Below are 72,089 nucleotides of genomic sequence, written 5' to 3'. Positions count from 1 at the left end.
ACTTTAGGACTTGCCCTTTGTGTTGCAGAACTCTTTAGGGTATTCATAAATCTTCCTAAAAAGAACGTCCATGGACTATGGACAATACTTGTATTATAACCTCATCTACTATGTGTACCAATAAGTGTATTTGGATAGGGAGAATAGATGTTGGAAAATTTTCTAAATTAAGCACATTCAAGTTGATTTTTACTTGCTCAATAGATTATAATTTGATCTTCTTTGAATAATTTTATCTTACTAATCCACTGATCTTATAAATGGAAACCGTAATGGCTTCAGCTACATAGTCTTTAATTGTAATAGGAAGCACAAAAAAATTCAAAGAAACACCTTCCACAAACATATATAAGCGAGTTAAGACACTTTCACCAGTGTTGATTAAGGATCTTGATAATAAAAATCTATATACATATAAGAACTTGTGCCAATCATGAGATTTCAAGCCACTCAACTTATTATTTTTTGTGACGGTTTCCTTGAGGCAATGCGCATGACTTGATGTGTGAAAGGATGCAATCACCTCCGTTACTCCTGTCTCCTCCCTTTTGGATAAAATCCAATGTGCATGTGGTAGAATTACTTTGCCATCCATAGATTGTGGCCATAGACCTTTCATCTTCTCAACTTCTTTCAAATCTTCTTGTGTACCCTTACTGTCTTGCTCCCACCAATCAAGTGATCCCAAAGAGGGCTTCCCACATTTTTGAATATATATGTGCATAGGATCTAAGAGATGATTAATTAGCAAATTTCTCCAAGTGATCCCAAAGAGGGCTTCCCACATTTTTGAATATATATGTGCATAGGATCTAAGAGATGATTAATTAGCAAATTTCTCCAAGTGATCCCAAAGAGGGCTTCCCACATTTTTGAATATATATGTGCATAGGATCTAAGAGATGATTAATTAGCAAATTTCTCCAATAAGGGAGTTGATCAAAGATAGCGAGTCCCTTTATCCTAGAAGTTAACTTGATTCCAAATAGACACTAGCCTTCATTCTTAGAGGTGTGGTTGATGGCCAAGACTTCCTTCTCGTTTGTGGATAATCATTTGGAAGGTATCTCATGTGGCCTTGATATATCATCTTCTTTAGAACTTGAGAATAATGCACATCTAAGAGAGGTCTAGAAATAGAACATGCATGATACCCACTTGTATAGTAAGGCTTGATTTCAAAACATTACATGCCCAATGTAGTTAATATAATAAGTAAATAAGGCATCACCTTTTCAAGATTTGTATATACATACATACATGCATACATACATACATATATATATATATATATATCTTTGTCTGGTAAAGTTTACATGAGCACTCTCACCACAGCCTAGAAAGTCGTGCATGGTCCACATCAATATTCCCTTTATATCGGGTAACCTACCTAGACATATCGTGTATAGGAATGCCTACCTATAACATTTGAAGCTCCTCTATCAATGGTAATAAATACACATCCATGTTTTTCACTTTGTACTTTTTAGGTACTAGAAGACCAAGCAACAGATGCCCCTTCTTTATAACCATAGTAGGATATTATAATTTACTAATACCACTGGCCCTGTACTCCATGATATGGAATGCAAACCTAATAGATTAACACACCATCCACCATTGCTAGGCTAAGATGTATGTATCAAGGCTTTTCCTTCAATTCAGGCCATGTCTCCTTGATGTCCTCCCCATATGTGTATGTATGTCTTGAAGTCTCTTGGTTCTTGTATGGGTATTGATTAAACTATGCATGTCATTGTGCCTTGCCTTCAATGCCTTCATTATATTGTTAGATTGACGGGATCGGGTTGTACTCGCATATGTAATATATACTATCCACACCCTAAGTAGACACATTGATTGAGAAAGTGAGCAAGATTGAGAGAGAGAGAGATTGTTTATGTGAGAGAAAGAGATTATGGGTGTGAGAGAGATTGTGTGTGTGTGTGTGTGTGTGTGTGTGAGAGAGAGAGAGAGAGAGAGAGAGAGAGAGAGAGAGAGCTTTATTAACATCTATTAGAGGGCGAAGTCGGCCTATGAGACAAAACAATATACAACTGTCAATGTCCTTTGGGTATCTATATAATAGAAAAAGGTACAAGGTACAAAGCTAAAAAGCTAAAAACTGAAAAGCTAAGGATCGATGGGAGAGTGGACCATCAAAACTGACAAGGGATGGATGGAGCTCTATCACTAGGGGCTCAATGTGCAGTACTGTATATGTATCGAGTATACAATCATGCTATGCAAATCTAGCTAGCTCCATCCATACTGGGGATGTAGGATGGTGTACATCAGTGGGGGAGGGGCAAAGACCTCCTATAGGATCCTCCCTAGATGTAGGATGGTGTACATCAGTGGGGGAGGGGCAAAGACCTCCTATAGGATCCTCCCTAGATGTGATCGAAAATGTGTGAGCCTCTTCTGGACATAAAGCTGGTGGCGAGACTAGATCTAAGTGATCTCTCTGATGAAGTCTGGGGGTCTGGTAGCATGGTGCTCTCTGTCTCCATCGAGCTTTGAGATCCTCTACACGTTGAAGTATGACCCCCTGTTGTGGTGGTGGTGTAGCTCTCTGAAAGAAATATATAATATGGGACTGCTGCCTACCTCCCTGTATCATCTGTGTCTGTAGTCATGTCTCTCTGTGTTGCTGTATCTCTATCAAGAACTGCCCAAATCGGTGCTGGTCTATCGACTCCATGATCTGGCATAATGAGAGAGAGAGAGAGAGAGTGTGTGTGTGTGTGTGTGTGTGTGTGAGTGTGTGTGTGTGTGTGTGTGTGTGTGTGTGTGTGTGTGTGTGTGTGTGTGCGTGTGTGTGTGTGTGTGTGTGTGTGTGTGTGTGTGTGTGAGAGAGAGAGAGAGAGAGAGAGAGCCATTCACTTACCAAATCATAGTTTTTATGTGTTTCAAAATGGATATGTCAAACTCTTTGTATCATTTAACATATTGGATGGCGATTGATATACCCTTATATTTAAGTAAAAGAACATTGTACTCAAGGATATGTCAAACTCTTTGTATCATTTAACATATTGGATGGTGATTGATATACCCTTCTAATTGAGTACTTGCAATGTGTACAAGGACATATTGTACTCTCTATGTTAACCACTTAGCCTTTGAAGATGAATAATTATCTACATGTTCCGTTGGAAAATATGAGAGAGAGAGAGAGAGAGAGAGAGAGAGAGAGAGAGTAGAAATAAAGAAAGTTATATTTACGTCTTATAAAAGGCTTGATGGGATTATGAGACAAAATACGATTACAAGTATCCATGGAATATCATCATCTTTGGAAAAATAGGATGCATGATATATATATATATATATAGCTACATTTTATTAGTTGTTCAATATTTACAATAAGAATTGTTGACATGTTCTATTGAAAAATAAGAGAGAGAGAGAGAGAGAGAGAGAGAGAGAGAGAGAGAGAGAGAGAGAGGAATAAGATAGGTCTTTGGAAAAATAGGATGCATGATATATTTATATAGCTACATTTAATTATTTGGTCATTATTAATAATAAACTTTTAGAGAAGTTATAGCATCAGTACAAGCGTTGATATATAAGTCAGAGTATACTGACGTGCGTGTGATCTTATTGACTTCAAATAAAATTTACATCAATGCTAATACCGACAAGGAGAAAGGTAAACCCAAGAATAGTTCCCTTTTTTTCCCTTTTCAATATTCAATTTTTGAAAAGCACATATTCTTTCTTCTTCTGTGCAGGCACTCTCATTATTCTCCCTTATCCTCACCCTTTCAAGCAGTCCTATGTGTTAGGGTTAGGGTTTCTTTTAGTTTTGCAAGATTTTTATTTTTATTTTGAGTTTTGGTTCTTTTATTTTATTTTTGCAGGCTCCTCTTCTCCCTTTTCTCTCATGCCGGCCTCCTCATCCTCTCCCTTACAAACAAGCACGTAAGAGTATCCTATGTGTTAGGGTTAGGGTTTTTTAATTTTGTAATTTTTTAAAAAAAGTTTTTGAGTTTTGTATTTTTTTAAGTTTTTCAAGTTTTCCCTCTTAGGTTTGGCACTGCATAGAAAGTTTTTCCTCTTAGGTTTGGCATTGCATTGCAAACTTTTATGTAGCCAAGTTATCCATGGGTAAGAGATCGTCTTTTGCATCATCTTTTCTTATCATGCTTTTGGGAGTTTGTTATTTTAGGCTTGGGAGCATGCATACTCTCATAGCTAGGTTCATAGCTAGGATCTTTTGCTTCCACCATGCATAAGCTGATATTTTCTTATTTATTTTGGTTCTTTGTTTCTAGGTGGTCTTTGTTGAAGCTTAAAAGTAAGCAAGCTCTCTATACAAATAAGTAAGCTTTGCACAAGAAGTAAGCCTTAAACACACCGTATTTTCATATGATGCTATGTGATCATTTACTTTATTTGTTTTATGTAAATGAAACATATGATGCACCCTCGAGTGCTACAGGAGCATTTTCTTTATTTGTTTTATGCACTATTTGTTTTAGACACTATGTATAGACTCTATGCATAGTCTAATGCATGGACTCTATTATGTAGTCTATGCATAAGACTCTATATATAAGGCTCTATGTATAGAGTTATGCATAATAATACTATCATATAGCATAAGATTCTATACATAATACTATCGTATAGTCTTATGTATAAGAGTCTATGCTTAGTCTTATGCATAGAGTATATAAGTCTATGCATAGTCTTATGCATCAAACTCTATGCACAATATTATCGTATAGTCTTATGCATAATACTAGCGCATAGTCTTATGCATAAGAGTCTATGTATGAGTCTATGAATAGTCTTACGCATAAGAGTCTATGCATATTCTGATGCATAAGATTATAAGAGTCTATGCATCTTCTTATGCATAAGAGAATAAGAGTCTATGCATAATCTTAAGTCTATGCACAGTCTTATGTATAAGAGTCTATGCATAATACTATCGCACAGTCTTATGCATAAGAATATTATATAAAAGAATCTATACATAGTCTTATGCATAAGAGTATAAGACTCTATGCACTCTCTATGCAGTCTTATGCATGGAGTATAAGAGTCTATACATGGTCTTATGTGGAAGGCTCTATGCATAACTTTTTTACATAGTCTTATGCTCCGACACAATGATCACAAACCGTTTTGATATCAATGATTTCTAAAACGTAGCCATGTATGTATGTATTAGTTATGTATCCTCTTATGTATAATATTTTTCTAGGTTATTATGATTTTCCTCTAGCTCTCTTTATTTCCACCACCATTCTCTTTGCTATTGCACCCTATGTTAAGATATCGAGCTTAACTAATGCTGTGGATATTGATGAGACATGTCTGGGTGATAGATTTTGCACTTATGCCACCAAGCTGTGTGATAGCCACATTTGGATTACTAGAGTATGGCATAGTTATAAGGCCAGCTCATATAGTCGGGTTCACACTATGGACCAATGTTGTATGTTTTAGTAAGAGAGTACTTTCCCTTATAGTATGTACGAGAATGAAGTATTTTTTAAGGACCATAAAAAGTAGTGTATATATCATTACCCCATGCCTAATCCTTACGTGAGTCCTCGTCCTCATCCTATTCCTTCCTTGGACCTTCTCCCTTTCTCACCTTTACTCCATCCTTCTCCTCCTCCTCTCTTTCCCCCTCCCAACATTTTGCCTATAGGTCCTCTTAGAGACACATAGAGAGCAATCTAATTCCAACAAAGAAAGGAGCCTTTTCTTCCTTGCATGTGGAATATTAAAACCGACACACAAAGGGAAACATGAGTTAGTGTCAAATGAGGTTTTACAAAGCAAAAATGAAAACCAAAAGAGAGGGTTTCAAACATACAAAGGGGTATCGAACCAAATTTTTTAAAATTAAAATTTTATTAAAGATCACACAATTTTCTCCCTGAAAGAGGCTGCGTCAATGTTGCCTCCCTTCATGAGAGGCCTTTCCATCATGGAGTCTACCTACTATTATGTGCCTTCTTTCAACCAGCCATGGCATCTCTACAAGCCAAGCTACCCATGCGGATATGCCTAGCAGCCATGTCGACAAAGAAGAAATCTAGGAAGGTGCCCCATTTGCTTGCAAGGAACTCAAGCTCTCTCTCTCTCTCCCCTACATTCTCTTTATGGTATCAAAGCTCCAATTTGTGTGAGAACTAAGGAGGGAGGTAAGAGGCAAGAACAAGGCAAGTAAGGAAGCATTACATGGGTAAGGGTATTTCCCTCTTTGATTTTATAGAGTAACACCTTTGGTAGCTTTGAGAGCTTTATGCAAATAGGCAAGGAAGTGGTACATGGGTAAGGGTATTTCCATCTCTTTCCCTCTTTGATTTTGGAGCAATACCTTTGGTAGCTGTGGGACCTATATGCAAATAGGGAAGTCCCTGTCTTAGATTGAGGCATCCTTCGATATAGATAACTTTGTTCATTGAAATTTTATACGTTTTCATGTAATTTAGGAATGTTTTAGGCTTGTTTTTAACTCTCTATGAGTTTTCCACATTCACTCTGTGTGAAAGTGCCAATTTTGACTGTGTACGCCAATTTTTGGTTTGGTGCAAAGTTGCAATAGAAATTTGGTTTGCAAAATAGTCTGTGTGCAAAGAATCTGTGATTTGCAAGTTGTTGTTGGATGTATGTTTGTGTACCACTATTCTATATATAGTTATAGTATAAGAGGTGTACGGTACTGCTGTGTTGTGAAGATTGCAAGTTTGCTATAAGTGAAGAAGCATTTACAAGCACTATTTGGTAAGTTACTATAGTAAAGGTGTTTGACAATCTATCCCAGATTGTGAGTAAGAATCTAGACAAAAATAACTTCCAAGTATGGAAGTTCAAGATGCCCAATTTCCTCATGGGAAAAGGATATTGGGAGTTTACCTCACAGGTGAAAGGAGCCAGATTACTGAAGAAATTTTGACTCCACAATAGGTGCATGCATATAAGGCATGGCATGAAAGAGCCATAAGGTGGTATTTTGGTTGTCTTTTAGTGTGATAGATTCTATGATTGTGCATATACACTATGCACAAATGCCTAAGGAGGCTTCAGATATCTCAATGAAGATGTACATCACAAACACTCAAGTTCGAAAAATGTAGCTAAAGGAGGAGTTGCATAATGTGACTAGAGGGAACCTAAGTATAAATAATAACTTGATGAAGGTTAAAGGGCTTGTAGATGCCCTTGCTTTTATTGGATCACTAGTAGATAATGATGATATGATGTCTGTAACCTTGAATGGTCTTGGGAAGAAATATAGCTAGTTTTAAACCTCCATTAGAGTTTGTGAGAGAACTTTCTTGATTTTTCAGGACCTATTTGCTCTCCTTATCTGTGAAGAGATGAATGCTCGGGGAGGTTCTAGAAATGCAAATGAGCAAGCCTTCTACTTAGACATAGGTAGAGGTATACAGGAGAAGAAGACAAGATAATTCAACCATCTCTCTCTCTCTCTCTCTCTCTCTCTCTCTCTCTCTCTCTCTCTCTTGTGTCTTGCTCTCTCTTGCGTGCATGTTTTCTTGCAACAAGGAAATCAAGCTCTCTCTCCCTCCTATGCATTCTCTTTACCCTAGGCTACTTAGGAAAACTTGTTTCAAATTTTTTTAAAGACCTATGGACTCACCTCCTAGACCGTATAGTCAAGTAATCCAACCCACGAGATTACATGCAGGATGAGATCCACAACTTCTTCCTGATTCTCTCCGCTGAGCAATAAGAGGTAGAGCTTGGCACACCCAACCCATCATCCCCCCACAGTGTAGATAGCCAAGTGTAGATAGCCAAGATGACATAGTAGTTTGCACCATGGGTCTTAGCAAAGTGGTAGTAGCAACCAAGCTAGCTCGAGTGTGCGAGGTACAGGGCTGAATGTTTCATCATAATCTAAACCGTGTGTCTATGCATGTCCCTTTGCAACTAGCCTTGCTTTACGCCTTTATATTGATCCATCCGACTTACATTTCACTTTATACACCTATTTGCAAACAAATGACATTCTTTCCACTTGGTAATACTACCAAATCCCATGTATCACTTCACTAGATGTTTCACCTGGCCCAGACAATGAAGTAGAACACTCTTTTGGTGGCAAGTTCACATGCACATCTACATCTATGTCATCCATAACATTCTCTTTATTTTTGTACCAACTTGCCTAACACCACATCTCTAGAAATGAGCACCTACCTAGTTTCCATATTATAACATTTGTAAGCCTTTCTGTCTTGTGCATAACCAATGAATATGCACTTCTTAGGATTTGGGTCCAACTTCCTTCTCTTCTCATTCAATATATGTACATAAGAAATACATCCAAAAACCTTGAGATGAGTTAAAATGCAAGCAAAGTGATGAGCTATGGTGGATCAAATGCAAGCAAAGTGATGAGCTATGGTGGATCAAATGCAAGAATCAACATCATTATCAAGTGATTAGATGATGATTAAGAAGATATTAGTGAGCAATTAACTAATAGCTTAATGTAGGCATGGATACTCAAAAACCAGTAAATTACTCATTAGACCAATGCCTCAATTTATATAAGTTTGTCCATGATCTGCTCCACTGATTTGTTCCTTGATTTGTTCCACCTCCCCTACATCTAGGGGGACACCTCATCCTTGATTCACTCGACCTCTTTTGCTCGATTCTCTCCACCTCTTCACTTTTCCGAGAATATCTCCACACATCCTAGATCTTCTCATGCTACCCTTTATTCACACATCCTAGATCTTCTCATGCTACCCTTTATTCTCTCCTCCCAGTAGATACCTCTCACCTTTTCCACTGCTACTCACTCATTTATAGACGCTCTTTTACAGCCTCTTGCTAAGGGCTTGTTCCCACACGCACACCCATTCACTTATATATTTCAACACCTCGCCTCAAGTGAATAACTCTAGCACACCTAGGCCCTGTACCAAGTTTCCCTCTTACTTGTTGTGGTAGCCCGCGACCAGTGCCTCAAGTCCCTAACTCATTGTCCTTGACACTCTCTCTCTATGTGTCCAAGGCTTACTATAAGTGCATGGGACCTTGACTAAAGTGCTCACACATACATCTACCACATGGCCTACATCATCGGCGGTGGCTCAGAGGTGGTTTTACTCTGTTGGGGTAGGTTACATTGGGTTGTGGGGTTTCTCTCTCTTTCTCTCTCAAAAAAGATGATCTGACTCCACTTCCTTTAGGAGTCTCCATGAAGTTTGTCGATGTCAATCCTTCTTCACTCGGTTTGCTGCTGTAGCAGTTTCTTGCCATGTGTCCTCGCTTCCCACAGTTGGCAAGTGAAGGTCCTTCCTCCTCCCCTGCATCTTCCTCATCCTCGTCCTCGTTCGTGAGAATCCTCCTTCGGTGTAGAATGCTTTTTCCTCTCCCAGTGTTTGGGTCCACCCCTTTCTTCTCTTTGACCTTGGTCTCTTGCTCTAGTAGAGCTCCTTCTATCTCATGTAGCTTCAATTATGGTACATTCTTTAAGGTTGCCACCACAATGTTTTCATATTCTCCTTTTTCCACACTCTTCAGAAGCACTGCTAGTGCCTCATCATCCTCTACCTTCTTACTAATGGCTGTCAGTTGTTGCTTAATGCTTTTATATTTATTCAAGTGTGTGGTTAGAGGTTCACTTTCCTTCATGTCAAGTTTGTAGAATTACATTAGCAGATTTATTTTTGAATTTTTTGCTTGAGTGCCAAATAATTTATTGAGTTTGTCCCATGCATCTTTAGCCCGTTGTATCCCTGTGATGTGGTGAATGATTTCATTATTTAAACTGAGTGCAATGAGTCCTAATGATTTCTCATTCCTACTCTTCCACTTATTCTCCCCAATCACCTCTGGGCATTCACCTCTTACCTCAACTAGTCCCCACAGATTTTTCCTCATGAGCAAATACATGGTCTTTGTTTGCCATGTATGAAATTGCTCCCCATTAAATTTAGCTATTTCTTGTGTCGTGCTCATGATGATGATGTGAAGCGGGTCTTACCTCTTGATCCAATTCAAGATTCAAGGGCAGTGTCTACCCTTTTACAACTCAAATTTGGTGTTAAATGATGATTACAACAGATTTATCAGCAATATAAATTTACCAAATATTTAAAAGCTGATCTTGTACTAAATGGGTGGAGTATCAAACCATCTCCGAATATGAAGGGATAGGGATCTTTATCAGATACCCAATGGTAAATTTGAACCCTCAACTGTACCAAAATATAGTGATTAATGCTAATTAATCATTGATTAGTGAAATAATCCCTTATTTTATGTGCAAAAAACAGAGTGTGTGGGGAGGCCAGATCTGGTGCCTTAGAGTTCAAATGAGCTCAAATCCTTTCAAAGGCATCAATAGCAGGTAGTCTAGTAAAGGATCAAGCCAAGAAGAAAAATATTTGACCAAACATTGAATGCTTAATCTATGTTTTACCAAAGTCACTTGCAGATTTGATGCAGAGCTTGATGCCACTTCTCCTTGAAGAATTTCACAAATCTGACATGACCAACATGTAGAGCACCCTTGAAAATCTCTAGGGCCAAGAGGAATTAGGCAAATTCCACTTGTAAGAGATAATATCTGCAAATTGCTTCAGAACTCTGGCACTTGCAAATCCGAAAATCAAGAACAGCCAACGACGATTTGATGATTTGACGCGATGGTCTAGAGCGTGGATGAGCTGGCTATGTGTGCCTAAGACCTCTATGCCTAATGTTGAGGCTAGAGGGAGATCAAGCCCCTCCATCAGCTGGGGGTGCAAGGGTTTAGTTAAAAAGAGCTTTAAAATTGATTATCTCTTAATCCTAATTAATAGGGTGATTAGCAAGATAAATAAGCTCATAAATTAGATGGATCCTAAGCTAGGCTCTGATACTAAGTTAAAATGCAAGCAAAGTGATGAGCTATAGTGGATCAAATGCAAGAATCAACATCATTAGTAAGTGATTAGATGATGATTAAGAAGAGATTAGTGAGCAATTAATTGATAGCTTAATGTAGGCATGGATACTCAAAAACTAGCAAATTACTCATTATTGTTCCCACACACACACCCATTCACTTGTATATTTCAACAAGATGCCCAATATCTGGCCTAACACTTGTCACCCTCATCATCTCAGGAGTACTCTCATGTATGGCAGCTGTAGTACCAAGCTTGCCACAATGATTACATCTGACAGCTTTTCCTTTTCCTGCATATACAAAGCATTTTGATTGATTCATTGAGTGATAGTTGATGTGTTTTTAAGTTTAGAATCATGCTTAAGTAGTGAAGACTCCACTTCATTTAGGGTTTTGTTGACATTTTTGAGTGTGGACACAAGAACATCATAGGGGGTTTTGTTATCATTGTTGAGGAGAACTGCAACCGCTTCATCTTCTTTAATCTTCTTCTTGATTTCTACTAGTTATTTCTTGATTTCCTTGAACTTGTTGATGTTAGCCACCACTGTATCAGATTCTTCTTTGTACAATCTATAAAACTACATCAAAAGGTTAATCTTGGAGCTCTTGGTTTCGCTTCCAAAGACTTTGTTGAGTTTCTCCCATGCCTTCTTGTAATCTTTTATCCCTGCAATGCGCGATGTATAACTTCATCTCCCAAACTTTGAGCTATTATGCTAAGTGCTTTGTGATTGTTGAATGTGTTGACATGTTATCATTATCTTCACTAGGCTCAATTAGATCTCAAAGCCCTTTTCTCATTAATGTGTACATGGTTTTCATTTCCCAGGTGTAGAAGTTATTGTGTATAGCGCCAATAGTCTTGAGACTTACATTGAAGAGATCTTGGGACATAGAAAAGGCTTGGCTAAAGGGGCTTTTCCCAATTTGTTGTATAGACGGAGAATAAGTTAAAAAAACCAGTAGTCGTGAATGCGCCGATTTCGGGCAGTAGAAGGCAAAATTGATCAAATCCTCTCAGCTATTAGTTCACCTAGGATTTAGCAACAACCTACTAAAATATCTTGGTTAATGGATGAGAGAATGAGAAATGGCAAGCATTTGAAATTTGGACCACAAGTGGAAAGATTGAGATTAATGGATAATTAGATAATTAGTGAGGTAATTAGACTAATGTGAGCTAAAGCTAAGCTAATGGAGAGGGATGGCTCTAATACCATGTCAAAAAATATGAACTCTCACCATGCATGGCTATGGTGTGCTTATCCTAATTACCGTGATTAAAGATTGAGATTTATGGATAATTAGATAATTAGTGAGGTAATTAGACTAATGTGAGCTAAAGCTAAGCTAATGGAGAGGGATGGCTCTAATACCATGTCAAAAAATATGAACCCTCACCATGCATGGCTATGGTGTGCTTATCCTAATTACCATGATTAAAGAACACTAATCTTATACTGGGTGCAACAACCTAATTAATAACATAATGATGAATGAAAAGATTATGCTAACTAAGCTTAAGACTCAAGCACAATCAGGCTACAAGATTGAGACTTGTACTCATAAAGAGGCTTGAGAGCTTGCTTCATATTTCATTTCTTGAAATGCCCTCCTTTTATATGAGGAGGTATACTCTTGTGCTTGTACATCAATGTGGGATAAAGTCTCCACTCTTCTCTCTAGCTCACATGTTACCTCAAATCTCAACAAGCTACCATATAATACCATGCTCTCTCAAGAACCCTACCACCATTTGTCCTCAAACATTTAGTCCAAGTACCCAATGCTTCACTCTTCTCTTTCAAAAAATAAATCCATGTCATCCAACTAAAATCATCAATAAATGTGATGTAGTACCTGCTCCCATTTATTGTTTGGGTTTGAGTGGGACCCAAAATGTCAATATGCGCACAACCTCAAGTGACTATCCCTGGGAAATGGCAATCATGCTTGTTTTCCAAAATTAACATGCATCACAAACATGTATACTTGCATCTAGCTTTAACAATCTCCCTTCTTTTTTTACCTTTGGAAATCAATTTGTAGCCATGCTTAAAGTCCTCAACAAAACATCCATGCTCATTAAATCTCACCTGTAATCTTGCTAAACTCTTTGTAATAGATAGCATATACAACACCTCAGACATAGTTTTCACTTTACCATCATGCGTCCTCAATGGTACACTACCAACATGTGTAATAAGATGCTGAGTATCATCACATGTGGCAACATATCCCTGAGTTTGTGTAGGCATCATGTTATCAAACCACTCTCCATGACATGTCATGTGATTTGATGCACTTGAATCCATATACCATGTTTCATCACTCTCTTTGTGTGCGTGACATCATAGTACCCATCACGTGCTTCATGGAAAACAAATGATCTCTGTGTCCGTCATTGCTAGATGATGTATAATTACCATGTTGCACTCTACCACCACGAATATCATTTTGCTTTTTGTAGCAATCTCTAGCCATATGTCCAAGTTTACCACAATAATGACACTCATTGCCATGCATATTTTGCTATTGTGGTTGCCAATGATCTCTACCACCATGAGATATAGATCTCCCTCTAGCATGAGGATAAAAATCTCTACACCATGTGCACCAAATGATGGTTATGAATCCTATTATTATTATGGTGACCTATCATGCCAACCACATCCACCTGTATATCCTCTCAAACTCGATATCCCCTTGACTCTAGCACCTCCATGAGTGTAGAATGCATGGTCCCTTACATGCCCACCACCACTGGTTCTAAATGAAGTACCTAAACCAAGTTTCATCTCCTCCGCAATAAGCAAAGAGACCAACTCCTGGGGAGTCTCCACATCTAACCCTAATAGAGGTTTCAAATGCCTTGTAGTCTTTTCCCAAACCATTTAATGTAATGGCAACCAAATCATCATCTTCCATAGGGGCACCAATGTATATTTTTGCTTTAACTAGATCTTCTTTAGTTAAGTAGTTGTATCATACAACTTCACCATTGTATCCCGTGCATCCTTGGGATTATCTATATCTTAAATATGGCATAACATTCAATCTATCACACAAATTGAGAAATACTAAAGCACTTTGAATGCCCTCTCTATCCAGTTCCTATTTGCTTCTATAAGCTTGGCAGGTGTTGCATTAATAACTGGTGGAACCCTTAACTCTGTCTCCTCACCTGTCACCAAATTCCAAAGTCCTTTCCCTTTCAAGAAGCTCATCATGCGATACTTCCAAATCCACAAGTTGTTTTTGTCAATAATTTTTCCAAAAATCTTTTCTGGACCATCACTCATGTTTGTATGCATAATGTTCATTGAGTATAGCAACCAATTAACTCAAACACTCATATATCACCACCAATGCTATCCACACATTCCACAATTTTTATGGCGATTGAATCCAAGACTCCAAATCACATTTGTACACTAGCGCCACTCTCACAAATTCTAAGAAACACATCCAAAATAGTCCTCCACTTTCCAGAACAGTCCAATATACTCACATGAGCTCAATATTTATGCTTTACATCCATTTGTTCACATACATCCAATGTCAGGTGCAACAACCAATCCAATATAGCTTGCAATGCTACATAATACTAAGCTCTTTAATGTACCAAATAACAAATAAATGATCCAATCAAGTGTACAGTATATGCCTTTACATCCATACATGCTCCATGTTGCATATAAGCATCATTCAAGGTCACCAAGTGCCAAATACATGCCAAAAACAACTCACATTTTTTACCAAAACCTGTTAAGAGTCATATATCGACACTAATCTGCTTCCAAATCTCTCAAATATCATTCAAATTTGGAGCCCATGCATTAATTGGCTTTGTATCATGTTGCTCTAGCTATGTGAAAGCTAATTTCACTAATTTTGACCAAATGTGTAAGTAATTACGTGATTAAGTGACTCTACCTTCCTCTCAGGTTTAAGTGGAGGTTGGTGGGCTGAGATGACCTTCTGAGACAAGATGCTTCTCTACTATGCTGAGGGAGTTGTTCTTAGTGATGGATTTGGCCTGCAAATCAAAGTGTTTGGCTACCTTTCACACCTTTCACAAGTAACCGCTCACATCCCACAAGCACACCATAGCTCCTTAATTGCTAGTCAAATGCTTATTGGCTTATGTTTATAACAACGATCATAGCAGGGCTTCTATATTAGAAAAATTTGCAAGACTTTGTATTGAATGCTTTAAGCTTTCCCTAGACACAATTCACTTGGAAGAGAAGGCTTCATCCATGATCAAAGAAAAGAATCCAAGTCCTCAATTCATCAACTTTCCCCATATAGGTCCCATTTTTCTCTAATATCAATTTGAACCAGACAATCAAATACGCATCATCAAAGCAAGTTAATTAGAAAGAGAAGCATGAGGTAGAATGATTGAACGTGTGTGTGTGTGTTGTGTATAAAATCAATGACTTAGAATCAAATATACATCATCAAAACAACTTAATTAGAAAGAAAATTATGAAGTATATTGATTGAGTGTGTGTGTTGTGTATAAAATCAATGAGTTAGCATGAACTAGAATGATTGAGTGTGTGTGTGTGTGTTATGAATTGCTAGAATGATTGAGTGTGTTGCGTGTTGTGAGGAGGAATGTCAAAGATCTACACAACTCTTCATATCCTCTATTCATTAGTGTAACCACCATCTATGAATCTTAATCCACAAACATTCAATGTCATTACATCTAAACAAATGAGTTTGTATCCTAAGTACAAAAAATAAGAAGTGAATATTATCCTTCAGTTTTTAGGGTTGTCCTCTTTTCTCTATCTTACAAGGAATTTACCTACCAAAAGCTTCACCTATCTTTCAAAAATGCTTTGTAAACATGTTTTCTTACCTTGAAGATTCTTCAATTATTTTTCAAGATATACTGTTGTCTTGGACAAAAAAAAATGTGATATTCTCTATTTAAGCATAAATATGCTTTTATCGATGCTTTGGTTTTTTTTCTCATCTTTTGTGCAAGTAAACATTTTAAACAAGTAATAAAAAGAATTTTTTTGTGCATGTGTGCATGTGTGCACATGCGTACATGTGTGTGTGTGCATGCATGTGTGTGTGTGTGTGTGTGTGTGTGTGTGTGTTAGGAGTTTAAAAAGCCCTAAAACACTACCCTAACCAAAGTCCATAATGAATCAAAAGGTCTCATAAATTTAAATGCAAGATTATATAAAAATGATAAGCAAGACCAGTGGTACAATTGGAATCATGAACAAACAAAGGTTACAACGTAAGCAAGTAGATCACTAGGCCACAGTAGAAATCTTGAAAGAAGAGTCAGAAACTGGAGCCAGCAAGAGTAGAAAGGAGGAATCTGTTACCTACCACCATCAACAAAAAGCCAATCGTTAGTACAATTCACCTTATTGTTGGAAGACAAGTGTCGTGAACACCCCCCACTTGTTATCGAGGAGGTCACCACCTATTTGGTCCTATTCTAAGTTACAAAACCATAAAACAATAGGTGGGAATGTCATGATACAGTATGAAAACATCATTATGTACAAGTCAAGAAGAAACAATTCATAGGATTAATCAATTCTGATTTGGCTTCCCTTACTTCAGGAATGGCATCAGAACACTGGGTCTTAACATTAAGACCTTTCAAATTTGATGATTTAGTAATATTCACCCTTCTACACAACAGCCTTTACAGAAATTAGGTCACAGCATAACCTTTTTGCAGCTTTAGCTATATTTGCCCAACTGGGGAAGGCATGATATTGTACTGTTAGCAGCCCAATCCATAGTGTTTATTAACTTAAAGACCATACTAGGCTTCCTAATTTATCATAAAGGAACTCTCAATAGAGTGCAGATAAACTCACTCAATCAGTCAATTTACCCATGTAGGGAATGTTTGATGGTAGAATCAGTTTACCCAACACACACCTTTCTTTAGGATATGGTTATAATTGTTAATGCCAAAATTGGTGGTCATGTCCCTCTCCAATGGAGTAGAAAACTTAGCTCCTTAATTCAGGAACCAGTGGTCCCATTCCAATTGTTGAAGGAATGTTTTAATATAGTATGAACTTCAAGGTATGAAAAAAGGTCAATAGTTAGTTAAGAAAGGCAAAACCCATCAGACCCTTTCCTAATATAATTCAAAAATCAAAAGAAGGCAGTTAGATAGTGTTACTATGCTGGCAAGGTTTACCAGTCACCAACCAGACTGTGGACCCTATCAGCTTTGTATGATACATATGTGTGCCAAGCACCCTAACTAAACCAACACATAAGTTGAATAAGCCAGATTGAGTGAGTAATCTGCTATTTCAGAAAGAAATTTAGAGCAAGATTTTATCTTGACAATTACCAGTCAGTTAGCAGCATTCCAAGTAGATCATCAAAGATCAGAAGAAAGCAATAAGATAGTGTTACTATGTCAAGCTATGACAAAAAGTCAGTACTTAGTTAGGAAGGGCAAGAACCCATCAGGAACCACATTGGATGTCTGTCTTCTTTTACCAAATCAAATATTTAATCTGGGTTTAACAGTATTCATGTCAGATAACACTGGTTAGCACATTTCCCACATTAAGGTCAAAGAAAAAACACTATTTGTACACAAGGTAAATAGTCTGATAGTGAGTCTCACAACTCCATTACCACATGGTATTCAATGTCAGAACATCAGTGGTAGTGGAAAAGGTACAATGCAAGAGTCAGAGTCAGAGTCAGAGAAACCCTTAATATCGATACTAAGTTGCCAGCATCTACATCCCCAACCCTAACACTATTCTTAGAAGACAGAGGAGCCTAAATTTCATGGCACTGAGAAATTTATCATTAATCAATAAGTTACAGAGATCCAGGCAACATGCTTTCCAACAAGCAGGAGAAAAGTACTAGTAGAGGTCACTCTGCCTGAGCCATGTTGATAGCCAAGAGTTCCAACTGGTACATACAATCACAGAGATTTACACCACCTAAGTAACCAAAGGTCAAGAACCAGTAGAAGCAAGGTCTCAAACAGAGATAGCATGCTTCTAAGATCAGGAGATGGGACTATTACAGTATACCTACTTTAAGCACAACACCCATGATAACTCTAGTGTTTATATTGTAAGCATCTGTGTTTAAATACCAACTTATCTGCAAAATCATTAACACCAAAAATAAGCAAATTGTACTAGTAGAGTGTGCACTCTACCTGGGACATATGTCTGTAGAAGATCTGCATGCACCAGATGGTATCAAACAACATGCAGTAGACAGCCCGAGAGTAGGGGTATCCCACTCCCATGCTTGAATACACCAAGGTGTCATGAATGCAGAATCAATGGGAGGAGTCCAAGCATGTGCTCGTACTGGCGGATTTCTCCATAAGTAGTAGGCTTCCAAAGATCGGTCGCCACCGGGAGATTACAGTTCAGCGAAATCGGCAGCAGCAGACATATTTAATCGGGATAACCCAGTTTTGGGTTAAATAATCAGGTATCAACCCTTTAGGGTATCAAAGAAACCTTTTTAAGGAGGTAACTTGCTCATAAGCATAATCAAATAAAATGTGTGTGTGTGTGTGTGTGTGTGTGTGTGAGAGAGACTTATTAATTTGGGGAGAGAAAAAAATGGTTTATGAGATCAAGACAGTACAAAGTGTAAAGTGTATATAGTTTGTCATAGAAGATGCCCAAAGCACATGTAAGAGATATACCAATTAAAATAAAAGAGAGGCATACAGTTTGTCATAGAAGATGCATAGAGCACATATGTAAGAGGTATACTATGTTCTAATTAAGCATATGATTGATAAATGCTAGGAGAAGCACTAGTGGAATCTAGTTGTGGGGGTGTTCCTCTATTAGGTCACAAGCTCATGCTCTATCAAGACAATGAGATTAAAAAGGTGAATGAGAACTTCAATGTGAGGGATGAAATAAGCACTAGTGGACTCTAGCTGTGGGTGTCCCTCTGTTAGGGTCACAAGCTCATGCTCTAAAAAGATAATGAGATTAAAAAGGTGAATGAGAACTTCAATTTGAGGGATGAAATACTGAGCCCTCCATGTGTCCATCACCAAACATGTACATATCCCCCCCTTTGCACTTTGTGCTCTCCTTTGGGTATTCCTGTGGGTAGGGGATGTGGTTCCATGAATCATGGGTTCATTGATGTCGTGTCTGTGAGATGTCTTGATAATACAAGTCCATTGTCCCTCTATAGGGTCACAAGCTCATGCTCTATCAAGGCAATGAGATTAAAAAGGTGAATGAGCATTCCAATTTGAGGGATGAAACAATGAGCCCTCCATGTTCCCATCACCAAAAATTATACACATCCCCCTTTGTGCTCTTCTTTGGATAGGGGATGTGGTTCCATGATCATGGGTTCATTGGATGTTGTGTATGTGAGATGTCTTGATATAGGCCCATTGATACAAGTACATATGCATCTATCTTAAGGTTGTGATGATGAGGACTACTCCTTCCTAGAGGCCAAGTTCTAGTTGAGATCCCTATGATTCCTCCTTATAATCGGACCCTTTAACTCAAGAATCCCAATGCTCTTTAAAACATTGTGTGTGGCCATTTTCCTAGCACCTTTGTTCCCTTCTCATGAGGTTGCTCATGAGCCTTTGTATCTCATGCAACAAGTAGGTTCATGTCGTTCCCAATCCTTGTTGGATAAATGTAATCCCAACTCCTTAGTCCAATTTAATGTGTGGTGGTTAGGCTAGTGGTCAATGGTTGGTGTAAGGCCTACAAATGGTTGGTGCATATGGTTCATGCAACTCATACAACTAAAAATAGGGTAGAGGAGTCTCTAAATAAGGTACAAGTCGTGATCAAGTGATTATGTAAGTTTGGTTCATGCCTACTCATAATTAGTGTCTTGTTGTATTAATCTCAAAGCAATTTTCTGCATATACCAGTTTTTGTCCCTCATATTCATGATGTTTTGTACAAGCTTTGATCCACCTTGAGTATGTTTTGATCAATCTTCATAGTTGAATTATCATATCCAACATTTGGTATCAGAGCATGACCCAATTAGGTTTAGTTTATTAGCAAAAATCTTAATCTTTCTCTTAATCACCATAGCCTGTTTTGGACAGCATGCTGTAGATTGCTTTCATGCTTGCATCTGAGGAGATGATACCTTAAAATTTTGATATAGGTCTCTTGCCTTGCTCCCACGCATGCCCTAAAATGAAGATCATAGGCGGATTTCATTGCTTCTTCACGAATTTCTCATCGCCATCAAAACAGGCCGTTTTCTGCTAATCGAGTTCATCCGGTGCCGTCTCTACGAATTCGTCTAATTTCTCTTAGGTGCTTCAAGTCTATCATGTGAGGATTCAGCATACCAAATCTTGAAGCAATTGGTCCACAGGAGCTGCTGTACGACACGTTTTTCCAGTCACCTGTTTTCTGCCTCTTTTGCTCCAACAACATGGTGATTATTATTTTGATCTATATTGATGATATTATTATTATTTGGGCTTAAATCATCTATATGAGCAAGTTATCAACATCAAGCATCATATTGCATCATCATGAGCTCCAAATTCCTCGTTGACAAATTCAACGGAACTGGGTTTCATACCTGGCAAATCAAGGTGAAGGGCTACCTCATGAAGAAAAATCTGTGGAGTACGGTCAAGCCACTTACTGAAGATGAAGTAGGTATTTCTACTGCAGTTACAAGAGCTACAACGGCTGCACTTCAAGCAAAAGATGAGCAAGCACTTGGTATTATCATTACTGCTTTAGAAGATGATTTTATTCATTATATTGATAATATTGAGTCAGCTATGAAAGCTTGGGAATTATTAGAGCGTACTTTTGGTGCAAAGGCAAAGCATTCCAAGATCAGTTTAAAGATGCAACTCTTTGATCTAACCATGGAGAGTAATGAAAATTTAACAGCAGCTGTGATTAACAGGTTGAAGAGCTTAATGACACAATTGGTTTATGTTAAGTCTCCTATTCCTGAAGAGGATGCTATTGATATCCTGCTTAAAAGCTTACCTTCAAGATTTAGGCAAATTGTGACGGTACTTAAAGAGAAGGAGCGAGTCCCTTCCTTGGAAAGTATCATAAATTCTTTGCAGGAAGAAGACAAGAAGATTACAAAGGATGTGGTAGATGCTTATGCATATGCTATTACTTCGACATTGACAAAGAAGAAGTGTACTATTTGTGGTCATACAAATCATCTTACTAAGGATTGCTTCTCCAAACATCCTTGTGAGTATTGTGGAAAGACAAATCATCCATCCTCAAAGTGCCACCAAAAAGATCAAAAGCTAGCAAAGGCACATGTGGTTGAAGAAGTCAACCAAGAGGAAGAAACAAATCTTTGTTCTAGTCTTAGTATAAAAGATGTAGATGATGATTATGCTTTTTAAATTATGTCATGTATGTGGTTGAGTCAAGACTTATGTTGTTCCAACTTGACGAGTTGTAGAGGAGAGTACACCCTATGTTGTTGTTAAGGGGGGACTCTTACTCATTGTGTCAAGGAGGTATGTTAGACTTGTTCATGTTCTTGTAAGAAGTTGGTCTTAAGGGGGATTGTTGGACAAATGTAATCCCAACTCCTTAGTCTAATTTAATGTGTAGTGGTCAGTGGTTGGTGTAAAGCCTACAAATGGTTGGTTCATATGGTTCATGCAACTCATGCAACTAAAAATATGGTAGAGGAGTCTCTGAATAAGGTACAAGTCGTGATCAAGTGATTATGTAAGTTTGGTTCATGCCTAATTATAATTAGTGTCTTCTTATGTTAATCTCAAAGTAATTTTTTGCATATACCAGTTTTGGTCCCTCATATTCATGATGTTTTGTACAAGCTTTGATCCACCTTGAGTATGTTTTGATCAATCTTCATAGTTGAATTATCATATCCAGCATTCCATAGTGTACCTTAGAAAGATACACTAGTCACTTTTGGCATTAGTCCTAGGAACATATATAAAACAAATCACACCCAAAGGTTTCTTAAATATGATACTAAAGGCTTCTTATGCCCGGAGTCATCCCCTTCATGGCCTTGGTGTAACTCCTCTTGAGTATATGCATCGCTATATTTGGCAATCCTTTTCTTTTAGCATACTCCTTGGTGCCATCTCCATAACCATGTGGTTTTTCCTTTTTGCATTTTGTTTCTAGAGCAGTGGCTCTTGATCCCATGCTCCTTGCAATAGGGTACAGTTAGTTTCATCCAACTTTCCATTTCCAATTAATGGTGATGTGGTCAAGCCCTTATGGTGGCAACTACTCCCAAATGCCTAAGCTTGTCAAATGCCAACTCTGACATCATGTAAGAAGCAATTACTTGATCACAAGATAAAGAGATGAAGTAAGAAATATGGAGAATAATGTTAAATTTATTATAATCAAAGCTACACATTGATGGAATCTACCCACTTATGCACTTTGATAAGGTGCTTTAATGGCAATCTAGGCAAAATAGGGGATGTTATGCACATACTTTTTGGCATGTAATCTTATGGGCCTCAGTATACACATCATTAATATCGTTGGAAATTTTTATCTCGGTATATTAATTGAAAAGTTTATCGATATAAGCATTAAAATGAATGCCAGTATATGCATCAAAATGTGCATTGAAATGAGCGTTGGTATTAGGAAAAAAAAAGTTTACTTAATGCATTTTATCAAAATATTAGTAAAATACTATTGATTTGAGAATATAAATGAAAATTTATGATTGTTCATCTTGTACGAGGTCTAGAGCTCCAAATAAGTCAATTTGTAATGCAAACTCCCTATCTCCTATATCTTCAAACATGGGACCATCCATAGAAGGATGTGAGGATGTAATATCTAATGCTCTAAATTTATGATAATATAATAGACATTAAAGTAAATCATATCAATAATATGAGAAATTAGGGTTATGCATGTGCTTCAACTGACTTACGTGTTAGTCGCATCCTCTTGTAAACTCCATCCCTCACGTATTGATCCTTTCATCGTTATCCCTTGCTTGCATAAGAGCATTCTCTAGCCATCTAAGTGACATATCTATGGGGAGAAGTGTAAGCTTGGATGGGTATGGAAGATATCTATGTCTTCTCTTGAAAATTCTTCTAGCATTTTTCTTTTCCACGTGTGCCTCTTTATACCTATTAATCCACTTTTTTATTTTTGAAGAATTCAAGAAAAAAAATATTGATTTTATTTCATAAAGATTTATCCATCTTACGGGTGAATCCCATCTCCTTGTGGTACCTCTCCAACTATACAGTCATCATCTTTGTTATTCCAAATAAAGAGAATGCGAGGAAGAGGGAGAGGGAGAGCTTGAGTTCCTTACATGTGATCCCATTTCCTTGTGGTACATCTCCAATTGAACGGTCATCATCTTTGTTATGCCAGATAAAGAGAATGTGAGGAAGAGGGAAAGCTTGAGTTCCTTGCAAACAAGAAAACACACACATGCACACAAGAGAGAGCAAGACACAAGAGAGAGATGGATGGCTAAATTTTCTTATATCTTCTTCTCTTCTTTACAACCATTAACATAAAGAGATAAGAGTTCATACTATAAGGAAAGTACTCTCCTATTATATAAAATATAATAATGTGACCTCAACTATATGAGTTGGCACTATAAATATGCTATAACTCTAATACTCCAAAGTGGTTGTCACATAACTTATCATCCATTGACGACATATTAACCATAATATCACTAACCGTGATAGTGGTATAAGTGTGGATGCTATTACACCCACGTGGGTCTGCAGCACTAATTGAGCTCGATATCTCAGTAATTCCCCTCGATCTCAACTCCACACACTGCACTCTAAGTAAGCTCCTAAACCTATAAAGCTTCTCTATGCCAAGTTCCTTCGTGAGAAGATGTCAACCACTTGATTCTCTGTGTGGTGCTGACGTATACCAGATCTCCATCACCTGCTAGAACCTTCTCCCTCACAAAGTGATAATGCACCTCAATGTACTCTATCCTAGCATGATATATTGGGTTATTGGCCAGTTGTATACTACTCATGTTGTCACAATAAATGACAATGACTCTATCTAAGGGCTCACCCATATCACGAAGTAGCTTCTGAAGCCAATCTATCTCACAAGCTATAATAGTAGCACCCCATGTACTCTGCCGCTATACTTGATAAGACAACTTTCGGCTATTTCTTGTTGCTCCAACTCACAGCAGCACTCCCAAAATAAAACATAAAGCCGCTATAATAGACCTCTCATCTGTAACACTAACAGCTTAATCAGCATCTGTGTACCCACGTAGGTGTATCTCTATGCCAGCCTCATAGAAAAGTCCATAATACAATGTGGAATTTATATATCTAAGGATCCGCCTAGCCACATCCAAGTGTGGCTTCCTAGGGGCCTATATAAACTGACTCAGAAGTCCAACAACATAGCTCAAATCTAGCTAGAAATGGTCATGTAGATCAAGCTACCCACTATGCACTTGTACATAGTGGGATCCTCTAAAAGCTCAACTGTATCTACAGACAGCTTTGTGTTCTACTGTAATGGCACTGAAATAGGCTCATAGCCTATCATACCATACTTGGAAAACATGTCCAAGCCATAATACCTTTGTAATAACAAAACGCCATGAGGTGATCTCACCACCTCTATGCCTACGAAATATCGCAGCTTACCCAAATCCTTCATCTCAAACTTCTACTTCAAAAGTCTCCTGACATCATGTATGTCAGTATCACTATCACCCCCATGATAATCAAGTCATCCACATAAGTGACTAATAAGATGATCCCTCTATCTGTCTTTTTCACATAAAGTGAAAAATCTACATTGGATATCTGAAATCTGATGGTGACAAGATACTCCTCAATCTTGTTTAACCATACTCTGCTTGCTTAAAGCCATACAAGGCTTTGTGTCACCTACACACAAAATTTGAGTGTGCATCACTCTCATAACCTAATGGTTGTGCATCATGTACACTTCTTGTAAATAACATGCAAGAAATAATTCTTTATATACATCTGATGTAAAGACCAACCCTTCACAATAGCCATAGCAATGGCAGCTCTCAGGGTTGTATTCTCGTAAATGGGGTTGAATGTCTCCTCACAGTCAATGCCGTAGGTCTGTGCATAACCCTTGGTAACCAATCTTTCCTTATACCTACTCATAAATGGGGTTGAATGTCTCCTCACAAACACAGTCAATGCCATAGGTCTATGCATAACCCTTGGTAACCAATCTTTCCTTATACCTACTCACCGATCCATTTATATTATGCTTGACTTTATATACCCACTAACTTCCAATTGCCTTCTTTTTCTTGGTAAAGGAACTAACTCCTATGTTGCATTTGTATCCAATGCTTCCATCTCCTCATTCATGGCACCTTTCCATTTTTTTTCCAAGTGGTGCCAGTTCAAAATACATGTAATCCAACTCTTGTATTCCATCATATCTAAACCCTTGTAGACCTGTGTACACTTGGATCACTGAGTAACATTGAAGGAATGCCAAGCTCCTTATCAACAAGGCTTTGCTCCACGCCACTAGAGTCACCATCCACATATGAGTGACCTACTAAAATAATAGATCAGGCACAAAAGGTTGATCTACCTTTTCCTTCCCTTTGCATGATAACATGTGTACTTACATATATCCTCAACCTACCTTTTTCTTCCCTTTGCATGATACATGTGTACCTACATCTATCCTCTCAATCTACCTGACCATGGACTAACACTGGATCCACTCTGCCGCCGCCAGGTCCACTAACCACCTAAGAGGTAGCATCATTTTACTACTTACATCTTCATCCTCTACTACTACCTTCATTGGTGTATACCAGTTACTCATCTAATCAAATATAACATCTTTGCTTACTTGCATCTTAGAGTGATAGGGTTATAACATCTATAATCTTTTTGATCCAAAGCATCACCAATGAAGATGGATTTCTTTGTCTTTGGATCTAACTTGTTTCTTACTTTATCGGGAACATGTACATATATAATACACCTAACCATTTTTGAGTGAGACACATATATAATACACCTAACCACTTTTAAGTGAGACACATCTGGTTTCATGCTTGTAAACTTTTGTTCAGGCACATCATACTACATTGGTGGGAGTCCTATTCATAATGTAAATAGTAGCTGCTACTTCCCAAAAATAATCTGGCATATTCTTTTCAGACATCAAGGCACGTACCACTTCTGCAATGTGCCTATTTTTCCTTTCTACAACACCATTCTACATGTGAATTATCTCTTGATTTCGTACTTTCAAATTTCAAGGGACATACCACTTCTATATTATGGAGTGTACCTGCATGTGAATTGTCTCTTGATTCTTGCATTCTCAAGAAATCACTGAACTTATTGGAGAAATACTCTCCTCTACCATTTGATCTCAGGAAATTTATTTGTATGCCTTTTTCCTTCTTGACCAAGGCTTTAAATCTCTGAAAGTGGGTAAACACTCACTTTTCTTCTTCATCACGAAATAAATCTACACCTTCATAATGTAACATAATACTTGCAGCCTGTAGTAATTGTTACAGTATTGGTCATTCCCCATGCATCCCAATGTATAACATCTAATGCCCTTACAGTGATATACTTTTCATGTAGGAAAGCATTTTTAGCTTGCTTTCCAATTGGCATGCTTCATATACTTTGTGCATATACCATCAACCTTAAACTTTGGCAAACTTGCAATAATATTTTGAGCTTGCATAGATTTCAGCCACTATATTCATATAACCAATGTACTTATGCTACATGCCAATATCTACAATGACACTTTGTTTTCCTGCCCTCTTTGAACAAAACCACGAGGCTGTGATACATACACCTCCTCATGCAAATCTCCATTCAAGAACCCAGTCTTTATATCCAACTGATGTACATTCCAACCATTATGAGTTGCCAATGCACAAATGCTACGAATGATAGTCATACGACAAGTGGGAGCAAAGGTCTCATCAAAATCAATGCCCTTTTCTTGAGCATAACCCTTTGCAACAAGCCTAGCCTTATAGCGATCAACACTGCCATCTGGCTTTCGTTTCAACTTAAAAATCCACTTACATCCAATGGCCTTTTTACCAATAGGCAAATCACACAAAGACCATGTACCATTCTTCATTATAGCATCATATTCACTTTGCATTGCAGCCAACCAATTTTCTGATTTTTGTGCCTCATCAAATGAAAGAGGTTCTTCCTCTTCACACATACTAGACACAGCCAAAGCATAACAATCTGATGCACAAGAGGCATGCTGAGAACCTGAACGAGTACGACTAGATATAGGTGCATCAATTTTACTATCACGCAAGGTTTGCACCAGCCATTTAAGCATACCTCTAGCCTGCTCATTTTCAGCCCTATCCTCATGAATTATATCCTGTAAATTTGCATCAGAAATAGGCTGATCTATGATGTCATTTGAAATCTGCATAGGCTGAATATTTGCCTCATTAGAACTTACATTTGAATTCCCACCTGTAAATAGAGGCAACAACGTATCAAATACATCCCGTGAGCTCACACCTGTCTCTTTGGTACATGATAACAAAGGCTGCACAGCATCTTCCACAAAAACAACATCTCGACTAATCAAGATACGCTTTGACTACGGATGATACAATTTATATCATTATATTTTTACTCATAGCAACTATGGATGTTAAAACTTCAAATATGTTTCATTATGATATTGTATTTTGGGACCACTACTACCTCATTTGAAATCTAATGAATTATATCGCTTCATAAGTAAATCTTACTTTGTAATTATCCAATAGTAACAAACAAATCTTTATACGAGACATATGGCATCATAATAAACAAGGCATAAATATGAGTCGTCAATGTACAACTCACTAATGACCACCTACATAAATAAAGCTTTTCGCACGTAGAGGTCATGTTATTTTCCTTGGGCACCCAAGGTTCCAAGTTCATATCTCCCAAAAACGCAAGGGGAACACTAGGTTCTAGCAAGACCAAAAAGCACAAGGGCTTATAAGCATCTAGCATGAATTCCTTCTTTCTCAAATGGATGTTCTAGACATACTTCCAACAAAAAAATACTAGCCCATCTCAACAATTCTTCTAAAGGCAAATTCAACTTCATTGAGACACTGAGGTCTCACTTCTTTTCAACAAAGAAGAATATTAACGAAAGACCATGATGCATGGTTAGCTTTGAAACCTTGGACTTATGGAAAAACCTAAAAGAAAAAATGATACATAAACAATCTTAATACAATAAACGGATACATTGCCAAAAAAAAGGTATCAAACCAAGCATTCCACATTTGAGAGACTTCGAATGTAATGTATCTATGCATAGATAAAAAGGAGAAGAAAGATTGATGTAAAGTCTAAGAGTGCATATTTGTTTGTTATATATCCATTAAATTAAAAACTATACATAAAATTTGATCCTCATGAGAGGAAGGTTATCATCAATTGTGATGTTTTTATTAACACAACAATGTTGAATCTTCACGTAAAAAACATTACAACTCTTTCTTTAATGATGTGAATTATGAATATTTTCACCTTGATAATAATGTGAATGTTCGATCCTCATGAGAGGAAGATTATCATCAGTCGTGATGGTATTTTTTATTAACACTAGAATATTGAATCTTCATATAAAAAATAACACAATTCTTTATTTAATGATGATAATAAGGATAACGATGTGAATTATGAAGATTTTTAGCTTGGTGATAATGTGAATGGTTTAGTATATAATGAGATGTGTGATCACTTTAAAATTTAGTCCAAAACAATCCAAAGTCAGATTTAAAATTGAATTCGCCTCTAAAGGTGGTGACGAATCCTATAAAGTGACACTTGAAGACAATTAAAGGTAGCAATATTAAAGATCAAGCCAAATATATTAAAGATCAAGCCAAATATAGTGAACAAGCTTCTAAGCATCTTTTCAGAGAAAGAAAGACAAAGAGATATGTAAATTTTACATTAATGACAAATGTGTTACAAAATCGCAAACCAACATCTTATGTAGAAGCATGTTAAAGTAAAAAAATAAAAAGAAACAGTGAATGAGAAATACAAGTCTACCTTAAAAATGATACATGGAAGCTTGTCCCGTTACCAAAAAGAAAGAAGAAAATTTGAACCAAACAAGTTCACAAGCTCAAGTACACAAGACAAGGTTAGGAGCAAAAAATAATAATAATAATAAAGAGGACATTAATTCTAAGAAACTTCTTCAAATAGTTATTATCATTTGTACGTATTATATTTGGAATGTTGTTCAAATGAATAAAGTGTGCATTTCTTAATGTCTTTCTTCAAGAAGAATTTTACAGAAGCAACCACTAGATTATGTGGTAAAATAATAACATCTTGTGTGCAAATTGACAAAAGATTTACATGACTTGAAGGAAGCTCCAAGAGCTTGTACTCAAGGATAGATGAATATCTTCTCAAAAATGAATTCATTAAAAGTAAATGTGATCCAAATCTTTACATCTTGTATAAAGATGATCACATTGTGTTACTTCTTGTATACGTGGATGATCTTCTTATCAGTAGTAGCTACAATACTCTCATTTAACAAAAAGTAATGCTCAAAGGAGTTTAATAAATATAAAAGACTTGGGTGTACTTTACTATTATCTTAAAATTGAAGTTTAAAGACTCGAGTCAAGCATCAATCGGATCATTGAAAAGATGACACGGATCCAATTCTAAAAAAATAGAGAAAATAAGAACTTACAAGAAAATAGATTATTCATACCAAATAACTCATTAAAAGACCATAAATTCAACATATTCAAGATTCGAGTGAAAGACAAATAAAAATACTTAGCTCAAAATAACAACTTAAACATTGAGTGTAATCATCTCCCCTCATATGTATGGTCTCTCTCCCATGCATGAGTATTTATATAATTCTCATTTTAAAATAGACATAACTCCCAAAAATACAAAAAGGAGCTTTTACTTACACAACTCTTATGCTCAAAATAAAGTGTCCATAAATTGAGGTTGGGATTAAAGCATATCATGCTTTACAAAAATATTTAAGTTCAAGTCTAAGCTTGATAAAACAAGGCTTTCAAAAATAAACCAAAATGTGCACAAGCTAGCACATGTATATACAAAGCTTGTTTACAAAAATATATGCCAACAAATAATAATATGAAAATTCTCTTCAATCTTCTGAATTCTCTTTACCTATAGAATAACCAACAATAAATTAGTAAACAAATATTTCATAAGTATACAAACCATAACCACACGCATTCGCTAGACGTAGATAACCAAAGAATCACCATTTCATACAAACCAACTGTAACAAACATTAGAGGTCCTAATCATACGTCAATGTATACCAAACGAATTAATATTTATAATGGTATCACTCATTTTAAAATAGACCATAATCTCCAAAAATACAAAAAAGAGCTTTTATTTGTAGCACGACACTCTCTTATGCTCAAAATAAAATGTTCATAAATTGAGGCTAAGGTTAAAACATCACACTTTACAAAAATATTTATATTCAAGCCTACGCTTATTAAATATTCAAGCCTACGCTTAATAAAACAAGACTTTCAAAAATAAACCAAAATGTGCACAAGCTAATGCATGTATTTACAAAAGCTTGTTTATAAAAATGTATACCAACAAATAATAATATACGAATTCTCGTCACCTATAAAATAATCAATAATAAATTAATTAATAAATATTTCATAAGTATATAAACCATAACCACACACATGTTTGCTACACTGTGATTTGAGTATTAAGTAAATATTATGTTAGATCTGATACTTTTAAGACACTGTGATACAGATTGGACAAGCAATATTAACGATTAAAAATCAATGTCTGTGTATATAGTTTCTCTTAGTTCTACACCTATATCTTGAAAAAAAAACACAACTATGTCTTTTACTTCCATTGAAACAAAAGAAGAAAAACTTGTTTATCGTCCTATAGAAGAATAAGTTGTAGATTCTCTTTTAATTCTATTGAAACGAAAGAAGGATAACTTATCTATTGTCCTGTAGAAGAACAAGTTGTAGATTTTCTCACAAAGCTACGTGAAAAACTTAAGAGTATTTCAAAGATATGATCGATGTAAAGAAAAATAATTTGATCTTTAAGAGAAAGATTTAAACGATAACATTCACTTATTTTGTACCTAAGACAAACTCATCCGAGTCATTGCTTTTGCATATATCACACACACACACAATCATTCTAGTTGATGCTTCTCTTTATGATCTAAGCTTGTTGTGATGATGCTTATATGATTGTTCCGTCTCATCACAAACAAGTTACCAATGACTATATTGCTCTATTATATCATTATATTTTTACTCATAGCAACTATGGATATTAAAACTTCAAAATTGTTTCATTATGATTTTGTGTTTTTAGACCACTACTATTTGTTGTGACCTTATTTGAAATCTAATGAATTATATCGCTTCATAATTAAATCTTGTTTTGTGATTATCCAATAGTAACAAATATATCTTTATAAGAGACATGACATCATAATAAACAATGCACCATACAAACATGAGTCATCAATACACAACTCACTAATGACCACTTACATAATTAAAGCTTTTCCTACATAGAGATCATGTTATTTTCCTTGGACACCCAAGGTCAAGTTCATAATTAAAACTCCTCACACATGGAGGTTGTGCTATTTTCCTTGGACACCCAAGGTTTCAAGGTCATATCTTTCATCGACCCTCGAAAAGCAAGGAGAACACTAGGTCCAAGTAAGACCAGAAAGCACAAGGGCTTATAAGCATCTAGCATGAATCCCTTCTTTCTCAAACGGATAGTCTAGACATATGAAAAGAACACTAGCCCATTTCAATGGTTCCTCCAAAGCAAATTCAACTTCATTGAGACACTAAGGTCTCACTTCTTTTCAAGAAAGAAGCCTATTAAAGAAAGATGTGTGATTCGTATTAGTTTTGAGTCATCGGACTTATAGAAAACCCAAAAACAAAAAAGATACATAAATGGTCTTTATACAATAAATGGATACACTCCCAAAAAAAAGGATAATTATCAAAGTGACAAAGTATCCTTTTGATGGAGACAAATTTTAAGCATACATCAACTTTTACTTATCATAACTTCCTCTTGATAAGACCATTCACCAATAATATTTATACCAACTAGTTGCCAAAAACATCCCGCATGTTGAAAATCAAGTCATGAGTATGACACAATATCACCTTGTCATATGCATTAAAAGTGTATCTCCTCATTATTTGGCTCTCTGAATCTTGGCAATGCAAAAAAGACGTGGGGGTTTTCCTCTTGCCTACTGTATTCCCTTAGTATCCCCATGTGTTCGTTGTCTCGAGCAAGAAAAGTCATATAAATCTTCTGCAAGAAAACTACGGACACACTCTCAACTCCATAGTCTCCTCTAGGTAGGACATGTGGTTTCATAAATATTTGGTGTAGGGGATTTTGTGGATGTCCCATGGGCTCCTAGATTCAGCCAACTATCTAGAGTTTGTGATGTCCTACTGCGGTATGGAAAAAAATGCGTGTTAAGAAAGGTCTCTTTTTCTTTTATAGGTGAACAAGTAGCTTGACCCATCTTTGATGGGCTGCAAGGGCCAAAACGTTATACACCTCCAATAAATTCTCTCTCTCTCTCTCTCTCTCTCTCTCTCTCTGCCACCCACAAATGGGGCAGATTGGCTAGTGCGAAGGCCCTTATAAAGGCCATGATCCACCCGAGTTCAAGTCCCACCGTTAGTCGTATATGCCCTCGTGTTGCATTCTACCGACGTTAATACCTCTCTCTCTCTCTCTTTATATATATATATATATATATATATATATATATAATTTTTTTATTTTTTTGCTACTAAATATATGGACTTTTTGTGCCATGTGGCAAGGAGCAAAGCAGTCTCCTTTATATATGTATATAGGAAACCTCCATCTCACAAAGCTTGAAGGCAAATTTTTTATAATTTACAAATTTTACAAGTTTTAATACTAAAATGACCAAATTATTAAAACCTTGACACGAAGTTTTTTCCAGGCACTTGACCTTGCATTTCAGAATGTCGTCAGTGACGATGAGGGAGAGGTGGCACCAATGCAAGGGATCAAGAGCTACAGTATTTGGTATCCACGGCATATGAGGTTTGCCGCTCTTCCCAGAGACATGGAGTGTCGGCCGCTGCTTTCATCAAGGAGCTGCTCTGTCGTCGAGAATCACAATATGTGCTCTGTCATGGTTTTGGGGAGGAGTGTGTGGGGGGGGGGCGAGGGGGGGCGGTGGGGGGGGTTCTGTTGGGATTTATTAGTCCTTTGATCATTTGAACACCTGATCACAATTCCCCTGGGAACCCTAAACTGCAAAATATTGTTGTGCAGCTGTCAAAACTATGCCAGATGCTTTCTGTCATCAAACTAAATGACTACAGCAGGTGCTTTCTGTGCGATGGACTCCCCATCTTCTGTTTGACTGCCATGGCCAGGCTCAGCGGCAAGATCCAAAATAGATTGTTGCATGCTTGGATTTAAATCTGACACGTTCCTCATCATGTGAAGACCTGTTCGAGGATTGTAATAGAATACCAACCCCATATCTGGTGAAGCATCTACTTTGGTGAACTGGTTTGTGGAGCTGTACGCAGGAGCTGGCATCATTTGTCCGTGCTCATTGTGCTTTTCTGCCCAATTCTTGGTCCTCCAGAATTGTAACTGTTTTTGCAATTTTTTCTGGGGAAAAAAGGGGAGAAATATGTTAAAAGGAATTACCAAATATGTGCTTAGGGTCAGAATAGTGAGCCTATGCATACAAAATATGTGATTTAGACTAAGATAAAGTGGCCCTATGCATGCAGTAACTAGCTTACAGATGAATCGGACTATTGTAATGAAGGCAAAGTGATCCTTTTACATCCAATTTTACTTTAAAAGTATCCCGTATTTGGATCTTAATCACATGGAATCACATTTGATGATGTTGTCCATGGGATCATCCTCAGTGCAAGCAGAGCTCCACCCCTTGAGGAGGTCTGCTACATGAGTGACGCTAAGTAGAAGACTTAAAAATACGTAAACGTTATGCACGTGAGAGATTAATCCAAACTGAGCAAGATACGATAGAGGAGAGAGACACCTGATTTATTATAGATTCCAAAACATGCTATATTTACAATGATGATCTTAGTTCCAAGATCATGCTTATGCATACCTATCTATTGATGCATACAAAAGATTACCGGCTGTACTCCACTTCTGCATGCTCTAATGCACATGAGGTCTGCTCTCAGTCTTGTTGTTTCACAGCTTCTATGGTGATCCAAATGCCTTGGTTGCTGCTACCCTTGGTCTTGGCCTGGAAACCTCTACGTCTGAATGCTCAAGAATGACCCTTGACCTGCCTTTATACTGCCCAAATCAAGCCATACTCTACCGCGTACTTCGTGTAGGTGGTGGCTGCAAGTAGGAAGCATGTCCACATGGCACTCTTTGACAAGTACATCGTAGCTATGCTTTTCAAGAAAATACGTATGAAGTCATTTAGGTACTCTTCAAAGATCATTGGTGGCTGTCCACTGAAAGGAAGCCAGGGCATTGCAGCTGCCGAAGGGCATCATGTGTCGGGGGTCAACCGGCACAGCAAGATGGATGTTTGCTGATTAGGATGGATCTGGCCCAATATGCAGAATCGCTAGTCAGACAGTGAAGTCCAACGTGCATACAAACACATGAGAAGTACACTAACGGACTACTGAGAGACTAAGCAGATGCGAGTTTCACAAAAGCTTCTTCAGTAGACAATACTTTGGTGGAACGCAAACGGCACATTTATACTTCTTTAGAGTGCTATGTCATGCCACAATTGCAAAGCTCACACTATAGAGCACAATGGGTGTTGGTGATCCAACAACAGGATGCTCTTCCAGGAATTCTTGATGAATGGCACAATTATAACCCAGATGGTTTAAATTCTGTGGAGATGAAAATGGAGCTCTTATGACAAGAAGTGAGGTGCGAAGCGCAGGTACTCAAAGCAGGGTCCCACCTATTGTTTTTTTCTTTTTTCTTTTTTCAGAAAAGAGACTTCTATTGAGTACTATAAAATCATACAAAGGGAGATCTCAAACCAAAAGGTAGGGAGATCTCAACCAATTGGGGGCACTATGCTGCCATGAAAGCCCCATAAGAATGGAGGAGAAGAAAATACCATGGTTCCACCCTCAACTTTTGAAATCATCAAAAATCATATCTTTGGGTTAAGGGTAATTTGGAGATGTACTAAAGAAAAATAGGCATTACAAAATTGTGGCCAAGAGAGAAAATGGTCGCAAGATACTCGCTGGCTCAAGACTGCTCTTATATACGCCTGACTAAGGATAAGCTCCTACTAGAGCTGCACTCCTTGTGAAAAGCAGTTAATCAGGCACTGAATGTCTACTGAAGGAATCCACAAACCCCCTCCCCCCCAAACCAGAAAAGGAACACAGCGGTCATTGAATGTCTTCTAAAGCAATCAGCTATTAGCAGGTTTGAAGCACAGGCCATGGAAGCGAAGGGTAAAAATTCACCACACCATCCTCTGGAAACACAAACAAAACAGACACATAGACTACTGTACTCGATTTTACTGCTGAGCAAAAGCTCTATTTACAAAGCCTTCCAAATCGTCTCAAGGCTGAAAGTACGAGAAAACACTTCTCTACTAAACAATGCCCACATTTAAATGCTCGCTGGGAAGGGAGAGGGTAACTTGCTGCTGAATACTTCATGTGTTTCTTTTACTCATACTATCATTTTTTGCACATAATAAAGTTGTGTTAAAGCTTTGGCCACCTTTTCCACAATGCTGCCCAGCCTGCCTGCCGCCCATAGAACCTACCTGCACTTGCCAGGCCTGTCCACCCTTCAGCCCATTGCCCACGTGGACTATTTGTGTGGGCCTATCCCCTGCCCACATGACGGCCCATAGTGAGCTATAATAGATGCACAGAGCTTTACGAAAGGTCGTCTTTGGACAATAATTTGGTGGAATGCAAATGGCATCAAAGATGAATTTATAGTCCTTTAGAATGTCATGTCATGCCACAATTGCCAGGCTCACGGTATAGAGCACAATGGGTATTGTTGATCCAACGAGAGATGCTCTTCTAGGTATTCTTGGTGTTTATGCTTTAAGTCTAAGAATGGCACACTTTCTCACCTAGATGGATAAAAATAATGTGGAGAGATGAAAATGGAGATGTTATGACAAGAAGTGAGATGGTAATTGCACGAACTCTAGCAGGATCCCAAGTATTGCTTTAGACTTTTGTTTTACTACGAAATCTTGAAGCTTCGTATTTTTGGGTTAGGGGTAATATGGAGATGTAAGTAGTAAAATAGACACTAGGAATTTGCGGACAAGAGACAATAGTCGCAAGATGCTGGCTGGCTCAAGACTGTTCCTATACACACCGGAGTGAGGATAAGCTCCTCCTAGAGCTGCACTCCTTGTGAAAAGCAGCTAAGCAGGCACTGAATATCTTCTGAGGGGATCTTCTACTATCAGGTTTGAAGTGCAGGCGATGGCTAAGAGCGAACTGTGCCCCCCCCCCCCCCCCCCCCCCCCCCAACACAAAAAAAAAACAAAAATACAGGCCACTATAACATGCTAACTATGCAAAAGCATAATTAATGAAGATTAACACTAAGCTACAAAGATTAACTGTAATCACATGCGCAATGATGACATGGAGAAGTAGAGAGAAGGAGAAGAGAAAGACTCTTTACCTATAGCGTACTCCTAGTGTATATACTAAATGAATGAGAAATTACAATGATCGGCAAAGATCCAAAACAAATATGAGCTATGCATAAACTAATGTTTAATGTCCTCTTACGAGTGTTAATGGAAAACACTGATTTGGAAGTGTACTTGGCTGATCTAAATGTCGTGGATTTTTTCGTGTGTGAGTTTGCTGATTTGGGAGTATGAAAGAGGGACAAAGAAGAATAGAGAGCATACATAGTACACCGCATGGGGTCCCAATCACCGGCCCGTAAAGTAAAGATATGTTCCAGCGTGGAGAAGTTTCTCCTAAAGCCTGCCTGGCCTGATGCTCTGTTTCCCATCCTCTCTGCCATAGAGCTCATCATGTCCTCTAGTACTGCCCCATAGATTTTGGCCATTGTGTGACCAATCATGATAGTCCTGTAGTTGATTGGGTCCGTGGGATCTCCTGGTTTGTGGATGGGGACAATGGTGTTGGTAGTCCAGGAGGGTGGGAAGACTTCACAGAGTGCTCTATTAAAAAGACTGACAAGAATGGGAGCCAATATGTGGTGCCCATGGGCGAAATGTTCCGCGCGTAGATCCTCATGATCTTTTGCTCTCCCATTATGAAACTTTTTAAGAGCCCTAGTGACATTGGGGGAATCAAAGAGATAAGATGATGTAGGCCTAGGGATGTGTGACATTTGTGGTATAGGCTGGTTTGGCACATCATACAGCTGTCGTGCATAGGTTTCCCAAAGGGTAGGATCTGTGATAGGTGTAGGTGCTCTTTTTTCTTCCAAAATGCGCCAAGCTTCTAATTTGTCCTCGCTCAAAAAGAGCTGGTATAACTCTTGTTCTCGTCTGGCGAGAAATGCCCATTTCTTTTGACGAGTGAATGTACGGAAGACGCATTGCATCTTATGTGCTGAAATCAGCCCATGTTCCCTCTCGCGTAAGAGGCGGAGCATGGTGGTTTTGCACTCTTCATCATACCATCCATTCTGGGGTTGGGATCCCACTGGCAATTTTGTTGTGGAGCATGTGGTGTAGGGGAAGCTGGAGTGGGCGGAGTCATGGATGATGGAGGAAAGTTGGGATGTGATGGTGGAGATAGGGAGGGATAAGTTGAGAGCTGAAATGTGGTGGGAGAGGTGGTCCTCACAGATGTAGTCAAGATCGTGATGGAAATGAATCCGGGTGAAGGTGGTGACAAGGGATGTGGGTGTGGGTGTGGGTGTGGGCGGTACGATGGGGCATGTGATCGTGAAAGAAAGTAATGCGTGGTCAGCCAGTATGGGGGGAGGAGGGATGGTGAAGTCTGAGATGTGTGGTATAAGAGCGGGAGATCCCATGAGGTAATCCACCGTACTAGTGCCTCCCCCATGCGGAAAAAATGTAAGGTTATCCGACTGCGGCCATCTCGACAACCCATTATATATAAGTAGCTCATGCATAGGCCCCATCTCCAAGAAGTGTCTACCATATGATGTTGCATTCCCCATATCCTGGTTGGCCCTCTGGAGGCCCATCTCAGCCAAGTCAATTTTTGACAACATAATGGCATCTCCTTGGAAGTCATATGTCTGCACTTGTTCCCCTTTTGTCCGTGCATTAAAGTCTCCTAATAAGAGGATCTCTCCCTGCTGGGAGAACTCTACAATGTCTGCAAATAATGTCACTCTCAAGCCAGACCTGGCTAATCGCATCCACATAAAACCAGCCTCCTCATCGTGTCTAACCATCGTGCGCATGCCTCTCAAATGAGGGCGAAACAAGCATGCCACTCCTCCCGAGCCACGCACCCCCCCAGTGGTGCGTGTTTGTCCTCTGAAAGCTGATTCCCATGTATAACCCTCCACTTTGGGTACCTCTCTCAAGACTTTGATGCGTTTCTGTGTAGAAGATAATATCCCTATCTGTGTAAGTCTTTGTGAAGCGTCTTGTGTCTGACCATAGAGTTCCATTGCAATTCCGTACTCCCATCCTCAATGCATCTATGGTCTCATAGGCCCCGCACTATCATGTGGGGTGTTTTTCTGTGATGATGACTCGGTCATCACGATAAACGGCCCATTTTCCTACCTTGTGGGCTTCCATAACCTGAACCATCCCGGCCTTCCTATGTTCCACCTGTAGGGGGGTGAGGTAAGGTATATTTTGGTGGTTCGAAGGGTGGCCCTCTTCTTCAAGAAAGCCAAACGGGACTCCATATCTTTGAACTTGAGGAGGAGAGGCCTCTCCCTCATCAAGTCCTTCCCGGCTCGCCAAGCATCTACAAAAGGCGTGTCGGTGAGGCCCATCTGTCTACATAAAGTCTCACCGTCCTCTTTTGGTGAGTTGCCCGCTTGCAAGCTTGTTACTCGCACATGTAGAGCCCTAGATTGGCGACGCTTCTCTTCCTCAAGCGTGACCATCATGATAGATGTGGCATTCGGGGTGTGGACTGTTTTCTGCTTTTTCACAACCTCAACCCATTTGGAGGTTTCTCCAACCTCTTCTTTGGTTGCCTCCATGTCTTTTCGGAGGCCTACATGCTCCTCCCGGAATCCTGATTTGGCCTCTTGAATCTCTGTTGTGATTGCCTTCTTAGCCTTCTCTAGTTCCGCCTCAAGTTTGGCATTGGCGTCTCGCAACTGGGTAATCTCTAGAGCAAGAGCTTGTGCTCTCCTTCCTCTTTGCCATACTTGTGCATCTCTTCCTTGCATAATTCCATACATTTCTCCATGCATGCAGCCAAGCATGCATCCTTCCAGGCTTCCATCTTTTGTCGCATCTCAGCTTGTAGTTGTTTGTACATTTCCTCTTTTCCTTGAATCTCAGTCCTGATAGCATGAATCTCCTTTTGATGTTGGTTCAATGTCCTGTCTATCAGTTTCTTTTGGTCTGAAAGGGCCTTATGAGCGTGTTCTTCGATCTTGTTCACTCTTGTCTTCAAGAGGGAGCACCAATGTCACAGCCAAGCTGTGGTCAAGGACACGGGAGAAGACGGGACCCGGCCCAATGCACGATGCACGATGGGGTAAGGGCGGGAGTGGCTTCTGGTTGAGGGTTCAACCATTAGTCCGCGGTAGGGGCATTCTACATTCTTGGGACAAGACAGAACGGAGGCAACCCAGCCCAAGAAGGCGGCGGCAAACAAGCTGCGCACAGAGGCGGAGAAGCAGCCGAGAGAGAGGGCGGCGAAGAGCGCGAACAGGGAACAAGGAAGGCGGCCCAGCCCAGGAAGGCGGCGGCAAACAGGCTGCACACAGAGGCGGCGGTGGCACACAGGAAAGCAGGCGGGAGAGAGGGCAGCAAAGGGCGCAAACAGGGAATAAGGCAGCCCAGCCAGGAAGGCGGCGGCGCACAGGGAAGCAAGCCGGAGAGAGGGCGGCGAAGGGCGCGAACAAGGAACAAGGCGGCCCAGCCCAAGAAGGCGGTGGCGAACAGGCTGTGCATAGAGGCGGCAACAAGGCACAGGGAAGCAAGCAGGAGAGAGGCGGCGAAGGGCGCACAGGGAAGCATGCGGGAGAGAGGGTGGCGAAGGGCGCGAAGAGAGAGAGAGAGAGAGAGAGAGAGAGAGAGAGAGAGAGAGATTTTATTAACGTCTTCCAAAAGACCGAACTCGGCCTATGAGACAAATCGGTGTACCTGTATGGGGTATCCTCTGTCATCCCAACAAAATGAAAAAGTACTGAACTAAAAAAAGCTGAATCTGGGTGTGCAATAAGTACAATGAGTGGTGTCTCATCAAAGAGAACAAGTAAATGAGACTAAAAAGTACAATAAACTGATTGTCCTACAGTTATAAGAACAGAACTGTAAGACTCCGAGATGATACTGAGTAGAAAATACTGGAAAATACTGAAAAATGTATATCAGGTAGATCCATGTATGCTGATCAGTTGAAGTGTTGCCCTCTCCTTAGATCAAGTAATGGAGGAGGTATCAGGAGGTGTGTGGGCTGGGTTGCTAGTGTTGGCGCCGAAGAAATCTGTCAAGGTCCTATATCTAGGTACATCATGGCTCGGCCTCCTGTCTGCCAAGAGGGTCTCTCTGTGTCTCCTGAGCTCAAGTAGAAACAATCCCAGGCATCTCTAATCCTCAAACTCCATGACCCTGCGTAACGGCCCAAAACCCTCTCAAAAGAGGCAGTGATATCTCCCTCGGATCTCATAATAGACTGTACATCAGCAAATGTAGTGTTCCTCTGTCTCTACCTCCTGGTATGAGGTCCGGATCTGTCCAATGGCACAACGTATCCCATGTGATAGGGGTACATCCATGTACGCCGGGCAGGTGATAAAATCATCCGGTGAGGTGTAGAAAATGGCTCTTGTAATCATGAGCCATTTTCGTGCCCAAGGGCTCAAGGGGGCTAGAGTCCATGTCCTCTCTGTGTCCACTCTGATGATACCCATCATGATCACGCGGTTTTGCTCTAAGCGGGTGAGATCCAAAAATGGACAATCCAGACTGTATTGAAAGGGTCTCTCCATTTGCCTCCATCCCTCATCCGTCCCTCTCTGAGATCTGTGATGTATACCGAGTCCCCAAATTGGAGCTCCGTACAGGAGGGTCAGTGTGACAAGCGTATCAAACAGCCACAATTTGGTGAGCGTCTACTAAAGACCCAATGGGCCTATGAGACCAAAGTGATACAACAATGTCCATGGCATATCTCATCATGGAATGGAAAATAAAACAAAAAGAAAACATAAACATAGCTATCTCGTTGGGGTGATACAAAACTATCCATGGAAACTCATCATGGAATACTAAGAACATAGAAGCATGAGAGCAGCATCAGCTCCAAGTAGATGGTATACCACTCTCTAAAATATCAAGCATGGGGCTAATGAGTATGGCCAAAAGGTCTCGCTCAGCTATGTCACGTGGAAAGGTAGCTTGATGGCGGTGGAGCATGTCCTGGATTTGGAGCTGATGAGGTGATCGTGGCCGACGAGGCGGCTGGGGGTGAGTACTCTAGCCTCCCGGGCCAATGTTTCATCTGCCGAGAGACGGGACACTTCGTTAGAGCTTGTCCTCGCCATTAGACCAAGAGGGTGCCTCCAATGATCCCCCTCCCCCGGCACGCAGGCGAACCCTTCCCCCCTAGCCCCCCTTCTCAGCCCTTGCCCATCCCCCATCATCCCCCAACCCCCGCCCAATCTATGCACTCTAGGGTTTCCCAATCAGCAACATCATTAAGTTCTAATTAGCTCACTAATCCAATATCTGCCCTCTACTACTCCCTTTGTTTAATCAGCTCAAATCTCAAGATTGAGGACTTCTACTTCAAAAGGAGGCATCCACATCTTTCCCAGCCTTTGGAGATCATCATCAACACCACTGGAGCAAAGAAGCTGCAGATCTGAGGAAAAATCAAGTTTAATAGTCGTCGTTGCAGATTTCGGGTAGCAAAAAACAGGCACCTAAAGAAGAGCTTGTTGCGGAGAATCGGTGCAGAATCTAGAAGAACTTTCTTTTGCAAAGTTTATCAGTAGAGGAGGAGCTTTGTAAAATTTTTCTCCTTGATTATTTATGGTTGGCCACTTTATGAGGAGAAGGCTATCTCGTACAATGGGGGGAGGGAGAAATAACCACATAGGTGGTCTATAATGCAAGCAGGCTCACCACCACTGTTAGTGAGAAAGAGATGGGTCGCCATATCCTAAGGAAGGCTTCCTAACACTTACGCATGCGGTTTGAACCACCGTGAAGTCTTCCCCACTAGCCACGGAGGGTATGGATGATATCGAGCCAGACGCTCTCGATGGACTCCACTGCCACAGTGAGGGTGCCTTCGATGGCTTCACTACATCGAGCTCTGCCATCATAGCCTCCGCTAGCTCCTTTGCTGTGAAGGGGGTCAATAGGAAGGTCCGGAGAGTTCGTATGTCGCCAAACCCGCTCATGTGCATCCAACACCTATGAAGATATGCGGGCACCCATGAGGAGAGCTAAAGAAATATGTGGCAATGGCTCTCACATGTGGGGATTTGTAACAATGGATCCATCTTGGCCTTGCAACCTACGGATACCATCTCTCCGCTTGTGTGGGCTTGCAATCTCAAAGAAATCCCGAATGACCCTGTCTCCCGCCTACATCCAAAAGGAGGCTTTGGCATGGTATCTATACTCCACCCTCCGCTCCTCTATGGATTTTATGGGCCAGCCAATCGACCCTCAATCCATGGGCTATCTGGTGCACTCTCCTGAAGCCGTTGTAAGGAATCCTCTCTTGCTCTCGGAAGCCAGCCAATTTGCTTTGTGCTGCCTCTGTAATAAAATGCTAATCTCTCCAAAGCGTGCATCTAAGGCGCCTATGGCTGATCCCAAGTGAAAATCTAGCCGCTCTTAAATCTCCTCTATCATGTTGCATATCTCAGAGTCCTGGATGAGGCTATCAGGGATCCACGGTGCTCAAATGTCTATCCTGCCTCCAAGGGTCCAAGGAAAAAATAATTGGTGCATGATCGGAAAAAGTAGTGCCTGCCAAAATACCAATCATGCCATCACGACCACAAGCCCACTCATCTACATAGAACTGATCTAATTTGGATAGGTTAGGGCCGGTGCTCCTCTTGTCAGATCTTGAGAAACACAGGCTCTCAGGGCTGCGTTAAATGCCAAGGGTCTTGCCCCTAAGAGCCAAAATAAAACCCTCCCAAGCGGAGTACTCTCCGTACCAGAATCTATAGCCATGTCACCTCCGAATTTGTCCTTTGCCAACTTTAGCATGTTAAAATCCCCACCTTGCTCACATTGACGGAAGTGCATACTCCACCCTGTGTCCCGGAGGGGCCAAAAGAATGGGACCAGAAGGTGTGACTCCTGCCCTGCAGGATCTTCTTGTAGCGGCAGAAATACCCCTCTGAAAGATGGTGCTCCTGAATGAAGAGAATGTCAATGGGTTCATCAACTGCTGCTCTGTGAAGCTCCTCTCTAAGGACGTCACACCACTGAAAGCATTGTGGACCTCCCAAACCCTGAATGTTTCATGAGACAATCCGTATAACTAAGATCTTTGGGAGGCGCAACTACAACTGTTGGAACTGCGCTCCACTCGAAGAGTCGTGGGCGTGGGTTTTGATGGGGAGTTAAGGGATGGTGGTTGGCTTTGATACCATCTTCAAATTCAAGTAGGGAGCAAGCTATGGTTTATAGAAGTGGATTAGAGACATGGTTTTAGCATAATGATGGCTTAATGACAATTAGCAAAGAGCCTAACAATTATGGCAAGATAATGGTATGACTCAAGGACACATTTTTGCATTAGATTAGTGCCTCTTATATAGGCTCAATCACTAATCCAAGATTAATCAAGCCCTAATGCTCTCCCATATCAAGGATCCACCTCCCCTCAAAGCTACGCATATTAATGCTCATAGTTGAATGCACCCACTTGCCCACTTGCTCGAGGGGCCTCCTTATCATGCTATTCCAATCTCTTACATCATGGCTTATGCATACAATAGCTCGTCACATACTTTTTTATTTTTATACCCACCATAATATTTCTAAGGTTACATGCTCCCTTTTAATGCACAAAGGTTGCACCCTTCATCACTTGTTTTTCAACAAACTGCCTACCCCTTTGCCTGGCTATTGCATTTCTTGGCTGCCATGCTGTCCTGTGGGCTGCCCATGCTGCTGTTCACCCCTTCCCAGGCAGAGATCCGCTGCCAGACTTGACTGCCTTGATGTCCCATGCCTGGAACTTGACCTGCTCGCTACCAGGACATTTGCACACACCTCAACTTCAAGTAAGATACAAAACTGTGCAGGCTTCACACATGGAAAACTAACTGGACCTACCTGACCCTACCTTGATGGTAACTAGCCTGACAGGTCTCTAGACTGTTGAGATAATGATGTTAGCATGCCTAGGATGAGCGAATGTGCACTAGAGCATAAGTAAAATAATGGAAATTGAATGGTTGTAAAGGAGGTCCAATAGCAGTGCAAGGGAATGGGAGAAGCCAATGAAGAAAAAGATCAAGTCCAAGTGGCACCAATGGGTGCAAGCTACTATGTAAGCAATGGCCTATATTATGGCATAAGAAATAAATGAAGGGTGTGATCTTTTATGCAAAAGATTTTGTCCACAACTTGCAAACTCGTGTCTTCCTCTTTTTCATTCATTATCTCTTCACAACCAATATGAATGCTACACTCTCTCTACCTCCATAGCCATGGAAGCTCCATAGCCTCTTGCATATGCATCATAGACTAGATCCTCTTTTCTTTACATGGTATCAGAGCCTGGGGCTCTTAGCAAGTAGCTACTCTAGTCCACATGCAATTCCATTAGCCTATTTACATGACACATCATTAAGCTCACTAATCTCAAGCCTTATCCACTCCTCCTTCAAGTGGCTGTGATTGCAAAGCTCAATGTGCTCTACTCCCTCAACCATTTCTCTTCAAATCTTGGCAGGGGCTTTCTCACATCAAGGCGCATGTGCCCACTAGAGGAAAACGCGTGATTCAACTCAGGAGGTCTGATTTCTACGCTACAGCTCGTTTTTTGCAGAGAGTGGCATTTTCGCCCTGCTTCAAATTGGGCAAAACCCTTCCAGGATATTGTTATCCATACTATAAGGAAGCTATTCATCAAATCTTGTGGCATTTGGTGCACCGAGCAAGTTGCGAGGAGCCCTGTAACAGTCGGCGTTTTCTGACGTTTTGCGCCCAAACTAAAGGAGTTTAGCTCCATTTCTTAGCTTGGGGAGTTCCTCTTCATCAAGGGCAATAGGCACCTATCAAAAGCCTCATGAAATTTCAAGTGGTATGTGCAATTTCATCCTCCAAGTCTAGCTTATGCTAATCACTAATTACAGTCATTAAACAAGTGATTAAGCAGAATCAAGGCTTATAGAGTCCAAAATTGAGAAATTTATGTTGCTTTTGGGATAGGAAAACCTTCATTTTCATCTTTCCTTGCCATTATCACTTGAATAGCATACATATCTCAAGACAATCCTCACACTAAATATGATTTGTAAAGCAGATAAGACACTGCCTCAAGAGTCTTGAGGTAAGACCCTGCTAGTGCAATATCACCATGGCACCTACCATTGAAGTGGATAAATTTAATGGCTTTGGGTTCCACACTTGGCAATCCAAGCTTATATACCTACTTATGAGGAAAAACCTATGGGGGTTAGTAAAAGGAAGGCAAGTTGAGAAAAGCTTAGGAGACCTTTGGATAGAGAAAAATGAGAAAGCATTAGGCACAATTGTATCTGCATAAGGTGATGAAGTCATACATAATATCACGAGAATCACTAATGCTAAGGAAGTATCAGATGAGCGAGAGATGATATTTGGGACAAAGTCTAAGCACGGTTAAGCTACTCATACAACTATATAATCTTAAGCTTAAACCTAGTGATGACATGATGAGCCACATAAATAAGTACAAAAGTATTAAGTAGCAACTCACTGCCATAGAGAAAAAGCTTGAAGAAGATGAGCCAAAGCAATTCTATTAGCTAGTTGTGACATTGAAGGATATAGTGACCTTGTTGAGTACTTATCAAACATGGACAACCTCTCAATGCATGACATAGAGTCTTCTCTACTTGAGAAGGAAGCCAAACTAAAGAATGCAGGTGAAGCTTCTACATCAAATGTTGAGCGGGCCCTCTATTCAAGAGGAGGTAGATCATTGGCATCAAGAGAACGAGGACAAGGAAGAGGACAAGCACCATCAAGGACCACTTATGACTATTGTGGCATGCAAGGCCACATAGAGAAGTTTTGTTGGAACAAGGGTAAGCCTCAATGTAAGAACCGTAACAAATTTGGTCATGATGAATAAAATTGTTGGTCGGCAAATTATGTAAATGCCCAATCCAATGATGTAATTGATGTACCCCAAGATGTGTTATTTTAAAGCTTATGAGCTATAAGACTCATGAGTCTATCTTGTAATCCTTTTCTTTGTAATAATCCTACACCCGCGAAAGTGACACCACAGTGCTAAAGGCCTAAGTGGACACTAAGGGGGGGGATTTTCACCTCTCAAGTATGGTAATGACCATGCACACATCAAGGGGGGGTGTTGAGATAATGATGTTAGCATGCCTAGGATGAGCAAATGTGCACTAGAGCGTAAGTAAAAGAATGGAAATTGAATGGTTGTAAAGGGGATCCAATAGCATTGCAAGGGAATGGGAGAAGCCAATGAAGAAAAAGATCAAGTCCAAGTGGCACCAATGGGTGCAAGCTACTATGTAAGCAATGGCCTATATTATGGCATAAGAAATGAATGAAGGGTGTGATCTTTTATGCAAAACATTTTGTCCACAACTTGCAAACTCGTGTCTTCCTCTTTTTCATTCATTATCTCTCTTACAACCAATTCTCTCTACCTACGGAGCCATGGAATCTCCATAGTCTCTTGCATATGCATCATAGAGCTAGATCCTCTTTTCTTTACATAGACTAGGGCTCACAGCAGGACACAGTGGACACCAGTAACGCAAAACTTGAACCTAAACATGCCTGTATGTCCACATGGCCCCAAACGCAGGGTCTATGTGACAACTACAAATCTACAGCTCCTGCTGGTGCAAAACCATGGCTTGGGTTCAATGTAGTAGTCTTGTTAAGAGCCTGCCCATGGGGAAAACTGCCCTCGTGCATTTGAAGAACTCCAGTCCACCGCTCTACTTAGAGCCTTATATGTGTGAATTCAACCAGTTCCAAGGTGAGACATCCCACTCAATGTGTCCAACTTTGACCTTTCTCCTTGTCTGAGTAGTCACACCATGCTGCCCAGAAGGGCGCATGAGTTCAAACGCTAACATCTAAATTTCTAAATTTATAAGACAACCTTCCCAAGAAAAAGAACAATAGAAGAACAATCACCATATTTTCTAGTAGCTCCTTGACATCTGTTGCTTGGTATTCATGACATTGTAGTGCATCCCGATGGCCACCCTGTTACAGTCAACAACCCTCCATCATAAGGCCCGAGTACGCGATAGCCCTTCTTTAAGAGAGAAACTAATCATGATATGCTTTCAAAGACAACATAGAAGTCGCATAAAGGAAGGTTTCACCTCCAATGAAAGTATCGCAACGTCATCTGTCTGCACAATCTCATCTTTGCTGCATTCAGAAGATAGCCGGCGAGATTTTCTCTTAGATTTTCCCACAACCTGCAAGGATGCTGAGTCACAAGGCTTGATCTCTCTCCCATCTCCTAAGCTTAGGGGAGTTTCATGAAGAGTCAACTTATTCTCTACTCCAAATAAGTCATCTTCTCCTTTACAAGACCTGGGGAGCTCTGAGCTACCAACCCTTTCATCTACTAGCTTTACTTTGGTATTAGAGATGGCCAGTTTTTCTTCATTTTCTGCATGGATATCTTCTACAACACGTTCAGTTGCCGTAACATTCTCGCCTGAACCATTGTGTTTGTTCAGATCCATGCCTAAAGAGGCAGATATGGGAATTTTTCCTTCCTCTTCTGCAGTGGCTACATCAAGGGGGTTTTCTTCTACCACCGCCAATGCTCCAAACGAAGCAGCGTGGCTGGTTTCTTGGAGGGCGGTAGCAGCCTGTCCCTTGCCCACACTTTCCAGATTCGTGTCATCTTTTTTCCCTTCCTTCCCAACTCCTTTCTGTTTCTCATTCTTGTGGGTCCGAGACCGATTCTTCTTCTGTGTCTTTGAATCATTCTGGCCGTCTGTCTCGCCATTTGTCGACAGAACATCTGTTTGGAGGTTGTTTCTGCTGGCAGATTTGTGGTTTGGAAGCTGTCCTTGCCCATTCGCATCATTTTTTTCACCACTGTTTCCCTCAAATTGTGCAGACGTAAGCCTTGAACTGCTCATCGCTGATGATGCTTCGGATTGCGAGGACCCAGTGTTTATGCTATCATTCTCAGAATAACCCAGCTTCTTCTTTCCTTTATGGAGAGACTTTTTACTCTTCTTCTTCTTCTGGTCAATTGTCAGTATGGGGCAACCTGAGAGCGTAAACAACACAGTACAATGCATAGGAAGTTGGAACGCAAGTGGGCCAATCGTGCTATACATTTAATGTTATATGTATAAATTTTCAAGATTCGGATAAAGATGCAGAGAAATACTCAACATCTTACCCCTTGCTACTAGCTCAGATTGCAGCATGTGAAAATCCTCTTCCTACAAACACAAACACTGTTACAATAAATAACAACTTGCAAAGGGTACAAAGGCCAATACCAAATGTGAATTAATTGTAGTGCCACGTTTATTGGTGTATATATGTACATTTACACTTGTACACACACACACACACACACAAAATATCGTGTGTGTAGAGAGAGAGAGAGAGAGAGAGATAAGAGAGAGTGATAGAAATCGATCGACATGTATATCCGTATATGTATATATACACACACACACACACACACACACACACATATATATATATATATGTATGTATGTATGTATGGAGCATACAATCCTAGTCGGTAGCATGCAGAGTGTTCCTCAAGGTCGATAGCAACCCCAAAAAAGTTCAATCCAGCATTCGCATACTTTGGGATTGGGTTTGAGCATTTCATGTATTTTAAATACATTTATTCAAGTCTACTACAAGCTAACAACACCTGGTGCTGGCCAACCTGCATCCCCAATAAATATATAAACACAAGCAACATAAGTCATTTCATCAAGTCATTTCCAGCATTTCATTTCATCTATAGCATCAATAGAAGTTATGTAGAAGGGCCAAGGGTCAACCCCTATGGGGCTGACCAAGGCCTAACCCATGTACAAGCATCTATGTAACCTTTTTGTACCATCTGAATAAAGAAAACCCTAACACCCAATCTCTCTCTCCTCTATCTTAATCATCTTAATTCATCATCAATGTTCTTAATCAAGCTTAGGGCTGTGGATCAATACATCAAGGCTTCCGCGCATGCAACATGCTTGGTATCATTTGCAATTCACATGCAAGGAGTATAACTGACTATGGAAAATGGTATTTAGTGTGTGGGAGTATGAATTAGGGTTTAGAGATTCATGTGTGGAAGACATACACAGAGAAACAAGGGAGAGAGAGAGAGAGAGAGTTGTGGGGATAAGTCAACTCATGAGGCATGAGTGTGTGACTCCCCTATCACACATGTATATTGCACTAGTGCACATAGTGCACTTAGTACATTAAAAGTACTAAGTGTACTATGTACTATAACTTATGGGCTTGTACACACTATAAGGGTGGGCATAACGCCTTTACCCCAACAACCTCCCACTTAAAGGCAAAGTGCCCTTAAGTAAAGGAAAAGAAAAATCAGCATGTACATGATAATATACAAGGCCATAGTCAACAAATCAGCCGGGTTGTCATCCGTATGAATCTTAACAAGCTGAATTTGCTTGTTCTCTATCACACCTCTGATGAAGTGATACTTCACATCCACATGCTTCGTCTTTGCATGAAAGACAGGGTTCTTTGCCAACTGGATGGCACTCTGACTGTCACAATGCAACAATGGAATATCCCCTGTATAACCCAAATCAACCACTAACCGAGATAGCCATAATGCCTCCTTGCAAGCCTCTGTGGCTGCAATATACTCGGCCTCTGTAGTAGATAAGGCTGTGCACTTCTGCATCCTGGATATCCATGACACAGCACCTCCTGTGAATGTAAATACATAACCGGTAGTAGACTTCCGGTTATCTGGATGACCGGCATAATCCGAATCCGTGTAACCATGCACTAATGCATCCTGTTTGCCAAAACAAATGCACAAATCCTATGTGCCCTTCAGGTATCTCATGACACCTTTCATTGCTTCCCAATGCTTCTTGCCAGGGTTGACCATGTATCTAGAAACCACTCCCACTGCAAATGCAATGTCCGGCCTAGTAGCAACCATGGCATACATGAGACTGCCACAAGCTGAAGCATACGGAATCTTGGCCATATCAGCCCTGTCTCTATCTGACTGTGGGCTGTCCATAGCACTGAGTTTCACATATGGAGGCAAAGGAGTACTAGTCTTCTTCCCCCCGTCCATATTGAACCTCTGCAAGACTTTGCCAATGTATTCCTTCTGAGACAAATACAACACATGCTGAGTTCTGTCCCGAAGTATCCGCATACCCAAAATGTGATTTGCATCACCCAAATCCTTCATATCAAAGGTTTGATGCAGCCTCTGCTTCAAGGCATCCATCTCTTTACGAGATTTCCCGGCAATCAACATATCATCAACATACAAGATGAGGATCAATAGACTGCCATCCAAAGCTTTCTTGGTGTATAAGCAGTGATCTATGTCACTTCTCCTGAATTTCTGAGATTTCATGAATGTATCAAATTTATGATACCATTCTCTTGGTGCCTGTTTTAGCCCATAAAGACTCTTTTTCAGCTTGCATACAAGCTTCTCCTTTCCACTCACTGCATAACCCTCTGGCTGCTGCATATATATCTCCTCATGGAGATCACCGTGAAGAAAAGCAGTCTTCACATCCATCTGAATCAAGTCCAGATCATCATGTGCAACCAAAGCTAACACAGCTCTAAGTGTGGTCATTTTGACCACTGGAGAGAAGATCTCCTCAAAGTCCACACCATATTCCTGCTTGAAGCCCTTAGCCACTAACCTGGCTTTGTATCTTGGCTTTGCATCTGGTGCAACTTTGAGCCTATATACCCACTTGCATGGCAAAACCTTCTTGCCTGCAGGCAAATGCACCAACTTCCATGTTCCATTTTTGTGCAGAGAATCCATCTCTGACTTCATAGCACGCTCCCATAGAGCCTTGTCTGCCCTCTGTAAAGCCTCTTTATAACATGAGGGCTCTCCACAGTCAGTGAGCATCAAGTAGTCAACCCCTGGAACAAACCTGTCAGGGGCTCTGGAGGGTCTTGTGGACCTCCGTACCCAATGACCATCATTTGCAGGTTGCTGTCCAACCTGCATATCACCCATTGGTGGCTCCTGTTCCATGCCATAAGGCTGAAATATCATGCCCGGTATCTCCTCCAACTGTGGTATATCCATAGGGATATCTTCTGCCATATCTGGCTGTCCATTTGGACCATTTTCAACACCATTTAAGGGCTGGTTTTCCTGCTGTAATGGCTGATTTACAGCCCTTGGTTGTTGTCCATGATGTCCATCATCATCAAAGATGACTCTGCCAGGCTCCTGTTGCCTTGCAGGCTCTTTATACATGCATGTTTCATCAAAAATGACATCATTGCTGCGTATGATCTTTCTATTCATGGGATCCCAAAGTCTATACCCCATTTCACCTCTGTCACCATATCCTAGGAATATGCATTTGTGAGACTTAGAATCAAGTTTGGTGCGCATTTCCCTGCGTATGTGCACGTACGCAACGCAACCAAACACTCTCAAGTGCTTGTATGACGGAGGCTTCCCTGTCCATACTTCCTGTGGCACTTTCCCACCAAGCCTCGTGTTAGGTGACCTGTTTATAAGGTGAACGGCTGTCATAACAGCTTCAGCCCAAAAACCATGAGGTAATGCAGCATGTGACAACATAGAACGGACCTTCTCCTGAATGGTCCTGTTCATCCTCTCTGCTGTCCCGTTTTGTGGAGGATCATAAGGAGTAGAGAGCTCCCTCTTGATGCCTTTAGCATCACAAAAGTCCTGAAACTGTTTGGACATATACTCTCCACCATTGTCGGAACGCAAAGCCTTCAGTGTTTTGCGAGTTTGATTCTCAACATGAGCAACAAACTTCTGAAACACTGAGAATGTATCACTCTTCAAACGAAGAGGATAAACCCACACCTTGCGTGTGGCATCATCAATGAAAGACACAAAATATTTTGCCCCTCCCAAAGAAAGCTGAGGCATCTCACATACATCTGTATGCACAAGCTCTAACTGAGCATCTTTCTGTCCAAGAGCTTTCTTGTGGGGGCACTGTAGTTGCCTACCATATATACAATGCTCACAAAACTGAAAACTTGAAAACTTTAGAGAAGGCAAGTAACCCAAACGAGACAATTGCTCCATTCCTTTGACACTCATGTGTCCCAACCGACTATGCCACATAGAAATTTCCGGCAGCTCGGTTGCATTTACATTAGCATGGTGACAAACACCTGCATGCATGAAATAAAGAGTGTCCACCTTAGAGCCTCTGGCAACAACCAGTGAGCCCTTACTAATTTTCCACTTTCCACTACCAAATGTGGTAACATAATCAGCATCATCAAGCTGTCCAGTAGAAAGCAGATTCTTCTTGATCTCAGGCACATGCCTGACATCATGGAGCATAAGCTGTGAGCCATCTGAAAACACAAGCCTCACATCACCTCTGCCAAGAATCTTGCATGCATGGTTATCACCCAAATAAACCACTCCTTCATTGCCAGCAGTATACCTGACAAACAAGTTTCTGCAACCTGTGACATGAAAGGAGGCACCTGAATCAATGATCCATGAGTGCATACCATGACCACCTGTAAGAAGTGAATGGGCATCAAGTGAAGACGTAAAGAGGACCTCATCCTCACTGCCACCTGCATGTGACACATTGATTTCTTCAATTTTGACTCCACTTTTGCCCTTTGGCTTTACATCTTTGGCTTCATCTTTCTCTTTGTCTTTGCCTTTTCCCTTTTCTTTTTGATCATTTTTCCATTTGTAGCATTGCTTTTTAATGTGTCCCTTTTTGCCACAATAATGGCATTCCAAATCCTTTTTGGAGCGAGACTTGCTCCTTCCCCTTTCTTGGCTTTTCCCCCTTTGCTGGGATCTCCCACGTGCATTCATTGCATTGGACTTTCCAACAGAGTTGTTTTTCCTGTTCATCTCTTCTTGAAGAAGAGCACCCTCAACATCTGCATATGACAGCATAGCATGCGAATTGCTAGTGGCTGTCCTGAATGTGTCCCAACTCTCTGGCAAAGTGCATAACAGAAAAGTGGCTTTGAACTCATCGTCCATTGCCAACTTTTGATTAATGACCTGGCTGACAATACCATTAAACTCATTTAGATGGGCTGTCATAGACGCCCCTTCCTTCATCTGAAGACCTATGAGTTTCTTCAACCAATACACTTTGCTTGAGGCACTTTATTGAGCATACAAGTCCTGCAATCTCTGCCACATTCCCCAAGCTGTCTTCTCTTCACAAATGCTGAAAAGTAATCAGTCTGACACAGACAACATGATAGTAGATCTTGCCAGCTCATCCATATCTTCCCACTCTTCAGCAGTAAGAGATGCAGGCATCACACCCCTTTCTTTGATAGGCTTGTGCTGCTTTTTCTGGAGCAACACATTGTAGCACTGGGTTTGCCAAATATCATAATTATGCGAGCCTTCAAGCTTCTTGATGTGAAGCAATGAAGAGCTCTCACCTGTGGTTGCCATAGCAATATGCAACCTGTCAATGCCTAACTCCCTGCAAAATGTGCAAACACTGCACCAAAAGCACACAAAGTGCTCACTGTTGTTCTCCCAAGCTTTATCTCCCACTGCGGAAGCAAGAATGCAACTATTCTCCCACTGTTTGTGATGAAATCACCAAAATCTGGTTGCTGCAGATTTTGGACAGCACCTTAAATGTGCTCTGTTGCCCTTCCAAAGTACTGTACAGCAGTACCAAGTGCTCACTAATGATGTACCAAACCTGTACCGGCAAGTACAGCAGCTGAAATTGAACCTTTTGGTCACTCAAAACAGTGTACAGCCATGCCAAAACTTGCACAAAGCTGTGCCAAATCTGTACCAGCAGGTACAGTAGCAATAAATGCTCTTCTGGCTGTCCAAATGAGTGAAAATCAGACTTTTACAGTCCTGTACACTGCATACAACAGTCCCGAACAGAAATTGGGCAAAGACCCCTTGACTGCAAGCTGATTTTTGAGGATTCAAGGCAAAAATGTCTTGCCTGCTGCTTTGCCAAGCTCAACAAGCATACGAACTTGAAAAGCCCCTTGATTTAAGATCAATTTCTGATCATACATGGTACATTGACGCACATGAAGGCATCCAGAGTGTTCACGATGCTTCCCCCTGGCCACATATACATCCAAATAATGAAAGCCCCTTGATTTACAGGCACATTGAGTGCTTGTAAGGCATCAACACATTATCCACAGCATCAAATGCGATCGCCTGCATGCAAATCAACCCAATCGGCACAAAAGCCCCTTGATTTGCACTGCAATTTTGCCCAAATGTGCGATTTCTCACATCATACAGCATGTATGAGTGCTTAATTGCACAATTACATCAAAAGCCCCAAATTTCGACATCCAATTTCCTGCAAATTGATCCTGCTTGTGACCAATTTCCTGCAAATTGATCCTGATTGTGACCAATGTCACCCAATTTTGCCAATTTTGCTCAAAAATTGAGCAATTCGGTGCCTGTATCTGCTCAATTAATGATTGCACCTGCTCAATTGCAAATCCCAAAAAAAAATTGAGGCAAATACCTTGATTTCTGATTTTCTGTTGCAGGGAAGGGGGGTGATGAATTTGGTGCTGCTGTATAGACGATGCTGCTGCTGATGATGTTTGATGTAGAGGAGAAGGTGACGTGAAGGGGCGTCTGCTGCTCAGCGCTGATAGGTGAATGGCGCTGCTTTTACGTGTTATGGGTGAGCGTGGAACTCACGCGGGCTACAGCCGGGCAGAAAACCCAACTCGTCACCGGCGTCGCCTTCGCCTGCACTTCGCAGCCTTCGCTTACTTGTCTAACGCCTCTTCGCTCCACGCTGTTCGCCAACGCCTCTTCGCTCCACGCTCAGCTGCCTGGTTGTTCGCTCCGTTTTGCTGCGACCCTGATGCAAGCTGCTGTTGACGACGCTTCGCTCGCCTAGCGCCAATCTACAAGACGGGCTCCGCCCAACACTTCTTCGCTCGTGTGTGCCTGCTTCGCTTAGTAGCGCTTGAACGCTTTATGTGGCCAGGCGCCTTGCTGCAAGCCTACGTAAGTTGCAGAGAGAGAAGAGCTACGCTTTCCTACGTTCAACATAGACAGCTGTAGGCGCCTAGCTCCACCATCATGTTGGAAGTATACTGCACATGCAGAGAGCTGCAGACTGGCTCTGATACCAGTTGTGTGGGAGTATGAATTAGGGTTTAGAGATTCATGTGTGGGAGACATACACAGAGAAACAAGGGAGAGAGAGAGAGAGAGAGTTGTGGGGATAAGTCAACTCATGAGGCATGAGTGTGTGACTCCCCTATCACACATGTATATTGCACTAGTACACATAGTGCACTTAGTACATTAAAAGTACTAAGTGTACTATGTACTATAACTTATGGGCTTGTACACACTATAAGGGTGGGCATAACGCCTTTACCCCAACATTTAGGGGAAGAAAGGCAGAGAATTACTGGGCTGAAAAATAAATTACCCGCTCTTTAAGAGCTCAACCATACTTATCTCCTCAAGAAGAACTGTGAATGCATTATGCTAGGCATAAGCTAGACAAAAATGATCAAAGAAAGCTACAAAAATGGCAAGTTCAATCACAACAAAAACCTCTTTTGGACAAGGGTTGTTCTTCAAAAGCCTTCTTCAAAAGTTTGCACACAAGGTGGCAAAAGCAATGCATTTCAAGACTTCAAATGCCAAACAAAGAATGGACACAAAATCTTCTGCAGTTGGAGAAAGAATGTGTTACTCATTTTCAGCATTCTTTTGAAACAGCTTCTCGATTGACATATAGCGCTTCTTCTACTCGTGTTGAGCTACTTTCTCATGTGAAAGAAATCATGGATGTATAAGAAGCGCAAGATCTTGAAGGTCCTTTCTCCGAAATAGAACTCAGTGATGTAGTTCAATCATTAGGTCGATGGAAATCCCCACATTGGAATGGTTTAACTCTGGAATTCTTTCTTCAATTCTAGGAAATACTGGAACAACCACTCTTATTTATCATTGATCAATAATGGTTACAGGGTATAATGCCATCCTCTTGGCAAGAGGGGTTAGTATGTGGCCAGAAGGGATTCGACTTGCTCCGAGTTTTGATTGGAAAGCTGTGATGTCTTGTCGAGCTTGCTATGGTTTATACTGTTTCGGATACAAATATGATGCATGTTGCTTGAATCTATGTTTTACTATTTGCACATTATATTCATATCATGCATGTGTTGTTTGTTTATGGAAGCCTGTGGACTCGTGGAGGTACCACACAGGTTCATGGATTGCCGTATAGATGTCATCTGCAGGGTGTATCACACAAAGACAGTCATTCGAGACCTTGACCCCTCTCAGTTGAAAATGGGTGTGCTCTTGGTACGATTGGTATGATGGACAAGGAAGCGACTTTGCAGTAAAATGGGCAGGGTAGTGCCTGGTGGCTAAGTATGCATGTTGGTACTAGACATGCGTGGCTCCTGACGCTGGTACCTAGAGTGTTTGTGCTTCTGGGACTGATAGAAGCAGCTTTCAGGATTATGACACGTGTTGAGGTGGGTGTGATACGTGCGGGCTCCTCCCGTCATCACAATGGTACAAGACTAATTCGACGCCGGTGCCAAAAAAACAAATGTGTCCAAATATCTTTAATTGGCGGCCTATTACTTTGATGCATGTGATGTATAAATTAATCACTAAAATGATCACTAGTAGGATCAAAATGATCCTGAATAGGGGCCTACATCCAACTCAATATGGCTTTGTCCCTAGCTGACATGTGACATGCACGGGATATGATCATAGTAAAACAACCTTAGGCTGATACTAAACTTCACTTAATGATGCTTAAGAGATAGAAAAGTTGTCAATGCAATGCAATGCAATTATATTAAATGCAATGGTCACAATGAAGATCTATAAATAGATCTATGCTGTCCTAGATGTATATCTATCTCGAGAAGAGAGAGAGATGCTGAATGCTGCTGATGAATGACTGACTCCTTCTCCAATGCTGAGGTCCACCCTTAGATGCTGGCTTTCCTCTATGTAGGAGGTAGGAAGATGATTGAATGTTGCTGAATATGCTGGATGCTAAATATGCTACTATTGCTTATGATGCTGACTGCTGAACTGTTTCCCTCGTCTCCTAGGAAGGAAACGCTGAGAAGATCCAGATTCCAGATATCAATGCTGATTATGATGCGCTTCTTAGATATGCTGTGGTGATGCTAGTTGGGTACCTATACTGCAGTCGGCTAGGTGTCAAAACCTTCACGACTTCATTAAATGTTCATTATCTGCTATCAGCTACTTTGAACTGCTGCCAGCTGCCATAAATGGCCACGACCTGATATGCTAATACATGCTTGAATGCCTGAATAAATGGATTAATGCCTGTAAAATACTTATGAATGCTCTGATATGCCATGTCACTTGTACACCTTCTAGGTGTGCACGTGACATGACAAATCGCAGATAATATATGTAATGCATATATGTAAATAGAATATGCCAAACATTCAAAGCAGAATGTCTTATTATTGCAAATAGATGTGGCGAAGGCCTTTGATACTGTTCAGTGGGATTATATTGCAGCAAGGCTTTTCAAGAATTTCAAGAAATCCAAACTTGTTGCCCTTGAAGGAAGCTAATTGGCACAGCATTTTATGGCCACCATAGATCCTTCCACACACTAACATTGTTCGGCACTTGGGATATCCATTAGGATGGAATATGTCTCACCAAGATGCTACTGAATGGGTCATTCAAAAAGTGCCAATATAATTAGATTACTTGTAATTATCTAGTTGGCCTCTTCATGTGCGGCTTAGAATTGTGCAATCTATTCTCATGGCATACATTCAGTTTTTCTTACCGCTTCTAATATGGTCAAAAAAACAAATTGTTGGTTTTATGTCACAGACAATGGAATATTGTGGAAGACAAAACATCGTAATAAAGCACTAAGACTTTTAAGATATGAGAGGATCTGTTCGCCCAAAATGCATGGTGGACTCAATGTTTTTAATATTCATTATCATGTATTGGCAAGAAAGGCAACGTTGCTACATGCTTTTCTTGAGGCATAAAAATAAGCATTGGAGTAGAGCTTTTGTTGCTCCGTTGGCGATTACAACACTTAGACCATCTTATTTCTTGTCTATTAAAGAAATACGTACTATGCAGGATGTCATATCCCCTGAGGGACGTGTTTTATCTTTCCCAGAGGCTCAAAAACAATGGGTTTTGGATATGCACTACAAACATCCATGGCAACAAAGTAGATCCCATCTCCAACCCTTTCCTAGTACACATTTCTCCAAGAACTTATGGATCTGTGGCAATGGCAGATACAAGAGGAGGCTAGCAAAAATGGCTCCATTTTTGAAATGGACAAGATTTTGGGCTCTGTGGCCAGTTTGGATTGCACGCAATCCATTGGCTTTCCAGTCGCCCTCAATTGACAAGTATTACTACTTTTGTCAATCATTGCGCCAATCCTTATATGACTACTTTCGGCTCCAACAACTAGATCAGATACATCTAGACTTGTTTTTCCATTGTTTTTAGTTCTTGTGAGTTATAGTGAGGGTGTTTCTCTTTGTATAGTAAAGTATAGAACAATGGTTTTACAAAGAAAAAAAGTGTATGTATGTATGCACGTATGTATGTATGTGCATGTGTGTATACACATGAATGTACATGTGTATATATATGTATGTATGTCTGTATGTATGTATACAATAGAGCTGATCAAGGAAAATCAATGTACCATCTTTTCGGCCTCTTTCAAGCTGTCTAGAATTGTAGTTCCAAGAATCTCATACGCATTCTCCTAACAAAAGATTAGATATGACAGGTTTAGGAAGTGAGAGGAAAATCTTAACCATCACTAGATTCTGCAATCTTCAAGGGAAAGAACGGAATTTTTCAATTGAATTAGCATAATTTATATTTTGCTCCTAGTGCACTCTTTGTTTTGAGTACTGAAAGAAATACATTAAATGAGCTATGGTGCTTAACAGGTTTTCCCACACCTTCGAGGTAAGTTGGTGATGAAAGCCGTGCTAATCTATTCAAATGGTGGAGTGGAATGAGAGACTAAACATACCATTTTCTGCAGCCTTTCCATGGTGGTGTGGAGCGTCTCTTCCTGTTCATAGAACGATAAGTATTAGCGAGAAATAGAAGACCAGAAAATCCAAAGAAATTTTAGTGAAAATTCAAAAGTATACACCCTAGCCTAAACTTCAAACAAAGCATGCAATAAAATTTGACGAAATAAGGTTATCCCGAGATAGTACTTTGGTATCAGCCACCTCTGATCCCAACTTTGCATTTGCCAAAAAATCTGCTTGATGACTCAGTATAAAGTTCTGAGAGAAAGAGAAGTTGTCGATGAAACTAGGTATCAGGTTGCATTAACCTTTCCATTACTGTAAAAGGGTGAGAACTTACATTACCTTTCCTTGATAAAGATTAGCCAAGCGATCACGTACATCATGCTCGACTTGCCGCAACGGTTCAAAAGGGGGGATGGCACCAGTTGCCACTTTTGACTCATGAGTAGCTCCATATAAATCCTTGACTACATTCAAGCTTTTCAAACGGTCTAATTGATTGTGCAGCGAACTCTTTGGAGATGCTCCTAGGGCATCTTCTCCTAAACTCTTCCCTGGTTCACAACACTAATCAAACGAACTTGGCCTCTTAGAATGTAATGGAAAATAAAACCTTCCACTTTTTAATAGATTCTATTAGCATCTTCTGCCTTAAAATCTTCTCTCAATGCAACCACTTCAGTCTCCTGGATAATGTTGGTCTTGTGGAGCATGTTGGAGCTGAGCATGCAACTACTTTGGTCTCATGGAGCATGTCGAAGCTGATCAGGCATGCAACATAGGCAGCCTATCTCACTTGTCTATATTAGCATCTGAGTGGGTAAAAGTTTGATTCTTGAATGGAGGTTTTTTAAAATCTAATTAACTCAAATATACAAATAAGTTAGAAGCATTTGAGTCATTGAAGCCCATATAAGCCAATTAGGGATCATATGGGGTCAGATTTTCCCATTTGGGATCATTTAAGCCCAGCATCTTACATGAAGATTTTGAAGTTGAATTAATTGTAAAATCGTCTGATCATACAAAACCTATGCTCCACATGGAGTGAGGTGCCATCAAAAGCTTTCAAAAAATGTATGTTTTGATGTGTATCCATAAAAAAGTGCTCAAGATTTACCTATGTTTTGGAACCATTGGTGCAAATCTTGAAGGCGGACAGCTTGCTCCTCCGTGTGCATTAGACCTGCCTGAAGAAAAAGTAAACAAGGAAGTCTATCATCATTCATCTTCAGAATACCCTTAGCCTTGGCCCTTACCTCTTAGGGACTCTACACCACTTGCTCTAGAGACAGACTCACTAGAGACGTTGGGTTTAATTAATTCCTTTGATGTACTCTTCCATAATGGTCATCCAAGAGTTGAAGATATCCTCTATACATGATGATTTCTGGCAATGAGACATGCAGCACTCAACATGATGAGCTCAGTGCTTTGGAAACATACCAATCTTCTTGCATGCTTGACGATAACACTTGTGCCACTCATAAAGGAAGTATCGCTTCCTTGATTGTCTCTGCTGCTTTCTGCAAGCATCGAGCTCTCATTTTTTGCCACATCACCTAAGGAGAGTTCTTGGAGCATCTGCGTGCGCATCCTGACAAAGCCCATCGATTCCTTGAGGCGGGCCCGGTACTCTTCTCGTTTGCTGCGCTCATCCACCTTCCCATGATCATCAGCAACCCCCCGCTCTTGAGAAGCAGCCTTTTCTATAGCTGCTTTCTGCTCCAATTCTTCACTATCAGCATCTGAGTAACCTTCCTCTTCCTGTTTCAACTTGCCGTCTTGTAAAACCATGCATGTCCAAAAGCTCAAGTCACCCGTGTCTAATGCTTTCTCCATGCGCGCAGGGCCTGCTTTTACTGGTCCTGGTGCTACTCTCAGTTCCTCTCCAGAGTTGATCCCTTCATTTCCTAGACCTCCTTGATATTTGAAGCATCCTACGTGAAGATTTTTAGCGAGTGCTACACAGCCTTGCTTTCTGGCATGGGTATGAATTGCCCTGTTTTGCTTGCTTTTCTTGGCTGACACGGTTCCAACGCAATCAAGCACAGATTTAACACCAGTTAGGTTGGAAACGAGCTGAGAGCCCTCCTCGTCAGCATGCCCTGTAAGTTGAAAGGGGACAGTCCCAAGTGAGACCCTCTTAGTATACTGAGAGTTCAGCTTCCCTGCATATGGTAGGTCCTGTGAACACATACATAGTTACTGTAATGATACAAAAACATTAAAGAGCACAGGCGGATACACTAAAGTGGTGGATTATGTGGGATACATACATAAAATGGTAAGCATGATCAGTCTAAAGTATGTCTGAGTACATACATACATATACAGCATGACAGAACCTACTTTGTTATAAAATGCGTGGCTAATCATGCAACCCTTATCTAGATTATCAAAAACACCCTTACCTGGCTAATCACAAAACCTGGCTCGTTGAAGAAAACCTAGCTAATCACAAACCCTTGCACACTGACCTAGCTAACCAAAAAAAAACCCTAAACTAGATTAATATTAACCTAGATAAATAAATAACCGAGCTAATCTAGATGATGCAGTGCAAGCGCGCCTTGAGACACAGGTCATTCATTCTTTCTTACCCCAGCCATATCCCCCCCGCCCCCCCTCCCCCCCCCCCCCCCCCCCCACACACACACAGAGACTACCTTCTCCCGAATGCCGAGGAACGATAAGAGGCCATTGGAGGCAATGGCCGATAACGAGGGCTCATCGGAGGACGCCATTCTAGCTCTCTGTGTAAGGATCTGTTACCGTGTGTTTGTTGTTTTGATGTTTCCCCGGACCCAACCTGTCCTTTCGTCCCGCCACGTCGCTTCCTTTCCATCATATTTGAATTTGAGCCATTTCTTATATTTACTTTTTCTTTCTCTTTTTTTAAACTTCCTGCCTTTTGTAAAAGGCAATTTTCAAAAACAAAAAAAAATACTTTAAAAAAAGAAATATCCCTCTCATTCACAAAAAGACAACACTTAAATAAAAATCTTAATAATATCATATCACATAGTGATAGAAAATATTCATTTTTAAAAAATATTTTAGATACAATATCTAAAACTAGAATGCACAAGTAGCAGGGATGCCTTTTTGCAAGCATATGGTAGTGGGAGATGAGCTGAATTAATAATGTGTGCCTACTCTCTTGTTTCAACACTCAAGTAATTCCCAAAAATACTAACACTATTATGAATGTAGTGTGGATTTCATAAGTGTTATACCATTTTGAAGTTACGCAAAGTGATGTCTATGTAGGAATGCTCTCATTGTACGCACACAATGATGGAGATTGTTGTCAATGAGTGCTTGCATGAAATTTAGTTATGTAGAGAGTGTAGCAAATGGGTTCTTTTTCAACATTGCACAACTAAAATGTTGCACTTAATTGAACAGATATCGTGTCACATTACTTTTTTGCATTTCGACCTTTGAAACATTGAAACATCAATCTCGATGTTGCGATTTGTATGCTTGCTACTATTATCCTAAACAACATCACATCTGAGTTAGCATTTAATGGCCGTGTAAGAATCTTTATATACACTAAAAATGAGAAAGAAGAATCCATTAAGGAGTCTTACCAAACACCGAGCAACCTTTTCCGAGCTATTTGAAAATTAGAGCAAAACTTGGCAACAAACCCCAAAAAAATGGAAGCTACTCGATGAACTTTCACAATAGAAAACAATGCACAGTGAGCACAAGACACAAGCAGCACATAGAAGATCACATTAATCACCATACAAAATTGAAACACCACTCCAACTACAATTTTTTGATTGTACGGAACAATACCCAACATTATCTGCATTAATCAAGATTGACCGAAACAAAATCGCCAATCATGGCTCGCAAATCAAACACAAAAAACCATGTGTTGCATTGTCCTCTATATACACCAAGACAAATCAAGTTGAGTCACACTCATCGTCTATAAAAACATGACGAGCATGACATCAATCTGCATGGTCCTTCTCAAAACGTGCGTCTCCAAACCATGGTTCTTGCCATTGCTTCGGCATACTCTGCCAAAACAATTTGGATAGAAAATAAAGAATAAAATTTGTTTAGTTTTTGCAAATTCACATGTTTAAGTAAATCTGTGTATTGTATATCAAACTTGAATGTTCGTGTCTTTAAGCATATGCATGAAGACAACCAAAATAACAAAAAATCCATAACAGTAGTCCCAAGCATATGCATGAAGGCAACCAAAATAACAAAATCCATAACAGTAGTCCCAAGCATATGCATGAAGGCAACCAAAATAACAAAATCCATAACAGTAGTCCCAAGCATATGCATGAAGGCAACCAAAATAACAAAATCCATAACAGTAGTCCCAAGCGCATCAAAAAACAAAGCCAAATAAATAGTCATCAATGTAGCACTAAATAAGATCTAGATGCTCACTAATCATATAGATTCTATCCCACACGCTCATCAATATGATCATCCCAATCATGTGAACTGCTAGTCTCCACATGGCCTCCTAGCTAGAAGCAATGGCTATGCGATCTTTCTCCCGCTCCAAAACATGACCTTTCTCAAGGTCAATCCACCAAGGGCACATCTCCAGCTCCCACTTGGACAACTTATGCATACTTTGAGGATACATACACAATGCCTCATTGCCTAGAGCCAGCCATTTCTTTGCTCTTACAGGCATGATAGCCAAATGACCCCTTTCTTTCAAACACACAAAATATCTGAAAACATTGAAAAGCAACACATGATTGAGAAAGCATCTTTGAGTTTAAAAGAATGTAGCATTTTTTAAAGAACATTTCCAACACCACTTGCAAAAAAAACAACCTGTAAATCAACCTCTAGGCAACCATCTGGACCATGTCAGACTTCTTTGTTGTCTTTTCAAAACTCTTTTTTTTCCCTTGTGTCTTGGCCTGTCTCAAGAAGGAACAATTGCTTCCTCTTCTCAATCTTTATCTCCTCGTAATAATCATAGAGCAAGCAATCATTGGGCACTACCATGCCATTAGACTGTTCCACAAAATCTTTAAGGATAGCATTTGCCCCTTGTAAAATCTTTTCAAGAGTGACCTCTTTTCAAAGCCAGATTTAAAGCAAAAAGAAATCACATCACAAAGGAAAGCATGCATATGACATAAGAACAAATTTTGAAAATTGCAAACAACTAAACACAAATAGCTATAGAAAACCATGACTTACTTTCTGTAGACATGATCTCCGTGCACAAGGCTAAACATATTTTTGGTTGTCTTGCTTGCCTCCAATAAACCCAACCAAAAGATTTTGGACTCTATTGGTGTTGGTCATGTCCACTCTTGGCTAGTTCAGGTGTGAACCCAGCTTACTCACGGGCACTTTTTCCCTACTGGACACAGGGTTTTCCCTGTGTGAACACACTTATGTGTGTTGGGCACTTTGCCCTAGGCCTTTTAGTGCTCACTTGTACTTTCATTTCATATCATTATTGAGTACATATTTTCCAGCACTCTCACATTTCTCTGTGCTTGAGGTTGTGTGTGTGTGTGTGTGCAGGCTAGCTTTCCTCCTACCCAACATTGGTATCAGAGCTTGGTTAGGGTTAGGGTTCACCCCCTACTGCCCTTCAGAGCTTGAGCCTATTACACACATCAGGGCATTAGGGTTTGCAGGTTAGGGTTAGGGTTTTACTAAAAAAGAGCTTTGCTATTTAGGGTTAGGGTTCTACCCTCAGCCGGCCTCAACTACAGCCACTGCCACTGCCTTGTCCTACGCCTATAGATCCGCTGCCCCTGTGCGCCGCCAGATCTGCCCTCAACTGTCCATCGCCGCCGCCGCCGCTCCGATTTGTTTCGCGACGCCCAACCGCCCCAAATCTGCTTCGCGTCGCCCTGATTTACTTCGTGCCACCTACGTCGTTCCAGATATGGCGTCGCCTCTCCTCTATGCCGCCTTGCGCCTCAGATCTAGGTGCCTTGCGCCACCTGCAAGCCGTCTGCGCCTACCTCAACGCCATCACCATCGCTTGTGCCTACCACCTTGAGCGCCACCACCTCTGCCGTCGCCCTCACGGGCAATTGCCACCATCGTCGCCCTATACCGTGCCCCATACAGCCGTCGTGTACCGTGCCCCATACAACTGTACCTGTACTGTACGATTGTACCTGTCCAAAGCAACTTCATATTCACCTTCAAATCTACCCAAAATTGGCAAGGTTTGAGGGATTTGCAATTTTCTGACCTGAAATTGGACATTTTGATTGTTAAAAATTGGGGCTTTTCACCATTGAGCCTGCAATTGCAACATTGGCATTGATTTCAGCAGATTTGGTGCATAATTGCACTGGAAATTTAGGGATTTTGCAGAAATTGACTCGATTTTGCAAAAATTGGCACTATTTGTACGCAATTTTGGATATTACAGGCACATTTGGTTGGCATTGGGGCATTTTTCCCAAATTTTTGGGTATTACAGGCACATTTGGTTGGCATTGGGGCATTTCCCTCAATTATTGGGTATTACATGCACATTTGGTTGGCGTTGGGGTATTTCCCCTAATTTTTGGACATTGCAGCACTTGGTACAGGTGACAAACGCATTAGCAGATTTACAGGTGCAGATCCGGTTCAAATTTGGTCTAATTGGTTGCCTAAAAATTAGGGCTTTTCTACATTGAGCCCATTTTTGGAGCATTCGACCAATTTACATTTGATCTGCCAGGATTAGAGCACTTGCAGCTCTTACAGGTGTCAGCTGATTGTGTTTCTCACGGCACATGTATACATTCGTGGATTGCCGCAGTATATGTATGGCACTGTGGACACTTTCGTAGAGTTGCATCATCGTATAGTACACTTGTAGATTTGGGACATGCATATGTATTTCTCATGGTGGTGAAGGAGTTCCCTTTCAGCCCATTGGTTATCCTGCTATTTATCTCTCACATTCTTACGGTTTTGGTGGGCATTGCATACTCATGTAGTGACTTGTGATGATTGACAGATTTGTTGTGCTATCATGGCCAACTGTAATAATGACCTCTTTGGAATACTATCTCAAGAGGACAAGCTCAATGGGGACAACTACCCTATGTGGGCTTATATGATGCGTCATGTTTTGGTCGCCAAAAATGTATGGCTGTATGTGGATGGCACTGAGGAGCGTCCTCTTGCACTTGCTCCAGAGCGAAGGGTGAAGTGATTCCCACTCATCCTCTTGTAGGTCCACCTCCTCGTCTTCCTCCTACTCAGCAGAAGCAGCATACTTGGGATGCTAGGGATGCTCAGGCCCATGCATTGATTGCTCTCTCGTGCCACAAGCATATCATTCCACACATTCGTTCTTGCACCACTGCAAAGGGTGCTTGGGATACCTTGGTGGCGGCGTATTCAGGTCAATGAGGCTCGTGTAACTTACCTTCAAGGGGCAACTGACCGCATGCTTGAAGGTGACTCTATCGATCAGTACCTTACACATGTGAAGGACCTACGAGAGCAGCCCATTAACATTGATGAGGTTTTGACAGATAGCTATCTTGTTCAGACAGTTTTGCGCAACTTGCCTAACTCTTATCATACATTTGGCACCACTTTGCGGTTGTTGGCTGGCAATGCACCTAATGCAATCACTTTTGACAACCTTGTGACTCTCTTGCTCAGTGAAGAGCAATCTCGTCCAACAGGAACAACATGATGTCTACTGAGTCAGAAATGGCTGCTCCTTTTCGTGGGATTAGATCTTGGCCTAAACCTAGCCCATCGAATCCTCCCAAGACAGAGGACAAGCTTGAAAAGAAAAACCGTTGTAACTATTGTAGGAAAACAGGGCACACCATAGAGGAATGCAGGAAGCGTATTGAGAGTGAAAAAAAAGAAGAAGCTGGCATCTTCTTCCACGGGTGCAGATCAGGCCAATTTGGCTACACATGTGTCAGCCTTGACACTTACATCTTCATTGCCCGCTCTGCAGAGATGTCTTCTGATGCCATTGCTTTTGATGACTATGCTTTATAGTCTGTACTCCATGGTATGCATTGTCTGGAAGAACAGGGGGGATTCTACTTGCCCACATGCAATTGGTGATGCCTCATGGGGTCACTTATGCTTGTTGACCCTTGTGCTGGTCTATGCTAGATGCTTCCTCTTATGTGATGTCTACTAGAGATGCCTTTTATGCTGTTTTCCCTTGCAGTGGGATTGTTTCTACAGTGTTGACATTGTCACTTTCTCACATGTGATGTTTACTAGGAGTGCCTTTTACACACTTGGCCAGTGTTGGCTTGCTCTCATGGTTTTGACATGTCACATGTATATTATTCATTGTGGGATTATGTATCTTTACACTTGCCATACATGTCACTGATCATGGCATTGCTGAGAGTTTACCTATTCTCTCATAGCATTGGCTGATACCCGCCTCGAGCCCCCACTTTTTCTCCCCATTTTTAGCTTTTCCCATTACTGAATTTCTAATTTTATCAACCCTACCATTGCTGATTTTTCCTCATTGGATCCTCCATTGATGAGTTTCACTTTTGCAGCTTACATTGCATGTCTCACATGCATGACTTCTGGATCCTGTTACCTTTACACATGCGTATATCTGCTACTTCTTCTTATACTTATCACTGGTGCAGTTACAGAGCATTGATGTGGATTACATGCAGTTCAGTTTGGCATTTGGATGCTTGCTTTCAGGGGGGTATTATGCGATGCCTCTTAATTTGATGCAGTTGATGTCCACATGATCTTTGCCATGTGTTTCTGGTGATGCATTTATGTACTAGTGTGCTCTAGAATTAGCACTATGACATTGGGGATTCTCCTTTTTCCAGTCATATAGTGCTTGCTTTTTCCATTGGCACTGCAGTTCACTCTTATTGTGGAGCATAGTGCAGGGCAGCATTCACAGCTTTACCACCTTGCTACTACCCATTCACACCATTCACTTGAGGGGTGTTTGTTGGTCATGTCCACTCCCGGCTAGTTCAGGTGTGAACCCAGCTTACTCACATAGGGCACTTTTTCCGTGTGGATTGGACACATGTTTTTTCTCTGTGTGAACACACTTATGTGTGTTGGGCACTTTGCCCTAAGCCTTTTAGTACTCACTTGTACTTTCATTTTATATCATTATTGAGTACATCTTTTCCAACACTCTCACATTTCTCTGTGCTTGAGGTTGTGTGTGTGTGTGTGTGTGTGTGTGTGTGTGTGTGTAGGCTACCTTCCCTCCTACCCAACAATTGGTACATCACACAACGCTAAGGATCTACACAAATGGATATCATTCTCAACACACTATGTCCAAAATTAACATTGTCTCCAAACGCAAATAGAGTCACTCTATATTAATCTCAATAGAAATGAAATTCACCGTTGTATAACACATGACAAAATACCTTCCCTATGCGGTCACCATATCTCATGACCAATTCCTCTATCTCCTTAGCTTCAAATTTTTTAACCTCATCTTCTCCCATGGTCAAGCGCACTTGCTCAAGCTTTTTGTTCAAGGGTTGAGTAATTTGAACCTTCACATAACATCGAATCTCATCACATGATAATTTAAAGCAAAGAATGAGTATCAAACAAATCTTAAGCTATCAAATACTCACATTATAAACAAGCTTGCCCAATTATCTATGCGTAAGAGGGTACCAAGGCTCGGCTCCCTTTGTATTGTTCTTTCTAATCAAAGTAATTAACTTCCTATCTCCCTCTGGCAAATCTTCCATGTGATCATCATGATTGGCAACACTAATGTTGGCACAATTCACAATCTCATCCTATAAGGTTGTGGTCACCAAAGCATGAGTATTCAAGCTTTAAAAAATGAAGACAAAAAATTACAATTTGCTCAAGAAAAACACCACATGATCAAGATCTCAATCATAAATTTATATGCAACTTTACTAATTCATCCTTTGAAGGCTTGCCAAGAGAGCGATCTCGCTCACACGTGTAGGATCAAGGATTGTACACAATACACGGTGGTGCTTTGCTCTTGTTTGAGAAAATCTTTCTTTGATGGCTTGTGTCCAAACCATTGTACGATGGTTTCCCTCCCTCACATAAAACATCCTACCCACAAGGATGTGTAACTTCGGTCTACTTCTTAACTCCTCCTCAAACTCCATGTTGATGTCATGCCAAATAGCATCCCACCCACTAGTAATCTCCTCATTCACATAGGTAGTCTCTTTTTCACATGTCCAAATGGAAACTATAAATGCTCCCTTTTTTGACACATATCCCTCTTTGCCAAATGCAATCTTTAGACCATAAACATCTTCCCTTAAACCCCTAACATGGGAATAAGGAATAAGTCTACACATAAAGGTATCATAAGACATTGAAAACAACTAAATGAGGCACCTCCGATCTCATAACATAAGGCATAATGTGTAAAAAGCTTCTTCTCCACTACCCTCATCCATAAGAGAGCCAACTATCTGACATTCCACCTCCGCCCTAGCATGCTGAACACCCTCAATATTAATCTCCACAACATGACTAATTTGATCCAAACTAACTGTTGCCTGAGACTCCCCTTCCTTTTTAACTGCTTGTGCCTTTTCTCTCTTGGTACGCTTTCCCCTACGCCAGCAATGGTGGATCGCCTGCACATCAAAACACAACCATTAATCATTCCAAACACAGCCATTTATCCTTCAAAACAAAACCATTCACCTATGCATCACCTTGAACTTTGTCTATGTCTCAAACATCACCTTCATAACCCTTCAACTTCATCTCAAACCCCCCGTGCATCCTTAAATCTCACTTAATGTTTTTAAGTATTACTATATAGCAAGTTTGTAAGTTTTTTTAAAGCAGAGTTGATTTTATTTCTCAATGCTAATTTTTTTGTCTATTTCACTTTACTCATAAAGCTAGAGTGAATGCATATTCACGTCATATTCCATTTTCGATCCATTTCCCTAATGATAAGCTATTCACAAAAAAAGAAAAAAGTCACTCAACACCTCATGGCAAATCAAATGTGCAATAAAGTATACTTCAAGGAAGCAAGATGGATGCTTACACATTAAAGGTGCAAGCCCAAGTGTGTAAAGATATTTTACATTTGTAAACAAAAATTTATGTTGAAAGAAAAGCATAAAAAATATTTACAAAGTTTTGTAGAGAATAACAATAGTTCTCAATGCTAGCATATTAAGAATAAAAACATGAGCTGAGCCCTTTAAATTCAAGGTTGAAAATGTCCTCCCATCACCAAAAACCAATGCTATAATCTTTGAGCATGCCAGTGCAGCTGTTTCTGGGTTTTTTTTTTATGTTTGTTCAAGCTAGAGCTTCTTTAAGCATAATCTTTGAGCATGCTCTTGCAACCAAATAATCATCAAGAGCATGCTCTTGCAACCAAATAATCATCAAGAGCATGCTCAAAGATTATGTTTGTTCAAGCTAGAGCTTCTTTAAGCATAATCTTTGAGCATGCTCTTGCAACCAAATAATCATTAAGAGCATGCTCAAAGATTATGCTTGAAGAAAGAGAGGTCAGCAAAGCGTATGCCAAAAGTGTCCAATGTGTGCGGATCCAAGAGAGATCTTGGATGAAGATAGTCATTGGCCAGAGTATGTGACTGTGATAATGGACCATCCCCAGGGGTAGCACGTGGAATGCAGAGAGTGTGGAGATAAGTGCATGTGTGGAGACTAAAATGCCCAAAACAATGTGGTCAATTCGCAGATTCGTGGTAGCAAAGTAACTTGTTTGGGGTGATTGTCAAGACAGAATGTCAGATGTGGCTCTCAGATTATTGATGTGGGGCTGGACATAAATAGTGGAGTGCCGGCTCCATGTTTTTGGGGTCGCAAAAAGTATCCCGATGGAGTTGTTGGGGGGTATGTGTGGTTCTACGATTCGTCTCCGATACACTCTTGGGTCGTTGGCGAGGATCATGTGATAGGTGCACTAGGACCGGCGCCTTGGGTTTGGCTTGTGTGGAGGAAGGTACCAATTTGGATTGTCATGAGGTGCAAATGCTTGAAAGAAATGGATTCGTCTTGCAAAAAAGGATTGCTTTTCCATAAAAAAAAGCACACAAAATGATACAATTGCAAACGGTGCGGTGTCTAGTGCTTTTCGTCCACGATTTCGTGAGTGACGAGAAAATTGTGAGATGGAGGACAAGGTTGACAAAAGAATTTAATGAGAACGTTGATAAGGGTTGGAACTTGGATGGACAGGTAATCCATGAGGCCATAGTGGTATGCAATGAGTCTCATATCTTCTACATAAGCACTAATGGATCTAGAGCGTTGGGAGTGAACTACGCCATTTTGATCAACAACTTTCTAAGATGCACATGTGAAGATTTTCAAAAAAGAGAGAGCAGACACTCTACATACATTCCATGCAAGCACATGAACTTTTTTTA

At 40.4% G+C, this 72,089-nt stretch overlaps 1 protein-coding gene and 1 long non-coding RNA gene across 3 annotated transcripts; both read right to left on the bottom strand.

The window, feature by feature from the left end:
• Positions 1-16,063: 16,063 nt before the first annotated feature.
• Positions 16,064-18,390, bottom strand: LOC147620468 (uncharacterized). Its single transcript, XR_015270052.1, has 2 exons — positions 18,105-18,390; positions 16,064-16,269 (listed from the first exon to the last, which is right to left on the bottom strand). It is a non-coding gene; the product is annotated as an uncharacterized LOC147620468 (long non-coding RNA).
• A 14,441-nt stretch (positions 18,391-32,831) lies between these two features.
• On the bottom strand, positions 32,832-62,528 carry LOC147620467 (uncharacterized). 2 transcript variants are annotated; one of them, XM_086824689.1, is made up of 11 exons: positions 62,367-62,528; positions 61,144-61,884; positions 60,818-60,887; positions 60,040-60,251; positions 59,881-59,952; positions 59,688-59,729; positions 59,349-59,411; positions 48,806-48,848; positions 47,760-48,670; positions 47,566-47,637; positions 32,832-33,683 (listed from the first exon to the last, which is right to left on the bottom strand). In XM_086824689.1, the coding sequence occupies exons 1-11, from the start codon at positions 62,442-62,444 to the stop codon at positions 33,372-33,374; spliced, it is 2,616 nt and encodes an 871-aa protein (XP_086680815.1). In that variant the 5' UTR covers positions 62,445-62,528; the 3' UTR covers positions 32,832-33,371. The 2 variants fall into 2 exon arrangements, with proteins under 2 accessions (XP_086680815.1, XP_086680816.1); XM_086824690.1 differs by lacking the exon at positions 60,818-60,887 and having other exon boundaries at positions 60,040-60,264; positions 62,367-62,521.
• Between the last annotated feature and the right edge of the window lie 9,561 nt (positions 62,529-72,089).

This window comes from Cibotium barometz, chromosome 31 (genome assembly GCF_041138505.1).
Source record: "Cibotium barometz isolate CiBa-2024 chromosome 31, ASM4113850v1, whole genome shotgun sequence".
In the NCBI taxonomy this organism is placed as follows: Eukaryota; Viridiplantae; Streptophyta; class Polypodiopsida; order Cyatheales; family Cibotiaceae; genus Cibotium; species Cibotium barometz.
This window is presented reverse-complemented; position numbering and strand designations above follow the sequence as displayed.

Bases quoted from the DNA above. Each gene is read 5' to 3' on its own strand.
- LOC147620467 (XM_086824689.1), bottom strand. From the start codon at position 62,444: ATGGCGTCCTCCGATGAGCCCTCGTTATCGGCCATTGCCTCCAATGGC. The intron at 48,849-59,348 runs GTACATTGATTT...TTGTGTTTGTAG, and splicing joins TGAAAGAGGCCGAAAAGATG to GAAGAGGATTTTCACATGCT. The intron at 48,671-48,805 runs GTAAGATGTTGA...TTACGCTCTCAG, and splicing joins ATCTGAGCTAGTAGCAAGGG to GTTGCCCCATACTGACAATT.